The sequence below is a fragment of the Nerophis lumbriciformis genome, linkage group LG02 (assembly GCF_033978685.3).
Source record: "Nerophis lumbriciformis linkage group LG02, RoL_Nlum_v2.1, whole genome shotgun sequence".
NCBI lineage: Eukaryota > Metazoa > Chordata > Actinopteri > Syngnathiformes > Syngnathidae > Nerophis > Nerophis lumbriciformis.
Window position 1 is genome coordinate 41391396 of NC_084549.2, and position 60948 is coordinate 41452343.

Consider the following 60948-nt stretch of genomic DNA (forward strand, 5'->3'; position numbering starts at 1 on the left):
CCCTCTGGAGTTGTTTTTTTTTTTTTTTACATTAATTTGAATTTAATGTATCTAAAAGGGACAAGCGGTAGTAAATGGATAGATGGATGGAATAAGTGTTAATCTAGGTTGCTCATTAAGAGAATAATAAGGAGGAAAAAAACGGAATAATTAATTTCTTAGTCCCATTTATTTAAAACTATTTTTGAGTTTTCCTTTTACTTGTATCTGAAGTGTCTATCCTTCTCCTGGAAAATGTACTTTGTTGTAAAAGTATAATCGCTTTCTATTTTATTTGAAAACCCAGTTTGGAGAAGTTTTTGAACTTGGATGTATAATCCTCCATACTGGCTGAGAGAATCATTTATTCATTCAGCAGATCATTAAAATTCATTTTTTTGCCTTTGACTTACTTCTTAAACAAAACACAACTGCTGGCTTCTTCTCTAAAAAGAGACGGTTGTCAACTAACACCTTACACTCCCTTCTTTTTGGTGACTCAAAGTACCACAGCACTTATAAGTAGGATTTGTTTGTATTTTTTAGTCCGATTAGAAAGACGAATAATGTCACCCTTATATTAAATACATTACACAGGTTGTATATTCTAGTGTCGAAAATCATGTCTGACTCTCAACAAATTCCACAATGTCAGGAAATGTGGCTTTGCGAGAACACGGTTCATTAAACATACCAGACTCTTTCAATGGTTTTATAGGGAAGCTTCTTCACAATGGCTTGCATAATGTACATGTAGGCTCGCTCAGGTCACTTACAGTGACGACCATAGTCATGTGTCATGTCATGTGTGGGAAATTATACAATTTTCACTTAACAAGTCTGAAAAGTATTACTGGTTTTATACAAATAATCTTTGTTCATATATATTTTTGCCAGTAACTGGGCGACAGGCAATAACTGTCAAATGATCTACTAATAGATGGCAGAATTAGTAATAGTAATAATAATAATTAGCCTGTGTATCATTCATTCGTTCATGAATGATACACAGGTTAATTATTATGAATGAATGAATAAATTAACCTCTGTATCCACATGTTGCCATTCATACACCAGACCAGGGATGTCAAACTGGTTTTCATTGAGGGCCACATCGCAGTTATGGCTGCCATCAAAGGGCCGCTTGTAACAGCGAATCATGTATGAATTCGCCTCTGGATTTCATTATTAATTATATATATATATTTTAAGTAGACTGTCGATTTTACAGTAAAACTTTACATTTACAAAATTTTCCTGTAATATATGGTGTTTTTTCTGTTTTTTGTTTTGTTTTTTTACAACATTTTAAGATAAATAGAAAAACAGAACAACTGTTTTTTTTTTGGGGGGGGGGGGGGGGGGCGTTAAAGGAGAAAGCTGGCAGCTTAGTAGCCAGAATTTTGTGTCAAATTTACATTGGTTTTTACAACATTATATTGTTAATGGAAAAACAGTTCAAGTTCTTTTTTTATTCTGGCAACTAAGCTGCCCGTTTTTCTACCATTAAAACAAATGTACCGTCTTTCCATTTACAGTCATAGTCTACACCAGGGGTCGGCAACTTTTACCAGTCAAAGAGCCATTTTAACCAGTTTCACAAATTATAGAAAACAATGGGAGCCGCAAATTTTTTTTGAAATTTTAAATGAAATAACTCTGCATACGAAGTTTTTTTATTTGCTTTGTGCTATGTATAAGTAGGGGTCTTAGACACGCTGCCCACACCTTTATGTAGAATTTGAAAGCTGGTGCGGCACGCGGGTTTTTATTTAATGGCGATTGTCAGCGTCATGCATGCCGTGATGGTACAGCATATAGCACCCACTATAGTTCAGCGTGCCTGATCAGCCACACGTTGTATGGGGCTTCCGCTTTGCTCACATAGGTGACAGCAAGGCATACTTGGTCAACAACCACACAGCTCACACTGACGGTGGCGGTATAAAAAAAAAAAAAAAAACTTTAACACTCTTACTAATAATGCACCACACTGTGAACCCACACCAAACAAGAATGACAAACACATTTCGGGAGAACATCTGCACCGTAACACAACATAAACACAACAGGACAAATACCCAGAATCCCATGCAGCCCTAACTCTTCCGGGATACATTATACACCCCCCCTACCAAACCCCGCCCACCTCAACCGACGCACAGAGGGGTGGGGGTGGGGGGGTGGGGGGTGGGGGGGGGGGGTGGGGGGGATTGGTGTGTGAGGGAGCAAGGTTGGGGTGGGGGCGGGGTTTGGTGGTAGCAGGGGTGTATAATGTAGCCCGGAAGAGTCAGGGCTGCATGGGATTCTGGGTGTTTGTTCTGTTGTGTTTATGTTGTGTTAAGGTGCAGATGTTCTCCCGAAATGTGTTTGTCATTCTTGTTTGGTTTTGGTTCAAAGTGTGGCGCATTATTAGTAAGAGTGTTAAAGTTGTTTTATATGACCACCGTCAGCCTGTGTGGCTGTTGAACAAGTATGCCTTGCTGTCATGTACGTGTGCAAGCAATAGATGTATATTGTTTAACAAGTGTTAGGCTGGCACGCAGTTAATACAGATTGTAGAGGGCGCCAAATGTTGTACCATCATGGCACGCCCTTATTATATCCGTAAGGGTGAAAATCGGTGAATATTAATCCCGGGAGTTTTCTGCAAGAGGCACTGAAATCCGGAAGTCTCACGGGAAAATTGGGGGGTTCAGCAAGTAAGCTGCTGAGCCGCATCAGAGTGATCAAAGAGCCGCATGCGGCTCCGGAGCCGCGGGTTGCCGACCCCTGGCCTACACCATTAAAAACAACAACCGTAGATTTTACAGTCAAAAACTGGCAGCTCAGTGAACAGAATTGAATTGCAAAAAACAATAGTAATTTTTTTCAATTTACAGTAATATGCTGTAAAGAACAATGTAACATTTATTGTCATTTTTATTCATTTGATGGGTAGTTAGCTGTAAAGTGAAGTATTTATATTTATTTTTATTTAGACAAAAACATGTTTGGAAAGTACAATATACTGTAATATTTGTTGCAATATTGGATACTATAAAGTTTAAAAGGTATGCAATTTCAAGCAGTACATATATTTTTTCTGTCAAAATGAAAAAAAAAATTACATTTAGTGAGAAAATATTAAGTACTTTATTGACACATATCATTTCCAGGTGTTTGCCGGCCAGATAAAATGATGTCGCGGGCCAGATGTGGCCCCCGGGCCTTGAGTTTGACACCTCTGCACCAGACTAAGTCATGGCATGCTTGGTGGTACTTTGAGGTTATTCAGTTAAATTAACATAATAGTCACTGTATGTACAACAATAATGATTTCTCGGATACGTCATATGTACTCTGATATAAAGTTCTGCATATGATAGATATTATGAACTGTATGTTTTGCAACTGTAACACTGCTGATTGGGCATCTAATTTACATTCATTCTACACCCCACCTAATTAAATACAATTTAATGATTTAGACTTAGACTTCCTTTTATTGTCATTCAAAATTTAACTTTACAGTACAGATTATCTGTACTGATTATATTATATATTATATCAGATCCAGGATGCTGAGTGGGGTCATTTCCACCCCCTGACATGTCTTGCCAGCACAGCCAGCAGGGAAACACCTTCAGTTGAAGTACCACATGTATGAGGTAATTGTTGTCTGCTGCAGCAGCTGTCAAATGTAAGGATAGGAGGAGACTTTTCGGCTCCGCCCCCTGCATCTGATTGGTCAGAGCACAGCAGTCTAGGGAGCGTCAACCAACATGACTGCTCATGGCTGCACGCAGAGGCAAGTTTCATGCTGTTGTTCATATCCAGTTTAACAAACTGTTCCATAATATTACACTATAATATTGATATACTACAGAAAACATTTTTTTAAATTAGATTTTTTTATTCACTTATCACTTCCTTGTTTTTAATTTGTAGCACACTTTCACATCAATGATTTCTAAACACAACAGTTCTCTTCATGCAGTTATGATTCCCTTAATGAGAAAAATAATATATTATTTTTTAATAAGTAGCATAGTTCTTCATCCTTATACTTTGTAAATACTTTGAGTTTAAACAACCTCTTAAACGACATCATGTTAGTACATTGTTTCACTTCTTTGCTTTATCCATTCTATAATTTAATTCCACATACTGTTATGCTAATGGTCTTAAGTGTTGTACGTGCGGACAAATATTTTAAGTTAGATTTTTCTCTAAGGTTATATTTTTCTTTTTTTTGTTGAGAAGGATTGTCATAGATTTTGGGGTAGCAGGTTTTAATTTGTTTTGTGTATAATTTTAGCTGTTTGCAAATACTCTAATAAGTCATCGAATTTCAAAATTTTGAATTTAATAAATAAAGGGTTTGTATGTTCTCTATATCCAATATTATGTATTATTCCGACCATTGTTTTGTAACATGGTTAGTGAATGAAGTGTACTTTTTCAGTTATTTCCCCATATTTCTACACAATACCTCAGATATAGTAACACTAGCAAGCAGCAGCGAATAAGGAGTGATTTTCAGTATAGAATATTTTCGGCTTTATTCATTATAGAAGTATTTTTTGCCACTTTGTGTTGTATATTCAACATCTATTATTACACCCAAACAGTTTATTTATTTTACTCTTTCTATTCCCTCTATTGCTATTTGTGTTTGACTTTCTATTCTACTGTTACGGACTAGCATTATTTTAGGCCGAATAGTAATATTTTAGGTTAAAATACTGATCTGATACTGTAATCTGTTTTTATTCCTACTATTTCGGGATCTACCGGATTAAGTCCCAAACACCCAAAGGTCGGTTGCGACAGTTTGGCGACCCCTTGAACAAAATACTTATTCCATTCAGTTTTCGAAAGACACAGGACTATCATGACAAAGACATTCAAATTGAACAGTCCACATCTGGCCAGAGCGCCATGTATTTCTCATCCTACTTTCATCAGCACTTCCTCCTGCTGGGTCTCCATCTGCATCCATCGCTCATATGCAACACAACACACAGGCACACACACTTACACACATACACACACATGCACACACAAACCCTCATGCAGTAGGTGCAAGTTATCCTCAGTTCATGGGCTTTACTGCCCTTGAACGCTTCCTTTGTATCGGATTGTCACCAATATTTGCAGTACAGTATATATCGTATACTGTGTGTGTGTGTGTGTGTATATATATATATATATATATATATATATATATATATATATATATATATATATATATACACTATACTGTACAATAAAGAAGGGGTCTTTAACATTTTCCAGGACAAGGACCCCAAAGCCGATGGGAGATACTATGTTATGTATATAATGTTGTTTTAAATGTAACTATTAAAGATACCTTGATAAAGAGCTGTTTTGCAACCGTTGTGCTTTTCAGAGCATAAAAGCAAATATGTTACACATGCACACGCATTAGCTTTGTTTGTGGTCATAATGATAGCGATTTAGCAAAGTTTAGCTACGTTCACTATCTTGGAATGTATAGCCTCTCGTACGGTGGCCTGGAAGTGCAAAACACTTTTTTACATTCCATGAAACGAATTAAAAATACATAAAACAAAATAAGAAAGTGCAAAAAAATTAATTACAATTCTTTGTATTAAGTCACGTGACTTTTTCGGACATGTTTACTTCTGGTGAACAAAGTGGTGGTCAACCAAACCTTGACTACTTTGCAGCAAACAGAGTGTGAACGATCTGAGTCGCAAAGGGCCTAGATCTTACCGTTAAAAGCAGACACGTGCAAAAAATCTAACAATGCAATAGAATCAATGCCTTAATGTAAACAAAAAAAGGTTTGTCGAGTGATCTCAAGGATTAGCCGTCGGGCGTGTTCCCAGACATGTTGAACTATGTGCTTGGTGCTCCATTCCACACGACAAAACAGATGGAAACTTGAAAAAGTATGGAGCTCTACAATGTCTTTGGGTGTGGCTGGGTCAAGGAAATTTGTATCAAGACTCTCTTGGATAAATATGCATCGTTTTTGCTCGGACAAGATTGCATTTCATGATTTAACTTCATGATTTGTGAATAAACTGCAAGTAACACTCGAAAGCTTTGACTCCCTATTTTTAATTTTCCAATTATGTTAACCTCTCATAAAGATAATCGGAATATCTTGCTGGTTGTGAAAGAAGACAGAGAATTGTTTACAGATCACTAACTGCATGGCGGGTGGCAGGGCTCTTCCTTAGAGATAGGGTGAGAAGCTCTGCCATCCGGGGGGAGCTCAAAGTAAAGCCGCTGCTCCTCCACATCGAGAGGAGCCAGATGAGGTGGTTCGGGCATCTGGTCAGGATGCCACCCGAACACCTCCCTAGGGAGGTGTTTAAGGCACGTCCGACCGGTAGGAGGCCACAGGGAAGACCCAGGACACGTTGGGAAGACTATGTCTCCCGGCTGGCCTGGGAACGCCTTGGGATCCCCCGGGAAGAGCTGGACGAAGTGGCTGGGGAGAGGAAAGTCTGGGCTTCCCTGCTTAGGCTGCTGCCCACGCGACCTGACCTCAGATAAGCGAAAGAAGATGGATGGATGGATGGATAACTGCATGGCTGCGTAAGTTTTGGCCATGTTGCTTTGTGGTTGTTGCACACGTTGTTACGAGTACGCATGGGTTTCCCTATCTTTATCAAAATGTAACAACAGACCTCAACATTGTGTATGTGCTGAAAGATTCATTTATGATTCCTGCCATTGTTATAAAGTTAAGTCTTTTAGGTTTTGCTTGCATTTGCTTTCTTTTATTCAGACTCGCCGAGTTGGGGGTTTACAAAACATTGGTTTGATCGATTGATTGATTGAAACTTTTATTAGTAGATTGCACAGTTCAGTACATATTCCGTACAATTGACCACTAAATGGTAACACCCGAATAAGTTTTTCAACTTGTTTAAGTCGGGGTCCACGTAAATCAATTCATGGTAACCAAAAAGTGCTTAAAGAACTCTGAAACAAGATACAATACAAATAATATCAAGATAATATTTAAATGGGAAACATAAACAGTAAAAGTGTATCAAACCAACCTTTAACGCAGTGAGTGCGTTTTTCGATTCTGCTTCCTTGGACTATATTTGAGAGCCTCTCTTCTCGTTGTCGTTCAGTAAAATCTTGCAATCTTTCGCCCTTCTTTATTTCCTCTCGAGGGACTCTGAAAAAAAACGGTTATCCTTTTCATGATTTAAAAGGTTCCAACAGCCTAAAACAATGCAAGCATTGGGATTTTTTCATCGAGAAAGGCAAAATGCAGCCTTGAACGCTTTGACAACAGATGCTTGCTCGACCACCACTTCGAGTCTCGCATACTGAATATAAAGAATTACTCAAACTAAAATAACAAAACATGATAAAGTTTTCAATTTCAGAATACACAATTACCGAAGACAAAACAAATTATAATTTCAGTAAAAAATAAAAGACAAAACGAATTACAGACAAATTACAAACCCATTCATCCATCCATTTTCTACCGCTTGTCCCTTTTGGGGTTGCGGGGGGTGCTGGAGCCTATCTCAGCTGCATTTGGGCGGTAGGCGGGGTACACCCTGGACAAGTCGCCACCTCATCGCAGGGCCAACACAGATAGACAGACAACATTCACACTAACATTCACACACTAGGGCCAATTTAGTGTTGCCAATCAACCTATCCCCAGGTGCATGTCTTTGGAGGTGGGAGGAAGCCGGAGTACCCGGAGGGAACCCACGCAGTCACGGGGAGAACATGCAAACTCCACACAGAAAGATCCCGAGCCCAGGATCGCACCCATTGTTAGGCATACGCACTAACCCCTGTTTCACTGTGCTGCCCCAAATTACAAACCAAAAATAACAAAAGATGAAACAATTAACAATTTCAGAAAAAAACTAACTGAAGACTAAAGAACTTGCAATTTCAGATACCAAAATAATAAAATACGACAAAGCAGAGTAATACATGTTAAGTTAGTAGTAAATATGAACTGCCAATGTCAAATTGCTACTTGGGAGCAATTGTGCCAGCACACGTTTATATTTAGAAATATTAGTTTTAAACAGATTAAGATATGTGCCCTTATTCGAAAGTGTGTGTGATTAGAAGATTGGCATTGAAAAACAAATGGTACAGAAAGATCCACCAAAAATATTGTGTTTTCTGAACGTATGTGTTTTAATGTTCAGGTCATCCATCCATCCATCCATTTTCTACCGCTTATTCCCTTCGGGGTCGCGGGGGGCGCTGGAGCCTATCTCAGCTACAATCGGGCGGAAGGCGGGGTACACCCTGGACAAGTCGCCACCTCATCACAGGGCCAACACAGATAGACAGACAACATTCACACTCACATTCACACACTAGGGCCAATTTTAGTGTTGCCAATCAACCTATCCCCAGGTGCATGTCTTTGGAGGTGGGAGGAAGTCAGAGTACCCGGAGGGAACCCACGCAGTCACGGGGAGGACATGCAAACTCCACACAGAAAGATCCCGAGGCCGGGATTGAACTCACGACTACTCAGGACCTTCGTATTGTGAGGCAGACGCACTAACCCTTCTTCCACCGTGCTGCCCATGTTCAGGTCATCATTTTACAATTACAATTGCAATATTTGTTTCAGTGCCAATACAACTTTGAGTGTTTACAATGACAAGTTTGTTTTATTTAATATGGACAAGCTGTAGAAAATGGATGGATGGATGGATCAAACCCTACTGGCAGTGTTCTTGCTCTCTGCTGAAGATACACTATATTTCAAAGAGTATTTGGCCACCCATCCAAATGATCAGAATCAGGTGTCCTAATCACTTGGCCCAGCCACAGGTGTATAAAATCAAGCATTTAGGCATGGAGACTTTTTCTACAAACATTTGTGAAAGAATAGGCTGCTCTCAGGAGCTCAGTGATTTCCAGCGTGGAACTGTCATAGGATGCCACCTGTGCAACAGTTCCAGTCTGGAAATTTCCTCGCTCCTAAATATTCCAAAGTCAACTGTCTGCTTTATTATAAGAAAATGGGAGCGTTTGGGAACAACAGCAACGCAGCCACCAAGTGGTAGGCCACGTAAACTGACAGAGAGGGGTCAGCGGATGCTGAAGCGCATAGTGCAAAGAGGTCGCCGACTTTCTGCACAGTCAGTTGCTACAGAGCTCCAAACTTCATGTGAACTTCCAATTAGCCCACGTACAGTAAGCAGAGAGCTTCATGGAATGGGTTTCCATGGCCAAGCAGCTGCATCTAAGCCATACATCACCAAGTCCAATGCAAAGCGTCGGATGCAGTGGTGTAAAGCACATCACCACTGGACTCTAGAGCAGTGGAGACTCGTTCTCTGGAGTGATGAATCACGCTTTTCCATCTGGCAATCTGATGGACGAGTCTGGGTTTGGAGGTTGCCAGGAGAACGGTATATTTCGGACTGCATTGAGCCGAGTGTTAAATTTGGTGGAGGAGGAATTATGGTGTGGCGTTGTTTTTTCAGGAGTTGGGCTTTGCCCCTTAGTTCCAGTGAAAGGAACTTTGAATACTACAGGATAGCAAAACATTTTGGACAATTCCATGCTCCCAACCTTGTGGGAACAGTTTGGAGCGGGCCCCTTCCTCTTCCAACATGACTGTGCACCAGTGCACAAAGCAAAGTCCATAGATGATAGAGTCTGGTGTGGATGAACCTGACTGGCCTGCACAGAGTCCTGACCTGAACCCGATAGAACACCCTTGGGATGAATTAGAACGGAGACTGAGAGCCAGGTCTTCTCGACCAACATCAGTGTGTGACCTCACCAATGCGCTTTTGGAAGAATGTTCGAAAGTTCCTATAAACACACTCCGCAACCTTGTGGACAGCCTTCCCAGAAGAGTTGAAGCTGTAATAGCTGCAAAAGGTGGACCGACATCATATTGAACCCTATGGGTTAGGAATGGGATGGCACTTCAAGTTCATATGTGAGTCAAGGCAGGTGGCGAAATACTTTTGGCTATATAGTGTATCTGCTACGCTTTGTGCTTTACACACAGTCCCTTAGTTCCAAACGTCAACTCCGCCCTTCCGAGAGCGCACACACCTTGTTTAAGCAGCAGCATCTCAGAGCGGCGAGCAGCTTCGAGCCACGCCGGAGAAGGAGCACAACTGGCCGCAGAGAGGCGTGCACGACCACGGCGGAAGTACTCAATGAAAAAAGGGGCTATTTGTTGGATTAGAAAACCTTAGTTTAAACAAGGCAGTGTTTCCCGGTTACATTTGGGAGTAGTGTAACCAGTGATAGTGGCGGGGAGTTAGGGGAGAAAGATGCAGTTGTGTAGCTGCTCCGAGCGCCGCGGAGTCCGCCAGCAATGCTCGTGATGCCTGCCGCCGTGCGGGGATCACCGGCGCCCAGCAGCGATAGCGGGAGGAGGAAGAGGAGCAGGGCGGGTTAACAGGGCGGTCGATGACGATGAGTTTGAGGTCGAGATCATGGCCAACGGAACCGGTACAATCATGTTGAAATGTGTGGTAGTCGGGGACGGTGCTGTGGGGAAAACGTGTCTTCTTATGAGCTACGCCAATGACGCCTTTCCCGAGGAATATGTCCCAACAGTCTTTGATCATTATGCAGGTAGGCACTCACACATAACACATGTGACACGTCGGGCTTTGTTTTGTTTGACTTTATGTGTGTAATCATTTGTGTTTATTGATAATGCATGACTTATATTCCCCTTCCACTTCTGCACAAGCCTGCATCTGTTGCTATAATCAAAACCACTTGTTTGCCTGCTTCATTGCAGACTGAGGTTGGGGACCCACATCCCCTTTGCGCACCCCTCCCTAACATCCTCACCCACAGGCCTTCCTCTTTTCAACTGCTCTTTTTCTCGTTTCATTGCAGTGAGCGTCAATGTCGGAGGAAAACAGTACTTGCTGGGACTCTACGACACCGCCGGTCAGGTACGCTCTATTTTCTTTGTTTACACCGGTCAGATGCAACCCAGCAAGCACAGGACATTGACACAACGTTGAGAACTTGGTGAATTCGGTCCTGACGTTGAGCAACTCAAAACATAACATGTTCTTTGACGACGTTTTAATTAATGTCGGGTTCTGATGTTTATTTATATCATTGAATTTCCCAACCAACAATGTGGATTCAACTTTAGACATCGTTGTCTCAATTTAAAAATACAACTATTTGTTGTTTCGAAGTGAGTTTTAAAGGACATGTATGTAAAATCAACATTGTATCAATGTGTTGTGCTTGCTGGGGAAAGAACGCACACAAACGTTATCACCCTCACTGTCTATGTTTTGGTCCCAGCACACACACAGGCTTCATATTCAGGCCAAACACTATAAGCTGCAACAGGTGATGGCCTTCACGCGTCTTTTTACGGCCAGTAGTTCAGCACAGACAATGATGGTAGTGAGGGGCGTTCAATAGTTGTACTATGTGAAGAACAAGCTTCCTATGTCCAGTAGTGACGTCACAGATGTGTTAATAGGGTTGCCTCATACTGGGATTTTTCTTGACAATGTGCCATTTAGTGGGTAGTTGTTAAAGCTCGTATCCAGCTACCCACACATCCATGCACATCCACCCACGCACATCCACCCACACACATACACACAATCATTTTTTCTCTCTCTATATTAGAGCTTGTGAGTGTACACTCACAATCCAAAGCAAGCTTATGAACACACAAAGTGTACACATGAGAAATCCCTGTATTAGAAATTTATGAAAGTAATACAATATTTATTGTTTCATGTGACTTATTGGGAGTTATTGAACCTGCAGTGAAATTGCTGCGTTAAGGAAACTAACAACATTTCAGGGAAGCAAATACAGTAGTATACCTAAACTTTGAGCTTCTATGATGGAGTTCTTAACTCAAAACAACGTCTCCTATTGAATTAATTGAAATCAATTGAATGCAGCTGAGATAGGCTCCAGCACCCCCTGCGACCACGAAAAGGACAAGCAGTAGAAAATGGATGGATGGATGAATTGATGATTGCCCCCTTGCCAAAAAACAGAACAATTTTAACATTTAACATGGATTTAAAAAGAAAAGGTAACTGCTAGATAAGAAATATCGTATACAAACAGTACAATGGAACCTCGATCTACGAACTTAAAGGGGAACATTATCACCAGACCTATGTAAGCGTCAATATATACCTTGATGTTGCAGAAAAAAGACCATATATTTTTTTTACCGATTTCCGAACTCTAAATGGAGGAATTTTGGCGAATTAAACGCCTTTCTATTATTCGCTTTTGGAGCGATGACGTCACAACGGGAAGCAATCCGCCATTTTCTCACTTTCGTCGGTGTGTTGTCGGAGGGTGTAACAACACGAACAGGGACAGATTCAAGTTGCACCAGTGGCCCAAAGATGCGAAAGTGGCAAGAAATTGGACGAAATTGGTTCAAAATACGAGGGTGTGGGGAAAGCCCACGAAATGGTCAGTCGTTTGTTCCGCACACTTTACCGACGAAAGCTATGCTACGACAGAGATGGCAAGAATGTGTGGATATCCTGCGACACTCAAAGCAGATGCATTTCCAACGATAAAGTCAAAGAAATCTGCCGCCAGACCCCCATTGAATCTGCCGGAGTGTGTGAGCTATTCACAGACAAAGGACCTCGGTAGCACGGCAAGCAATGGCGGCAGTTTGTTCCCGCAGACGAGCGAGCTAAACCCCCTGGATTTCTTGGCTCACACCGCTTCTACCGTCCCTTATGCCACCGAAGATGATCAAGAGAAGAATATCGACCCTAGCTTCCCTGGCCTGCTGACATCAACTCCAAAACTGGACAGATCAGCTTTCAGGAAAAGAGAGCGTTTGAGGGTATGTCTACAGAATATATTAATTGATGAAAACCTTATTCATTACTCGCGGTTTTACGTAAATTATTATACATAAACTGTGTTTACCAATAATTTTAGCTTAAAAACATTTATTTTTTTCAATTAATCGAGTACATTCGGGTAGTCTTGTGTAATGCAGTATTTTGTGTCTATTTAGGTATGGTTAACCTGAGTGCTGAAATCGTGGAAAAATATATGTTTTTAGCGCGCCTGAAATGGGCTGTCTGCACTCTCAAAGTGCATGTTGTTGCCAAATGTATTTCATATGCTGTAAACCTAGTTCATAGTTGTTAGTTTCCTTTAATGCAAAACAAACACATACCAATCGTTGGTTAGAAGGCGATCGCCGAATTCGTCCTCGCTTTCTCCCGTGTCGCTGGCTGTCGTGTCGTTTTCGTCGGTTTCGCTTGCATACGGTTCAAACCGATATGGCTCAATAGCTTCAGTTTCTTCTTCAATTTCGTTTTCGCTACCTGCCTCCACACTACAACCATCCGTTTCAATACATGCGTAATCTGTTGAATCGCTTAAGCTGCTGAAATCCGAGTCTGAATCCGAGCTAATGTCGCTATACCTTGCTGTTCTATCCGCCATGTTTGTTTGTGTTGGCATCACTGTGTGACGTCACAGGAAAATTGACGGGTGTATATAACGATGGTTAAAATCAGGCACTTTGACGCTTTTTTTAGGGATATTGCGTGATGGGTAAAATTTTGAAAAAAACTTCGAAAAATAAAATAAGCCACTGGGAACTGATTTTTAATGGTTTTAACCCTTCTGAATTTGTGATAATGTTCTCCTTTAATTGGTCCTTGAGCATGGTTGTGTCCTTGACAAAAGTCACTATTTTATATTAATAAATGCACACTTTGAAGACACTATAATGTGTGTATACTGTAAACGTATCAAAACAACTATCTTTTTTTATCTAAACATCACAACAACAGCCAGCTTAACTATTAATTGTTCCACACACACACACACACACACAAGTCCTTTTGGTGCCCTTCAAATTGTTACCAAATATGTTGCTACAATAAAAAAAAAGAAAATCATTTACCAGGGCTGCTAAGTTTAAAAAAATGACGAGAGTCAGACTTTGGTGGCATGATGCGTTTGATTTTTTTTTTAACCTTTTTTAATGCCGATTTGGCCTGTTTTAAGGATTTAAGTTAAGACCTCCTGATGCTAGTCTTAATCAACCAGAAATTAGAAATGAAAATCATCTCCACTGTTTTCTCTGCTGGCTCTTTTGTCTCATCCTCTGCATCTGTGTTCTCAATTTGTATCTCTTCTACATCTCCGTCCTGAATGTTCTCAATCTCTTCTGATGATGCAAACTACTCAGTAAGGAAAGTTGGCTGTCATAAACGTTGCTAGAAGTTGATTATAATGGACGCTGTAGGAGAGGAATAATGTGGTGAGAGACATTACAAGTGAGTTAAAAAAATGCAAACGATGATTTGAATTGTAAATACATTTTCTTCTGTTGACTCTTAGTTTAAACTTTAGTTTTTTGTTTTACATCATTTAATGTTTCAAATTTGATCAAAAGACTGTAGGCTTGTGATATTCACGAACTAACCAAATCTATTGACTGGCCATACATGAACAACAGGTTTATTTTTATTTGAAGCACGACAGTGATGAAACATTTACAATAAGCTTACACGGTACGGTAAATCAAGGCAAAAAGAGCGGCAGCTTTGCACAGAGTGTGCGTGCATCTCCTCTCTGCTCTGACTGGAAAGGAACGTTGTTGTCATTGCACTTAAAAGTACAAAGAGATGTGTTTTCAGTACAAGCTGTGTAAGAGCAGACATTCAGTAGACAGGGGACTGCCTGTGAGGAAAGGCTGAGGGCAGCACCGCTTATACGTTGAGGACATTAGAGCGATGCATGCTTTCATGTCTCCAAAACATCCGAAAAACTTGCTCGATTTGTCGCTAGTCGCTTTTGAGAAAGAAAGTCAATAAGAGGAGTTGTAAAGATACTAGCTTTAGCATGAAAGTCGCGAAGTTGACAACACAACGCTGGAGTGTGTGTGAAAGACAGAGACTGCAAGACCTGCCTTAGGTTGCTTCTGCTCAGGCTGGATATAACCGTGTGAATGAGTCACAATCTGAAACCGAATCGTGTTGACTGGAAAAGAGATAAACAAGGCATTAAAAGGTCAAGAGAATGTTCAGTTCCTCTGTGCTCTTTGTTTATGAATCTCACTCTCTCTCCTCCAACAATCCACATGTGGCTGTTATATTTTACTCTGCAGGAGTGTTATTATTCTGTTTTTAATAAAAAGAGGAAGCTTATTGTCTTCTCTGATGTATTTGTAGCTGAGCGTTTGTCACAGGGGGGTTTGTTTTTAGCTCATTCTGAAATGGAGAAGTTCCCCCAGATGTCAGCCAAGGGAGAGTAGAGTTACCACAGTTCAAAATCAACCCCCCACCACCCCTGACTCTGCTGACCTCTTTATTTGGAGCAGGATGCCAGCTGGTAATGTTTATAGCTTCAGAGTGTGATCAAAGACTAGTGGCCCAAATAGAGAGGGGAAGAATGACTCAGGAGAAGCTAGGAGGAAGTGAGAAACAGATGGGATACAGCGAGGAATTGGGTTGAGTATTGGCAAGGACTTCACGATTTGATACGTATCACCATATTTTAGTTACGATACAATACAGTATTGTGATACTTTGCAATATTCTACATAGTTCACCTATTAATTAAAAATGCAGTACAGCAGCAGTTTGCGGAATGGAAGTCACAGTATGTTTTACATGATTATACCATATTCATTTTTTTTTTTTCCTCTTGGCCTTGTTGAAAACTTCTGAAGACAAGACTACATTTTTGTCAAAACAATCCATGGCCCAGCAAAATCAAAAACAACAAAAAACGCTGCGACATACATGCCATGCCAGTAGTTGGCAACGTTTTGTACTGTTTGCATCATCCTATGACTTTATGTCCGATCGGTAAGAATAATGTCAAAAACTTACATTCAACTGGTCCTATGATGAATTTTGTCTATTCTGTCTGTTCTGAATTTTGAATGTTGTTACAATATTGGATAATCGTTTTAAACAATGCCATAGTGTCAAATCATGAGGCTCAAGGGTTCGGTGTGAGCTTTCATGCAGTTTTGGAGGACTCAGTTCACAAGGTTTTGGATTATTTTTTCAACAGTGGGGAATGAGTGACATCACAAATAGATGGCTGTATTTATGTGGACATTCTTGGACATATTTTGTCAAAAAGCAACCCCCTGCCCCCTTCTGCTGAACACCACACAGCTGGAGACTGCTGCCACTGGAACTTCGTATATTCCTTCTCGTTTCATGCCCTCCCACCTGCTCTAGGTCTATAAAATAAATACTATGAAATACATACTTTTGCTTTTTTTGTCAGACAATTGTGCCACATACAGGACTGTCTCATAAAATTAGAATATTGTGATAAAGTCCTTTATTTTCTGTAATGCAACTAAAAACATGAAGATGTCATATATTCTGGATTCATTACACATCAACTGAAATATTGCAAGCCTTTTATTATTTTAATATTGCTGATTATGGCATACAGCTTAAGAAAACTCAAAAATCCCATCTCAAAAAATTAGAATATTTCCTCAGACCAAGTAAAAAATAAAGATTTATAACTGCAAAACAAAATCAAACATTTGAAAATGTCAATTAATGCACTCAGTACTTGGTTGGGAATCCTTTTGCACAGATTACTGCACCAATGCGGCATGGCATGGAGGCAATCAGCCTGTGGCATTGCTGAGGTGTTATGGATGCCCAAGATGCTTCAATAGCGGCCTTTAGCTCATTTACATCATTGGGTCTGGTGTCTTTCAGCTTCTTCTTCACAATACCCCACAAATTCTCTATGGGGTTCAGGTCAGGGGAGTTGGCAGGCCAATCGAGGACTTTAATGCCATGGTCAATACACCAGTTACTGGTGGTTTCGGCACTGCTGGATCATGCTGGAAAATGAAATCATCATCTCCATAGAGCTTTTCAACAGATGGAAGCATGTAGCCGTATTCCCATGGTCAAGCCACTCCTGAACTCAAGACAACGGAAGAAGCGTCTGATTTGGGCTATGGAAAAGAAGCACTGGACAGTTGCAGAGTGGTCCAGAGTCCTGTTTTCAGACAAAAGCAAGTTTTGTATTTCATTTGGAAGTCAAGGCGCTAGAGTCTGGAGGAAGGCTCGAGAGGAGCAAAACCCAAGTTGCTTGAAATCCAGTGTGAAGTTCCCACAGTCAGCAATGGTTTGGGGAGCCATGTCAGCTGCTGGTGTTGGTCCACTGTGTTTCATCAAGTCCACAGTCAATGCAGCTGTGTACCAAGAGATTTTAGAGCACTACATGCTTCCATCTGTTGAAAAGCTCTATGGAGATGATGATTTCATTTTCCAGCATGATCCAGCAGTGCCAAACCTACCAGTAACTGGTGTACTGACCATGGCATTACTGTCCTCGATTGGCCTGCCAACTCCCCTGACCTGAACCCCATAGAGAATTTGTGGGGTATTGTGAAGAAGAAGCTGAAAGACACCAGACCCAATAATGCAAATGACCTAAAGGCCACTATTGAAGCATCCTGAGCATTCATAACACCTCAGCAATGCCACAGGCTTATTGCCTCCATGCCACGCCGCATTGGTGCAGTAATCCGTGCAAAAGGATTCCCAACCAAGTACTGAGTGCATTAATTGACATTTTCAAATGTTTGATTTTGTTTTGCTGTTATAAATCTTTATTTTTTACTTGGTCTGAGGAAATATTCTAATTTTTTGAGATGGGATTTTTTAGTTTTCCTAAGCTGTATGCCATAATCAGCAATATTAAAATAATAAAAGGCTTGCAATATTTCAGTTGATGTATAATGCATCCAGAATGTATGACATTTCCATGTTTTTAGTTGCATTACAGAAAATAAAGGACTTTATCACAATATTCTAATTTTCTGGGACAATCCTGTAGACCTGGATTAGCCACTGAACTCCGACAGAGAAAAATGACTGTCATAACCAGATCCTTTTTTGTTGTAATTTTCCTAGTTTAATAGTCCATTTAAGTTTCAGCGCTCCTTTTGTTTACATTCTGGTTGCCATGGGCACTGATCATTCACACCCGTTTCCATTTTTGATCATTTCCACCTGCTGCCGCCCATCAAGCCCCGTTATACCGGTGTCACCCAACGTACGGTTTGTTCGCCACAAGTAACAGTTGCCTTCGCGGTCATGTTGTAAGCGACTACCTTTTGTGTAAGCTTTTGTTGCCGTTTTATTTTATTTTATTTTTATTTCATTCTGAGTTAAGCTTGCCTTGAGCTTCGTGCGCTTCCTGCGGCGTGGCACTTTTTTGTATTTTGCCTTGCCTTGGATTAAAAGAGATTAATTTTACCTGCACGTTGCCTTCTGCCTCTCCTTCTGCGTCCTGGGGAAAACAACCTCCGCAGACCCGACCGTGACAATTGTGACATTACGACTTGGTTTAAGGTAATCCAAGAAAAAGGTAATATAAAGTATTATTTTCATCCAATTCTGGCATGCACACTACCCCAGATGTGTGACTTAAGGCCCTTTTCCACCAAAAGTTTATGAACTTTAAGTTAATGGAACCTCTAGTTCCCGGAACTAAATGTTCCCTTAGAAGTATGTGGTTTGTGTTTCCACCACATTTCACAGTTCAGAGTAGTTTATATAAATCAGGCTGATGACGTACAGTACAGGCCAAAAGTTTGGACTCACCTTCTCATTCAATGTGTTTTTTTTATTTTCATGACTATTTACATTGTAGATTTTTGATGCCTTCAGTGACACTTTGAATGAACACATGTATTTAACAAAAAAGGTATAATAACTGAAAACATGTTTTTTATTCTAGTTTTTTCAAAATAGCCACCCTTTGCTCTGATTACGGCTTTGCACACTCTTGGCATTCTCTCAATGAGCTTCAAGAGGTAGTCACCTGAAATGGTTTTCACTTCACAGGTGTGCTTGAAGCTCATCGAGAGAATGCCAAGAGTGTGCAAAGCAGTAATCAGAGCAAAGGGTGGCTATTTTGAAGAAACTAGAATATAAAACATGTTTTCAGTTATTTCAACTTTCTTTGTTAAGTACATAACTCCACGTGTTCATTCATAGTTTTTATGCCTTTCAATACAATCTACAATCTAGTCATGAAAATAAAGGCAAAACATTAGTTGAGAAAGTGTGTCCAAACTTTTGGCCTGCACTGTATGAATGAGAGGGTTATTATATTTTAGGACATTAATACCATGTAAATAAACACACCATCCATTTTATACAGCTTATCCCTGTCGGATAGGTCATATTTCATTTACTGTAGTGGAAGTAAATGAAATACAAATCAATTATATACAAACCAATATGATTCAAAAGCAAAGCGTACTGAATCGTTAATAAAAAGTCAGGCTTTTGTCCAGTGTCCAACAGTCAGAAAGTCGTCTCCTCAGTAAATGAGGAATTCATGAGGGTCATGCGAGTCTGTATAGCCCATTTCAGCTGTAAATAACAATATATAAATAATACATGTCAGTGTTTGTACCATCAATCAATCAAACTCAATTTATTAAGCGCTTTTCATACATAAAGGAAATGCAACGCAAAGTGTTTTACAGTGTTAAAAACAATACCCCGGTGACCCATATTCCCCATTATCACATACGTACACAGATACAGATACCAAACACACGCACACACACGCACACACACAACATACACATATATGCAACTATACGGACAAAAGTGTTTTAAATGTAGATACAAATTATCACAGGTACCTTTTTTAAAACAGGGGTATCACACTCAATTTACTTGGGGGCCGCTGGAGGCAGCGTGGGTGAGGCTGGGTTACATCAGGTACTCCTCAAGAAAAGCTTTGTTGAAAAAATTCCAATCTTTTCAATAGTCTTTATTTTTGCTGTTCAGCAGCACGGTGGTCGGCAAATAATAGCCCGGTAGCAGTTTCTTTTGTTTTTGCGCTCATTGTTGATGTCTTTCATGATGACATGAACACCATGGCATTTGTAGATGGTACAAAGTACTGGGATAGCGAGTGCAAAAAGGCGACTGGTCCCGGAGTGTTATCCGCCGTGCTGTTACTGGAAAAAGAAGTGGAAATGACACCATGGTGTTGTTGATGTAAACATCGTAATAAAAGACAAATAAAATCAGACAGAATTATGTTGTGTTCATCGTGTGAGACAACGCAAATACAATGCAAATAGCGTGATGCAAATACAAAATAATGACCCACATAACGGTGTGACCCTATAATTGGTCCGGGTTATCGGGGACTGTTATTGCTGACGGACACTATGCACCTTCCTGCCCGTCCCGACAGCCCGCCTGTTTGCCTGCTCATCGTGTTTTGTGATGTTGTGCCTGAGCCTTTTGTTGCAATGTCTTTTTGTTCTACTGGCACTGTAGTTTTTGTTTTTTGAACTATTGACAGTGTGGACAATAAAGGACTTGTCACACTCCCCACTCTTGTCCTCAGCACTTTTTGGAATCCACCACAGTAAGCTACGACATATACACATATAATGTCCCGCTGGGTAGCACTTTTAAAAACCTTTTTTGGAATTGTTGTGAACGCAGCGCCCTGGGACGAATGTCCGCGTGTGTCCAATAGAAATGAAGTAGCCAGCCAGGCATGGAAGAAAACGCCATGGCAACGCTGCTGTATCTTTCACTCATTGAGAAATGTTTCTCTGCTTGCATCAAGCTCGGTCGATGTCCCGCCCCCGAGAGCCATATACCCCACCGTGACTGGTAGGTCCGTTGAGCTCTACACAACACTGTGAAGTGCCATTCTTATAAAACGTGTGCGTCGCACTAACATTAGACTTTCATATTAGGTGGGGGCTGCAAAATATCGCCTTGGAGGCCGCAAGTGGCCTGCGGACTGCAAGAGTGAGACCCCTGCTTTAAAGGCCTACTAAAATGAATTTTTTTATTCAAACGGGGATAGCAGATCCATTCTATGTGTCATACTTGATAATTTCGCGATATTGCCATATTTTTGCTGAAAGGATTTAGCAGAGAACATCGACGATAAAGTTCGCAACTTTTGGTCGCTGATAAAAAAAAGCCTTGCCTGTACCGGAAGTAGCGTGACGTCACAAGTTGAAAGTCTCCTCACATTTCCCCATTGTTTACACCAGCAGCGAGAGCGATTCGGACCGAGAAAGCGACGATTACCCCATTAATTTGAGCGAGGGTGAAAGATTTGTGGATGAAAAACGTGAGAGTGAAGGACTAGAGTGCAATGCAGGACGTATCTTTTTTTGCTCTGACCGTAACTTAGGTACAAGGGCTCATTGGATTCCACACTCTCTCCTTTTTCTATTGTGGATCACGGATTTGTATTTTAAACCACCTCGGATACTATATCCTCTTGAAAATGAGAGTCGAGAACGCGAAATGGACATTCACAGTGACTTTTATCTCCACGACAATACATCAGCGAAGCACTTTAGCTACGGAGCTAACGTGATAGCATCAGGCTTAACTGCAGATAGAAACAAAAGAAATAAGCCCCTGACTGGAAGGATAGACAGAATATCAACAATACTATTAAACCATGGACCTGTAACCACACGGTTAATGCTGTATCGCCTGACGAAGCATAGCAATGCTGTTGCTAACGACGCCATTGAAGCTAACTTAGCTACGGCACCTCGATAGAGCTATGCTAATAACATTAGCTCTCCACCTGCGCCAGCTCTCATCTGCTATCAACACCAGTGCTCACCTGCGTTCCAGCGATCGACGGCGCTACTAAGAACTTCACCCGATCATCGATGCGGTCGGCGGCTAGCGTCGGATAGCGCGTCTGCTATCCAAGTCAAAGTCCTCCTGGTTGTGTTGCTGTAGCCAGACGCTAATACACCGATCGCACCTACAGGTATCTTCTTTGCAGTCTCCATTGTTCATTAAACATTGCAAAAGATTCACCAACACAGATGTCCAGAATACTGTGGAATTTAGCGATGAAAAAAGACGATTTAAGCTGGCGACCGACCTATTCCAAAATGTCTGATTCAACTACTGACGTCACGCGCATACGTCGTCATGCCTAGACGTTTTCAACCGGAAGTTTCCCGGGAAATTTAAAATTGCACTTTATAAGTTAACCCGGCCGTATTGGCATGTGTTGCAATGTTAAGATTTCATCATTGATAAATAAACTATCAGACTGCGTGGTCGGTAGTAGTGGGTTTCAGTAGGCCTTTAAAGGCATTACACAGGTTTTAGTGTAATAAAATTTTTTGCAAACAATATATTGACGACGGGCTCATGCCAGGCAACCCAGTTTGTGAGGGGATTGTGTAATTAGTGGCCGCTGCTGCACTTCTGATTTTTGCCCTGTATCTGATGGGTGAATGTACAAATTAGGCAATTTGTACTAATTTGGGTCATGTTGCAAATACATTCATTATACAGATCAATGGATAATTATTCATAGTTATCTTTTTTTCCCCCCTCCATGACCAATGTCCACATGAACATCAAGTGCTTGTCCTCCCATGTCATATCAACCAAAATGTAAACAAAAAATACAAATTTGAAAACAGTGCTGTGGTTCACCATTGTTTTGGTTATGATGTACTTGCACATGTATACACTGGTCTTAGCGGTTAGACCAGGGGCCATATCCAGACCCGTGGGCCATATCAGGCAAAATCAGTTTGCTAAATATAACAATTAGCTGTGATTTTATACTAAAAGAAACTGCTGTTGTAATTGTGCCCACTGGATGTCGCAATAGCAATTCATGTGTAACCCACGTCACACATGACAGTGTTTAAAGATGACGTGTCAGCTGATTTTCGGGCACCCTCTGGATTGACTGCCGCTACTTCAATCAGCGCAGGTGCAGCTGCTCCTGTTGTGGCTGGCAGCAGATGGCGGCAGTATCGACGCACAATACCTTCTTTCATTGTAAATTATCCACTAAACGGTAAAATACAAAAACGGTAAGATGCAAAGACTTAAGTCAATTTGACCATCATCTTTTTAGTTCGAGTTCCGTGCAGCGCCTGCAATTGGTTGAATGCACGATGCGCACCCTGAACTCCATTGTATAAATGTGTGTTTCTACATTTGTTGTTTGTTCTATTTTATTTTATTCTTCAATCTACTATGTTCACATTGGTTAAGTTTGTACTTATGTTACCTTGATTTCGGCTATGGTGTCATTTTGATAAATGTTTTGTTTATATTATAATTGTATAATTGTAATATTTCATATAGATTTGATATAGATTGCTTTTTCAAACTTTTTTAATGGTGAACTGCCAACATGAGAATCCTAAACAGGAAGTGCTTAAAGTTTTTTGGCTTTGTAAAAACACTGAAACAAAGTTTAAGTTCAGTGTTTTCGTCTTGGTGTTTTAAAACGGCAAATCCCGATTCTTATTGGTTCATTATTTTTTGCTATCTTGAAGGAGTTTGCATCGCCCTCGATCCCAGATCCTTGTGTGGAGCTCAGCGAACTACAAGGATCTGGCGAGAGTCGGGTTAGGCCAGAGAGGCCCAAATCTAATTGGTTTTAATTTGATTTTTTCCAGCTGACTGTTTACACTGCAAGTAAATTGTGATTTTTATCAGACTCCAGTGTAAATGGGCACAGGCCCCGATGTGGCCCCAATATGGCCTCGACGTCACTTGCATGCGCACTTTGATATAGTGAAAACAAAGGAAGTTGACCCTCTACTTCTACAAAATAAAATAAGTCACAATACCTTTTTAAAAATGAGTGTTTTTTACGTGAAAGTAAATGGAAGTAACATTATGTATGTAGTATAATGTATATAGTGCAATATATTTGGGAGGGTTGTAATCTTTTTATGGCTGCTAAGTAGAGGAGACATGTACATCAGCGTTGATCTACGGGAGCTTTATTTTTCAACCCACATGTAAGCAAATGTGCCACAGCAGCATCAATTACGGTCTTTCAACAATCGCTATTTCTTCGGAATCAAAATATAAATTAATATATTACATATAGCCTATTAATTTCACACTATTGACAAGTGATGCACACAATATTTGGTTGTCTTAAATTAAAACCGAACCGGCTGTTGTGATGAAATATCCATTTCCACTGGCGAATGGGTCTTTTCGGCACACACGAGTGCTGTAGCTCACCCAAAAATGACGAAAAAATCAGATTGAGTTCACATACAGGTTGGATTGCGTTTAGACTGCAGTCACATTTGAAAAGATCAGTCTAATCTGATTTAGGACAACCTCCTGATGTGGCCTTAATCTGATGCCAAAAGATTAGATTTGAAGAACTTTGGCAAAAGAAATCAGATCTGTGTCACTTTGAGGGCAAAAAAATCTTACTTGGTATTAGAGATGTCCCGATCCGATATTTGGATTGGATCGGCCGCCGATATTTGCAAAAAAATGCGTATCGGCAAGGCATGGGAAAATGCCGATCCAGATCCAGTTTTAAAAACACTCCGGTCCGTGTTTTCCAACGCACCGATTTAAATAATACATTCCACTTTTCTACTGCTCCCTAATTTCCATTCCGCACTTTCCAGCACACCTTCAACACATCCACAGGTCTGTGGATTCTCACGCAGTTGCTTTTAGCTGCTGGCATTACACGACAGGCTCTTCGCACTCTTTCCTGTGTCTCCCTCTTACAGACAGCAAGCGCACCTTCTTACACACGTCACATACTGTCACGCCATACGTCACATACGTATACGCCCTCTCCCAGCAGAGAGCGAGTTAGCAGTATGGCTAACGTTAGCTGTGATGCTAGCGCAGCCGCTAAGGTGCGCGCCTGCTCAAGCGTCCTCTGCGCACGGCAAATCTATGCCACGCACAAAATCAAATAAAAAAATAAGCGCATAACAATTTTCGACACACGGACACGACAGAGAAAACAGTTTTCGTCATCATTGTTCAAATATTGTAACGTCTGTCGAGACGCTTATCTCCATTCGGTGCCACACGCCCACACCATCAAAATGCCGAGGCGAACATTTCCACATCAACACCGTATGAAAAAAATAGTGTTTTTTTTTAGTTGTCATTTCCCTCTCTGCATGAAAGTTTAAAAGTAGCATATATTAATGCAGTATGAAGAAGAATGTTTTAATGTAGACACATAGAATCATCATACTGCTGTGATTATATGCATCAAGTGTTCATTCAAGGCTAAGGCAAAATATCGAGATATATATCGTGTATCGCAATATGGCCTTAAAATATCGCAATATTAAAAAAAGGCCATATCGCCCAGTCCTAGTTCAATGATGCCATTTCTGTTTGTCATGTATAATTTTGTCTATTTTGTGTTTATCCTTGAATAAACAGGTCAGTTTCTTGTTACCAACCATTGTGTATTATTCAAACTCCCCTAATTCAGCTGGCTAGTTGTTATCAAGGGTACTAAAACCCTTTTCAACATGATTCTGACAACTAAGTAGGCTAAATAACTTTAAACTTTAATACATGCTCGGATAGGCCAGTATCGGTATCGGATCGGAAGTGCAAAAACAATATCGGTATCGGATCGGAAGTGCAAAAACCTGGATCGGGACATCCCTACTTGGTATGCAGTGTGAATGGGGCCTATGACAGCCAGACATTATTATAATCAACACACCAGCGCCATTGAACAGAAATCCAGAAAAATAACCATAAATTGATCACTAATTTTTCATCTAATGACTCTAGTCCAGTGGTGCTTAACCTGGGTTCGATCGAACCCTAGGGGTTCGGTGAGTCGGCCTCAGGGGTTCGGCGGAGGTCAAAACACACCCGACTCATTGTGTAAATACAAACTTCTCCCTATCGGCATATTACGGATATGGCAACAGCTGACTGGTTTGCAGGTGTGTAATTTGTTGTGAGTTTATGCACTGTGTTGGTTTTGTTGTTTGAACAAGGTGATGTTCATGCACGGTTCATTTTATGCACCAGTAAAAAAACATGGTAACACTTTATTATGGGGAACATATTCACCATTAATTAGTTGTTTATTAATATGCAAATTAGTAACATATTGGCTCTTAACTAGTTATTATTAAGTACTTATTAATGCCTTATTCGGCATGGCCATATTATAACCCTAATCCCCTGACCCTAACCAAATAACTCTAAATTAAGTCTTTATTACTTAGAATATGTTCCCCTAGTGTCCAAATAACTCTAAATTAAGTCTTTGTTACTTAGAATATGTTCCCCATACTAAAGTGTTACCAAAAACATAACTTTGTCTTGAAGAATGTTTCGGTGAATGCGCATATGAAACTGGTGGGGTTTGGTACCTCCAACAAGGTTAAGAACCACTGCTCTAGTCCATCATGAACATTAGATCAAATGCCCTTCCCTAGTTTAATGAAGTGTATTTTGGCTTCACAGGTGCAGGTGTCTTTATGAGATGAGACTGATAAGCTGTCATGTCTATATTATGTGTCTGCGCCACATAACCTCAGATCAGTATGGATCCGAATGTCGCTGTGTTTTGTCTGCTGTCTGCTCTCTATTGTCTGATAGGTAACCACACCCCACTCCTTCCCACAGCAGCCTATTTAATTATTCCATATGGAGGGTTTGCAAAGCCATCATTGCTGAATGTGACAAGAAAGCAGAATGTGTTTATTTATTCATTCGTTCACCCACTACTCCTGCACTCAAGAAAACCTTGCATTGCGCTACAACAGCTTAGGGAAACAGGAAGTGGATGCACACTTAAAAAAAAAAACTTGCAACCCACGTTGAGTTGCATTTCTCGCTGCCCTATTGACTCAACACGTGTCATGTCAGGCTGTTCCTCAACCACTTTACACGTTCACAGTTAACTGTCACTTCAACCATGATTTTGAAAGATTCACTGAATATGGGGGAGGTCTTGCATGTTTGACATGGCGAGCCACACAGCGAGTGGACATACTGCTCACCATATTAGATGAACAAATATAGAAAAAAAAGTATGAAAATTAGTCATGTACATGCATTTGTGGTGCAATTTCTAACACCTTGGATAGTATACTGTTCATCCCAATTGTCTGTTTAAGATAATCAGTCTGTTGTCTAAAGAATGCCTTCAAATCTTCTGAGTTGTCTCTTTTCCAGTATGAAGTCAGATTATAAATAAATAGGTATGTATTAAGATAATGGTTAGTTTTGATTGCCACAGTTAGAAACCTAACACATTTTTTATTATTATTGTGGTTGCCGTTTACTGTAGTGTAAAACATCTCTCCATAAAACTCAGAGATGTTTGTAAAATATTGCTTCTCTTCGTTAACTATATGATATTTTAAAGAAGCAGTAAGTAACTTTTCAACCTTCAGAAATTATTTTTTAATAGTTATTGGGGTGATGCATCGACTTACAAATAGTTAAATGACACCTCTGTCATGGCCTGAGGGGTCTGTATCGCTTTTACTAGCACTTAGCAATGTTGCACAGGGTGGCAGGAACGCCACACAAAAAACTACAAATGTGTTGCTTTACGGCACGGGTCACCAACGCGGTGCCCGCGGGCACCAAGTAGCCCGTTAGGACCAGATGAGTAGCCCGCTGGCCTGTTCTAAAAATAGCTCAAATAGCAGCACTTACCAGTGAGTTGGGTCTATTTTTTAAATTTTATTTATTTACTAGAAAGCTGGTCTCGCTTTGCTTGACATTTTTAATTCTAAGAGAGACAAAACTCAAATAGAATTTGAAAATCCAAGAAAATATTTTAAAGACTTGGTCTTCACTAACTGACAAAGAAACAGATAACAGATTTGGTGTCCAGTTCAAAGTGTGACATGATTTATTTAAAAATTTGAGAGTTGACTTTTGTATTTTACATGAGTTATTATTTGTACAAACATGGTACAAAGTAATTCATGATTTGTTAAAAAATGTTAGTGGCTAGCTAGTTAAAATGGGATAGTGTGATTTCACAAGACTGTCTTAAAAGTGATCATTTGAAAATGTTCAATTTGAAAAATGTGCACTTAGAGAAAATATAAAAATAAAGTGTTGCATATTGATATTTATCTGTTTCTATATATTTATTGTGAGAAATCATTAAGATGATCAGTGTTTCCACAAAGATAAATATCATTAATTATTAATAATAACATAGAGTTAAAGGTAAATTGAGCAAATTGGCTATTTCTGGCAATTTATTTAAGTGTGTATCAAACTGGTAGCCCTTCGCATTAATCAGTACCCAAGAAGTAGCTCTTGGTTTCAAAAAGGTTGGTGACCCCTGCTTTACGGTATACTTCACTCCCCCATTCCCCATTCGTTAAAAAGTAATGGTATTATTGCACAGATTGGAATATATAGTTGTGATTATCAGAGGTGGGTAGTAACGTGCTACATATACTCCGTTACATTTACTTAAGTAACCTTCTGGATCAATTGTACTTGTCAGAGTAGTTTTAATGCAACATACTTTTACTTGAGTATTTTTGTGAAGAAGGAACGCTACTTTTATTCCCTTACATTTAGTTTTGTTTTGATCGTTACATATGTTTTGTATCGTAATTACAATCTCTGGATTAAGGCTTTTGTTAGCAAGCCTTCTTCATTGTCACATGACTCTGTTTGACCAATCCAACAAAAGCACAAGTGACACTTGACTCAATTTTACCAATCAAACACAGCCTGGCATTCTACATTATTTGCAGGCAAAGAGGTATAAGACAGTAGTTAGATCACGCCAAATAAGCCCAAAGTACAGCTATCAAAGCTAAAAATAAGTCGGTATTTTTAAAGTGTATGTTAAAATAAAAACCTACTTGTTTAATTGTCAGAAATAGTGGTAGATCACATGACTTAGACATTCCATTAATTCAGATTATCCACAACAACATAGTTATTCATACTTTATTTAGTGATGTAAAAATTATACATCCAAATTCAATAGTCTAGACAACGTTATTGACTTGTAAACCAGTAATTGAAATAATTTACTGCAGTTTGTATTAATATTAAATAGTCAAACAGTTGACTAAAATGACACTCTTTTTGGATTTCTCTGATGATTGTAATAATCACAAGTGTCATCTAAACACATGAAACATTACCGACAACACCAAATAGCAGTGGAAAGTTGTTATCTGTTAGATCCAGAACTTGAAAGTTATTCGCACTAGCTTAACATGTAGCATTCGGTTCTTCTACTGTATTGTATTTACATTCCCACATAGTTAAACTAGCTGAAATTACCACAACGTCCCCGTTGTGTATAAGAGGCACACTGCATATGGCCAACAGTCGTATAAGAGCATGTAAACTAGAACTTCACATGTAGCCTTAAAAATAGACTAATAAAAAAGCAAACTAATTTAGTGCCTATAAATCTCCTGATGGTAAAAGGTGACATGATGTGAAACAAGGCAGCACAAATCTTCAATAGCTGCGTTTCCATTACCCCTTAAAATGCGCAAAACTTAAAGGGGAACATTATCACAATTTCAGAAGGGTTAAAACCATTAAAAATCAGTTCCCAGTGGCTTATTTTATTTTTTGAAGTTTTTTTCAAAATTGTACCCATCACGCAATATCCCTAAAAAAATCTTCAAAGTGCCTGATTTTAACCATCGTTATATACACCCGTCCATTTTCCTGTGACGTCACACAGTGATGCCAATACAAACAAACATGGCGGATAGAACAGCAAGGTATAGCGACATTAGCTCGGATTCAGACTCTGATTTCAGCGGCTTAAGCGATTCAACAGATTACTCATGTATTGAAACGGATGGTTGTAGTGCGGAGGCAGGTAGCGAAAACGAAATTGAAGAAGAAACTGAAGCTATTGAGCCATATCGGTTTGAACCGTATGCAAGCGAAACCGACGAAAACGACGCGACACGGGAGAAAGCGAGGACGAATTCGGCGATCGCCTTCTAACCAACGATTGGTATGTGTTTATTTGGCATTAAAGGAAACTAACAACTATGAACTAGGTTTACAGCATATGAAATACATTTGGCAACAACATGCACTTTGAGAGTGCAGACAGCCCAGTTTTCATCAATTAATATATTCTGTAGACATACCCTCATTCGCTCTCTTTTCCTGAAAGCTGATCTGTCCAGTCCAGTTGGAAATGCATCTGCTTTGAGTGTCGCAGGATATCCACACATTCTTGCCATCTCTGTCGTAGCATAGCTTTCGTTGGTAAAGTGTGCGGAACAAATGTCCAATTTCTTGCCACTTTCGCATCTTTGGGCCACTGGTGCAACTTGAATCCGTCCCTGTTCGTGTTGTTACACCCTCCGACAACACACCGACGAGGCATGATGTCTCCAAGGTACGGAAAACAGTCGAAAAAAACGGAAAATAAGAGAGCTGATTTGACTCGGTGTTTGTAATGTGTTTGAGAAAATGGCGGATTGCTTCCCCATGTGACGTCACGTTGTGACGTCATCGCTCCGAGAGCGAATAATAGAAAGGCGTTTAATTCGCCAAAATTCACCCATTTAGAGTTCGGAAATCGGTTAAAAAAAAATATGGTCTTTTTTCTGCAACATCAAGGTATATATTGACGCTTACATAGGTCTGGTGATAGTGTTCCCCTTTAATATCACAAAAGGAAAAATGGCAAAAGCACCCATATGTCAAAAAACCCCTCAAATATCGCTAAAACATTTTTGCACTCTCATGAGGTGTTTTTTGAGACGTCTTGATATAAAAAAAAATTCGCAAAAGCATGATGGAAACACTTTTTCTGCATTTAGGGCACCTATACACCAAACCGGCAGGGTGCCAATGCAGGACAATTAGGGCAGACAGGTAGTCTTGGTCTCGCCTCCGATCGGCACTTGCAACTTTCTCCGGCCCCAGGATGGCTAATTTTGTAGTCAATAAAAAAAAGCGCAGAAACATGTGTAATTGAGTACGTTAGCAAAGAACCACAGAGAAGGACTTTTGGTTGGGGTTTGAAAGCAGGCAAACACGGGCAGGTTTTGTAATAAAGACACATTACAATCACAGTCGTACTCAAGCAATAACACAACAAGACTGAGTCACCAACTTAGCATTATTTGGATTCTTCAAATGAATGTGCCTTTCAGTGTGACGTAATATTGTTGAGTGAGAGCACTGCAATATTTGGCATTCCATGTGTGATCCAAGATGGATAAATAAAATGCTTACAGTATCTATCCACTTTATTTTAACAATACACAAGTTACCAAAGGGTAACATAATAACACATGGGATTCTTTGTTTCGGCACTCAATTCAGCAGAATGTTATGCGGGTAAACTCACTAGATTTTAAGGCTCAATGCTTGGCTGTATGATAAGACATACTTTTGGCAATTATTTTCGTCAATGACAGAATCCTAAATAAAACCGGGTACTGTGTCTTTCCTACAGTCAAGCATGATGGCAATTAAGTAAAGGTCAAAGGCTGCATGTGCGCTGCCAGCACCAGGGATTTGCGGATTTTTAAGAGAAATATGATTTCCAGTTTGTGCTGTGAGATTCCGAAGCAGAGTATGATCCCCTTTCTACAGAAACTTGCATGCATGGAATAGTTTTCCTAACATGCTAACACAGCTAAACAAATTGTGCAAGATGGCGTCATCATGGAGGAGTGGTAACATGTATAGCGCTGGTGAGGTGGGGGGTTCTTTTGGGTAGTCTGGCTTCCTTTCACATTTCAAAAATATGCATGTTCGATTAATTGGAGACTCTAAATTGTCTATAGATATGAATGTGAGTGTGAATTAGGGCTGGGCGATATATCAATATACTCGATATATCGCGGGTTTGTCTCTGTGCGATATAGAAAATGACTATATCATGATATTCGAGTATACATTCTCACGCAGTTGCTTTTAGCTGCGAGACATTAAACTGCATGCGTTTCTCACTCTTTCCTGTCTCTCCTTCTCATAGAGACTTTAAAACAAGCGCACCTTCTTACATACATCACATACTATCACGTGAGCAACGTCACACGCTCCCGCTAACAGCTAACGGTGTGGTTTGAGTGGTAATACGAGAGAAAGAAAGTGCGAATCTGGTAACAAATGGAGGAATAATTAATTCCCAAGAAAAACAGCACGGGGTCCATCGTCTGACGGTGGTTTGGCTTCAAGCGAGAATATGTCTTTACATGTCAACATCTCCGTTCGGTGCCACACCAACTAAATGCCGAAGCAACTATTTCCACATCAACACCGTAGGACATATACTATTTGATATGCAGCTCATTTTTATGTGATACTTATTGAAATATCTTGTGTGTCATCATGCACAAAAGTGCACTTATAGCTTGTTTTAAAATGTCTCTGACAATCTTGCACTTTCTGTTTTGGAAATGACATGAATGTTTGTGCCACTGCTTAATAACTGTTTAATAAATACACTTTTGCTAAATTCACTTAGTTGTGTTTTCCTTCTCTGCATGAAACTTTAAAATGAGCATATATTTATGCAGTATGAACAAGAATGTTTTAATGTAGACACATAGAATCATCATACTGCTATGATTATATGCATTCAAGGCTAAGGCAAAATATCAAGATATATATCGTGTATCGCGATATGGCCTAAAAATATCGAGATATTAAAAAAAAGGCCATATCGCCCAGACCTAGTGTGAATGCTAATTTTTGTTAGCCTGTCAATGAGCTTGTCTCTTATATGTTAACATTAAGCTAGCGGCATTAGTGCCAACCTTCCTCTATAATTGTATTGTCTTTTTTTCCAGTTTATTCTAAACTGTATTATTAATTTAACGGGATTCCTACACGTATGTGCACTTCATTTGTATATTGATGTACTTTCCTTGTGTGCTTAGTTTGACAGTCAAACCATTCTGGAGAATATCAATAAACCACCTCAAGTTATTTATTTTCCATTTCTAGATGCAAGGACTGCTTACATATTTGGCAACTTAAACTCCAAAATTCAGCAAGGAATATTGTAGCTTGTTTCATTTTATAATAAGCAACAACAATTTATTTTCAAACACGTCATCACAAAATGCTCTTTACTTCAAGGATATGTTTGGTGTTTAGTTGTTTGTTGTTGCTGGTATGTTTACCCTACTTCGTTTACATACAAATGTGATTCTTTGTGTTTATCAGCTGTCCTTGCTTTTCAACAGACACATGTATGTTTATAATGTTGTAATAGCCAAATTATCAGAACAGTTACCGTATCAGTTAGGCCTGGGCAAAATGGCCTAAAAATACAATGTTAGATTTTTTTCCCCGTAAAATTTTCTTTTTTTTCACTACTTTTTAAAGAAACCAAAGAACATAAATGACAGAAAAATATATATATATATATATATATATTTTTTTTTAGATCAAAAACTAGTAGTTTGAAATTAGACTGCATCTTACTCATAGCAAAATTCTAGTTTGTGTAATCAACTTTCCTTTTTAGACCAGATTAGGGCTGCAGCTAACGATTATTTTTCTATCGATTAATCTATAGATTATTTTTTCGATTAATCGGTTAATCTATAGATTATTTTTTCGATTAATCTATAGATTATTTTTCCTTTTACCGATTATTTTTTTTATTTAAAATTAAGATGAAAAAAATAAATTTAGGCCAGTTTTTTCAAAAGGCATGGCTTTTATTTACAAAAAAAAAAAGTATGGCCACTCAGTCAACATTGAAAACATGGCAAAACATTCTGTAACACTGTAAACATTTGTGCCAATCTAAATATTCTGGAGCACTGTAAAAATTAAGTATTGCTTTTAAAATGTGCAAAATAAACATCCAGTCCAACACAGTACACTATAACCAATTCTACTCATTCCAGTGAGTGACTAACAGTTGTAATGAAGAAAGGTTAGCATGTCTACATGCTCTGGGGTGAGGCTGGTTCTTTTCTTGTTTACAATATTCCCAGCAGCTGAAAATAGGCGCTCAGAAGGGGTCGATGTGGCTGGAACTGAGAGGTAAGACCGAGCCAGCATTGCCAGATTTGGAAACCTTGCCTGATGTTCTTTCCACCATTTTAATGGGTTTTCATCCTTGGAAATGGGGGATTCTCCAAAATAAGACACTAACTCGTTTCTGACCATTTCAGCATCATTACTGTCATTGTTGTCTTCCTCATTGTTGCTGAGTTCATCTGAATCTGAGCCAAGAAGTGTGTCTAGTAAAGATACAGGCCGCCTGTCAGCATCTGGTCTTTCCACTTGCATTGCTGTGCCCTGTTGAGCGTGTGTCTCCTTTTCCCTTCTTTTCTCCTCCAGAACTATTGCATGCAGCTTGTATTGAACTTTTAAACACTCATCTGCAGTCAGGAATTTCAGCTTCCTGAATCGTGGGTCAAGTGCAGCTGCTAATATGCACACATTTGGTCCATCATCTTTGAATGTGGTCTCGGCTTCCCACCTGGATGTTATCTCACGTGCAGCAGTGACCTGGAAACACTTGATTGATGCATTTTCAAAAGCAGTTTGTGTAGCCTTCCGAAGCCCTTTGACCAGCAGAGGGACAGCGGAAACTGTTACATAAGATTCTCCACTCAGGTACACAGTTGCACATTCAAAAGGTTTCAGAACTTGTTCAAGTTCTTCAAGCAAGCTCCACTGGTCAGCCTTAAGATCCAGAAAATGCTTCCCTCTTTGAGTGACCTCCGTATCTGACAGAGTTGCTGTTATTGGCCACCTCTGCTCAAGCAGGCGACTAATCATGTAAAAGGAACTGTTCCATCTCACAGACACATCTTGTATGAGGCTGTGGTCTGGAGAACCCATTTGTTTTTGCTTAACCTTTAGTTTTGTACTGGATAGCTCACTTTTTCTGAAGTGCTCGACCAAACTTCTTGCTGCTCCTAAAGCTCTGCTGATGTGGTTGTCCTTTAGAGCATGGTTAACTACAAGCTGTAGAGTATGGCCAACACATCTGAGGGATGAAACACCATGTCTTTCCTCAAGAACTCTTAAAGCTGCAACAACATTTGCAGCATTGTCATGTACAATGACTTGTACTAGTTTTATGTTTATTTCAAACTTATTGACAACATCCTCAATCCAAGAGGCAATGTTTTCTGCAGTGTGCTTTTCATTGAGGGGCATTGTTGTCAAGTTAATTGAGGTAAGCTCCCACTCATCATTAACAAAGTGAATGGTGACACCAAGGTAAGCTTCAGTGGCCATACTTGTCCATGCATCAGTTGTGAGTGTCAGTTTTCCTTTCACATTTTTCAGGATTGCTTTGACTTCATTCATTTTCTTTGTGTATTTTTGCTCCATAAGCTTAGTGAAGTGGGTTCTTGATGGTAGTGTATAGCCAGAGTGAAACCGTTTGATCATTTTTTGAAACCCTTCCCCTTCTACCATATTTAATGGCCTCATGTCTATGACCATCATTTCCAGGACACCATCAGTCAGGTCAGCGGCCACTTGGGGTGTGCATTCAGTCCCATGCCTCTTTGGAAAAAAATCCTGGACACTGCTTTGTCGTTTGCTGCAGCATAAGAGACAACAATTAATTTTCATTTTAAATATACCCAAATACAGCTTACTTTAATACAAAAGGTTAATTAAACTACACACATTATCTTGTTAAATTGGTTTAATAACACAACAATGATAGTATGATTAAAGTGAAGTTAATTGTTCGTTTGTACATAGTATATGTAACTGTTAATGTTGTAAAAGGTATTTGCACAACTTATTAACGTTAGCGTTAAAGATAGTATATGTAACTGTTAATGTTGTAAAAGGTATTTGCACAACTTATTAACGTTAGCGTTAAAGATAGTATATGTAACTGTTAATGTTGTAAAAGGTATTTGTACAACTTATTAACGTTAGCGTTAAAGAGGAGCGCGTCTTTGTAAACACTGAACAGGCACGCCAAACGCGCCTCTCAGAGCAAAACGGTGCTTTAGTTTATGAATTTACAACGCAGATACAAATGACACATTCATGTTTTTGTGTAATGATGACAACGTATACTCACGCGGATGATTGACATGGTGATGGGAAGAACGCTGTCGGATGTTTTCTTTTTAGATGCTCGTTCATAGCCGTTGTGCTGCTGTGATACGCCATTTCCGCTCGACACAGTGTGCATAAAACAACATTATTAGGCCGTTTATTAAAATACTCCCACACTTTTGACGACTTTTGGCGTGTTTTTTTCCCCTCGCTCGCATCGTTTGCTCTGCGCTCCGCCATGACAGTGGTGTGACGTAAATATGCGACGCGCCGACGCACAAAAATGACGTCGACGTATTTACGTAACCGATGACGTCGACTACGTCGACGCATCGTTTCAGCCTTAGACCAGATATGAATTGCACTTTTTCAGCAATCATTTTCAAAGAACTGAATTCAGTGCTTTCTGTGAGGAAAACATACTTCTGTCTTGAATAAAATACTTCTTTTAACAAAAATGTAATATTGCATGCAAATAATTATTCTCCAACATTGAGATTAATAAAGTGAAAACTTGAAACTTCGGTCTTGAATAAATTACTTCTATAAATAAAATGTATTATACGTTGTATGCAAATACTTAAGTAAAACATTGATAAGACTATAGTAAAACACTGAGAGGACTTTAGTTTTATTAAGTCAAGTGGATAAACGCGGCTTTTTCATTCACACATCTTGGCGGTGTGCAGAGCGACTACTTTAGCGATCGTTCTCCACTGTGCTTCCTTCTCATCATACATGGTATCATCATCAGTGTTCGGAAAATTACTTTAAAAAAAGTAATTATAGTTACTCGTTACTTTTCCGAAGAATAATTGAATTACTAACATAATTACTCTGTCATAAACTTAATTAAATACTATAGTAAGAAATTAATGTGACTTAAAAATAAAATAAAAATCTTCTAATATCTGACCTGTGCAGTTGAGAGATGTTTCATATTAAAGCAGTGTGCTTGTGTGCCTTTAAACGGCCGTGCCTGTTGCCAAGTGGCGTCACTTGTGTGTGTTAACTTAGCAGTGGCAATTTGTTGGTAGTTAAAACAGCTATGTTGAATCTTTTCACTGCATTGTGTTAGCACTAGTTAATAAAGAGATTGAATGTGCTTCCATGGCTGTCACATCTTACGGCCCACAAAGGGGGTATTGTTTGGATTGCAAGCTGAAGCTTGTCACTTCAATCATTGATTTGTCCCCTCATATATAGTAGTAGTTTTGTGCATGTTTATTGTCTGCTGTGTGTGATGTTGCCTCTTTCGATTTGATATCAAGGTCATTTTCGTGTTTACTTCTTGTTTGTTTCTTTCATTAGTAAAAGGATAGTTCCTGCATTGACCTTGCTGTGTTTCTGACGTTGACATGTTTACATAAAACCACATCAGAAGTATAATGCTACGTTACTTCAGAACACTGATCATCATTCATACCTGGTGTAAATGATTCAACCACAGTCTTGTTTGCCTTGTTGTATTTGAGTTGTATTTCCCACCCTAGGCTGGATGCTTCAGTTTGAAATGCAAGAATAAGTTTGTTGTGCTTCTACCTTTTTTAAACACTTTGCTCTGTGCTGTCATTCGTTCCACGCCTGTTGCCGCAAAACCTAAGTACTGACATGATTTTTCTGTGGAGCAAACGTCTTGCTCTGGTTAGCATTAACATTAGCCATGTTTTGTTAGGTGTGCCGCTAAGGAAGTAAGGTGCAAGCTACGGAAGCTCCTGGGGGTAAAAAGTATGCTGGAGCAAAACATTTTTTTAATTGTCTGCAACAAAAACTTGAATAAATTGATATATCGGACCAAGACTAGCATCAGTAAGTATCACTGAATGAAGTAGTCATCTTTATTGTTACAGAAGGTAGCACATAACTGAAATTATTTAAAACTGAATTTTAAAAGCCAATGGCTTAATTAGAGCGACTGAATACGCTTGATAATCCGATTAGCCAACTCATCTTTCTGGTAGTCGATGACCAGTTGACTATCAAAATGTTTAATTTACTAGTTTACTATTAATTCGTTTTAGCCCTGCAGTACGTCTATACAGTTTTCCAAACTGTACACTGACTACTGTAAAACTAAGTTATATCCAAGTTTCATTACTATAGCAGAATATATAATAGAATAATTGCTGAAATGTGGAGGGTGTATTCACTTTGAGTGATACTGTACCAGTTTCAAATGAGTGCATTACATCATTTTAAAACATCATCTAGATGCGATGTTCCATAATCTCTACTAATGTATTTTGGTTTTGGCATATATTTAACAATGTTTCAGATAGCGGCTTCTTATGTGCTTTAAATGCCCTTGCGTTCTTGCTTGTAAATTGTATTGGATTTTGAGAAGCTTAATGTACGGATATACAAACCCCGTTTCCATGAGTTGGGAAATTGTGTTAGATGTAAATATAAACGGAATACAATGATTTGCAAATCATTTTCAACCCATATTCAATTGAATGCACTACAAAGACAAGATATTTGATGTTCAAACTCATAAACTTTATTTTTGTTTTGCAAATAATAATTAACTTAGAATTTCATGGCTGCAACACGTGCCAAAGTAGTTGGGAAAGGGCATGTTCACCACTGTGTTACATGGCCTTTCCTTTTAACAACACTCAGTAAACGTTTGGGAACTGAGGAGACACATTTTTTAAGCTTCTCAGGTGGAATTATTTCCCATTCTTGCTTGATGTACAGCTTAAGTTGTTCAACATTCCGGGGGTCTTCGTTGTGGTATTTTAGGCTTCATAATGCGCCACACATTTTCAATGAGAGACAGGTCTGGACTACAGGCAGGCCAGTCTAGTACCCGCACTCTTTTACTATGAAGCCACGTTGATGTAACACATGGCTTGGCATTGTCTTGCTGAAATAAGCAAGGGCGTCCATGGTAACGTTGCTTGGATGGCAACATATGTTGCTCCAAAACCTGTATGTACCTTTCAGCATTAATGGTGCCTTCACAGATGTGTAAGTTACCCATGTCTTGGGCACTAATACACCCCCATACCATCACAGATGCTGGCTTTTCAACTTTGCGCCTATAACAATCTGGATGGTTCTTTTCCTCTTTGGTCCGGAGGACATGACGTCCACAGTTTCCAAAAACAATTTGAAATGTGGACTCGTCAGACCACAGAACACTTTTCCACTTTGTATCAGTCCATCTTAGATGAGCTCAGACCCAGCGAAGCCGACTGCGTTTCTGGGTGTTGATGATAAACGGTTTTCGCCTTGCATAGGAGAGTTTTAACTTGCACTTACAGATGTAGCGACCAGTTACTGACAGTGGGTTTCTGAAGTGTTCCTGAGCCCATGTGGTCATATCCTTTACACACTGATGTCGCTTGTTGATGCAGTACAGCCTGAGGGATCGAAGGTCACGGGCTTAGCTGCTTACGTGCAGTGATTTCTTCAGATTCTCTGAACCCTTTGATGATATTACAGACCGTAGATGGTGAACTCTCTAAATTCCTTGCAATAGCTGGTTGAGAAAGGTTTTTCTTAAACTGTTCAACAATTTGCTCACGCATTTGTTGACAAAGTGGTGACCCTCGCCCCATCCTTGTTTGTGGATGTCTGAGCATTTCATGGAATCTACTTTTATACCCAATCATGGCACCCACCTGTTCCCAATTTGCCTGTTCACCTGTGGGATGTTCCGAATAAGTGTTTGATGAGCATTCCTCAACTTTATCAGTATTTATTGCCATCTTTCCCAACTTCTTTGTCACGTGTTGCTGGCATCAAATCCTAAAGTTAATGATTATTTGCAACAACAAAAAAATGTTTATCAGTTTGAACATCAAATATGTTGTCTTTGTAGCATATTCAACTGAATATGGGTTGAAAATGATTTGCAAATCATTGTATTCCGTTTATATTTACATCTAACACAATTTCCCAACTCATATGGAAACGGGGGTTTGTAAATAAGTAGATGAGATTAATATTTGTTAATCAAAGGGCCAGTAAAAATTATTTTTGAGACTAAATCCAGGTTAGTAAAAAGCCTGGCCTTGCGGATCAGACAACAATACGTGTTGCATTTATTCCTGACAGCACTGTTTCCAGAACCCGAGGAGGTGATAGAAGCTGAAAGACAGAACAATGAAGATGCGACTATGGCGATGACTCACTAGAAGTGTAGTCACCGAGTCAGACAGGAGAGCTCACACAGTGACCGAATGAACATTGCAAGCTTTGCAGGGGTTGCCCTGTACAGTTTTTTAATCATACACTCATTCCTTTATTCTCTTATTGCTGATCATATTGTTTACTGAGCATCAAGATGTGTTTTGATTACGTAAAATACAAATTGGCCCCACAACAGCAGGAGTTGGAACATAACTGTGCATGATTGTTTGAGCTGAGTGTAAACGACCTGACTTGCGGCCGCAGGACAGATTGTGTTTAGTGTCGGGGTAAGTGAGGAGATTGCGTGAGAGGCATTGATGGGTCTCAGGGAAACTGGGGGGCAGTTTTCAAGGGAAATTGCTGAGTGGCTTCTCCTGTAGACCTCTACATTTCGATGACTGCTCGGAGTATTCACTTTACCAGCAAAGGTCATTGACAAACACATTAGCAGAAGATGAAAGTTGAGCGATATAGACCATATCCAATGTAAATTATATAAACGTGACCAACGATAGAGCTTTTAATACAATCGTCATGTCGTGACAATGCATATTGATGACACATTCTAGCTGTGTCCCGCAAATCTGACAAGCAACAACTGCGTCCTTCACGCAATGCAGTTAGCGAGCTGGCGGCTAACACCCCTTCACAATGCGAAGCCGCTTCTAAATCAGCAATCCTTGTCTTTATGGCGACAATAAACTTTGTTTCTTACAAATAATATATCACTGGAGGATGAGGAATAGCTAAATATGCTGCACTACACATGGTAGGTGAATACAATAAGCCATGCTAACTGCGAAGCTTGAGCTCTTAAATAAAAACATTGTTAGGCAGAACAATACAAATATCGACAGTAGTGATACCAAGTATAGTATCAGTGAATAGTATAGTCTTCAGTAGAGCTGCAGCTATAGAATATTTTAGTAACAGAGTATTATATCGAATATCCCGATCTATTAATCGAATAAATCATATTATTGATTAGTTTTTTATTTTTTTTTTTTCTCTGTCCAGCTTTTCAGGCAAATCATATTGTTGATGTATATGCCCATATCGGCTGTACAAATTTACTTTACAAAAGAGAAGTGTGGGATACTTCTCTTGTTGTCTTATTTGTATTTTCACTTTATGAAATTGATTTATTTCATTATTTGGTGCAGCCGGCCGGAGCAATATTTTTGCTTAATTAAGGTCTAATTATACATGTTAAGATGTGCCCTCAATTATTGCGTTTGGCCTAATTGTCTTTTATTTCCTAAACGCCTGTTTTCATTATTGAAGGCTGACACCCACAGATGAAATGCGTCCGTGGCTGATTGTACCTTGTGCCAAATTGTGTGTGCTAATAAAAACAGGTGCGCTCACAGCCCTATGTGCTGTGTGGTGTGACCGCATAAACAAAGTTCTTGTCTCTCGTACGTTTTTGATGATTATTATACGGTGCCGTTTAAATAGTGGTTTCTCCACGCAAATCCGCTGAGCTGTTTTCAACCTGCCAACAATACATAAACAATAATAAAAAGACAAACCACTTAATAATGACGACGGTTTAAAATTTTAAGAATGCAATACAGTTCATTGCATTCTTGACATCCATCCATCCATTTTCTACCGTTTGTCCCTTTTGGGGTCGCAGGGGGCGCTAGAGCCTATCTCAGCTGCATTCGGGCGGGAGGCGGGGTACACCCTGGACAAGTCGCCATCTCATCACACGGCCAACACAGATAGACAGACAACATTCACACTCACATTCACACACTAGGGCCAATTTAGGGTTGCCAATCAACCTACCCCCAGGTGCATGTCTTTGGAGGTGGGAGGAAGCCGGAGTACCCGGAGGGAACCCACGCAGTCACGGGGAGAACATGCAAACTCCACACAGAAAGATCCCGAGCCCGGGATTGTACCCAGGACTGCTCAGGACCTTCGTATTGTGAGGCAGATGCACTAACCCCTCCTCCACCGTGCTGCCGCATTCTTGACATGCAAAATAGTAATCAATGTTCATTTTGCCATCATAACATGTTTGATATATATAAAATTAGTTCAAAATTAATATTCCCTGAGAAAGTTAAAATAAAACTATATTCTTAGTATCACAAATAAAACAAGAAAAGTTTTCATTATATCAAACATAAAAAGTGCCTTTAATACTGCATTTGAATTGTGCAACCAGTGGTAAGTCACCACCAAGCAAAAACCGCGCATGTTCAGAAAAGTAGCGTCAGATTTACCGCCCGTCCGAGCACCCACAGGCAGAAATGTAGATCGGCGCCTATGCTATAGAGACTATAGTGGGGGCAAGTGCAAGCTATCCAAGTAGCATGTGGTTGCATGACTTAAATATCCGGAATAACTTTGCACGACTACTTTCGCGTGGTTACTAATGAAAGGCTAATTGAACACGACAGCTCGAAGAGCGTTGTTAGTTTTCAACACCTTTTGGCAGCATTTGATGACTTCACGGGAGTGAAAGAACACATCCTGGTTATAATGAATAACACTTATTTTACTAACACAACTTTTGCGTTTACATTTGATAATAGATAACTTACCTTGCCTCTGGACGTCCCTCAAATCGGATGCTTTCTCGACAGGCGCTACAGCATCGAACTTGTGCTATTGTGGTATGCGACCTCCACTTTGCAATGTTTGCATACGACTGCGTTTTCCTTCGATTTTAGTGTGAAGTGTTCCCACACCTTAGACAACTTTTGTCGCTTCTTAATTCCCTCGTTTTGCTATGGCTCTTGTCCACTGCTTTCTGCGGTGTATGCCATTGCGAGTAATGTCGGCGAAAAAGTTTACTAAACTCAAGCGTATTTAAAGGAGGGGTGTTGTGCAGTGCAGGGGGCGTATGATCTGACGTAAACACGCTGTGCAATACCTAAACAGTCCGTGTGAAACGTGAGCTTTGACTTCTAAACGAGGCAAAATGCCGTATTAAAAAACAAAAACAAAAAAAAACTTGACACCTCGAGGCAGCGAAAATTCCTCGAAAATATTTTGTAATCGAATTACTCAAGTTACTCGAGGAATCGTTTCAGCTCTAGACTTCAGTGATTAGATTGATATGGTATTATTGTCAAATAATTTTTTGTCGTTTTTGGTATTGCTTACACACTCAGGAAATAGGTACCTGTAGGCCTGGGCCGGTGCTGTAACAACTTTTGCTCAACGCTATATTGACATTATTGCCAACAAACAATTATATTGCCATTATTTTTTTAAACCAAATTAACCACTGATGTAATAATGCATGTATATCCTTTCAAATGCAATAAACGTGTATTTCTTGTATATTTTAACATTTAATTGGGATGTAAACTTATAAAACTCCAAGTTAAATAAAACAAATAATAATAATAATAATAGTTGTATTATGTTGTCTGTTAGCAATATTTTGCAATCAAAACCAAAAGCAATAAATTATGTTAAGGAGGGGCTGGGGGTTTTCAAATATACACAACCAAAACAATAAATAAAATGGCTAGATAAAGTATTGACAAACAAAGTTGCACTTCAGTATTGAACATGCAGGCAAATGTAGAGTTATGAATGGTAAATGGGTTATACTTGTATAGCGCTTTTTTACCTTCAAGGTAGGGCTGGGCGATATATCGATATACTCGATATATCGCGGGTATGTCTCTGTGCAATATAGAAAATGACTATCGGGATATTCGAGTATACGTTTTTACGCAGTTGCTTTTAGCTGCGGGCATTACACTACAGGCTCTTCTCACTCTTTCTTGTCTCTCCTTCTCACAGTGACATAAAACAAGCCCACCTTCTTACGTACATCACGTACATATACGCCCTCGCGGAGCAGAGAGGTAGCGGCATGGGTAACGTTAGCCGTGGTGCAAGTGGTAATACGAGAGAAAGAAGGTGCAAATCTGGTAACAAATGAAGGAAGAATTACTTCCCAAGAAAAACAGCAGGGGGTTCATGGTCTGGCGGTGGTTTGGCTTCAAGCGGCAATATGTCGAACAGACAACCGTAATTTGTCAAGTGTGGGGCAAAAGCGTTGCTACAAAAAGTAGCGTTACTGCTAATATGTAGCATCATTTGAAAAGTCACCCGCTAGAGAATGAAGAGTGCTTACTCCGCATGTCAACATCTCGGCCAATGCCACACCAACAAAATGCCGAGGCAACCATTTCCAGATCAACACCGTATGAAAAAAATAGTCAACAACAGAAGGAGATAGCGTCCGCAGGAACCTACCACATAGCAAAGGACATACACTATTTGATTTCCTATTATGCAGCTAATTTTTATTTGACACTTATTGAAATATCTTGTGTGACATCATGCACAAAAGTGCACTTTATTTGTTTTAAAACATTGTAGTGGCATTCTGTACAAAAAGTGCACTTTAATTTAGTGTTGTTTTGATATGTCATCTTAGTGACATCATGCACAAAAGTGCACTAATACCGTATTTTTCGGAGTATAAGTCGCACCGGAGTAAAGTTAAAAGTTAAAGTTAAAGTACCAATGATTGTCACACACACACTAGGTGTGGCGAGATTATTCTCTGCATTTGACCCATCACCCTTGATCACCCCCTGGGAGGTGAGGGGAGCAGTGGGCAGCAGCGGTGGCCGCGCCCGGGAATCATTTTTGGTGATTTAACCCCCAATTCCAACCCTTGATGCTGAGTGCCAAGCAGGGAGGTAATGGGTCCCATTTTTATAGTCTTTGGTATGACTCGGCCGGGGTTTGAACTCACAACCTACCGATCTCAGGGCGGACACTCTAACCACTAGGCCACTGAGTAGGTATATAGTAGGTATAAGTCGCACCTGCCGAAAAAGCATAATAAAAAAGGAAAAAAACATATATAAGTCGCACTGGAGCCCGGCCAAACTATGAAAAACAACTGCGACTTAAAGTCCGAAAAATATGGTAGCTTGTTTTAAAATGTCTCTGACAATCTTGCACTTTCTGTTTTGGAAATGACATGAATGTTTGTGCCACTGCTTGATAACTGTTTAATAAATACAGTTTTGGTCAATTGACTTAGTTGTGATTTCCCTCTCTGCATGAAAGTTAAAAAAATGAGCATATATTAATGCAGTATGAACAAGAATGTTTTCATGTAGACACATAGAATCATCATACTGCTGTGATTATATGCATCAAGTGTTCATTCAAGGCTAAGGCAAAATATCGAGATATATATCGTGTATCGTCACATGGCCTAAAAATATTGAGATATTAAAAAAAGGCCATATCGCCCAGCCCTACTTCAAGGTACTCAAAGCTCTTTGACAGTATTTCCACATTCACCCATTCTCACACACACACATTCACACACTGATGGCGGGAGCTGCCATGCAAGGCCCTCACCACGACCCATCAGGAACAAGGGTGAAGTGTTTTGCTCAGCAGGCACAAGACATTGACACAATGTTGATTATGCATACTTGTCCTTTAAAACTGACTTTCAAACAACGTTGCAAAATAATTGTGTTTGTAAATTGAAAACAAAGTTTATGTCTGATGTTGGATCCATTTTGTTGGTTGGGAAATTACCAAATTTCCATGGTCAAATCAACGTCAGAACCCAACATTGATTGAACGTCGTCAAAAAGCATGTTGTTCCAACGTTAGGTTTGAGTTGCTCAACGTCAGGACTTAATTTAACAAGTTCTGATCGTTATAATGCATTGTGCCTGTTCTGGGGGTTCGTGAATCCAACCTTGCTCGCCGTAACTGTCATTGGTGCATACAGAGGAAGTGCTATGTTGTAGTTGTGGGTACTAGCTAGGGCTGCGGCACTAGTGTTGTTATGACGGCTGCTGTTGGCGTGTTAAGGTCGTCATGACTCGACAATAAAGTTTAAGTGTCAGACTTTGTAAGCTTCTGTTGGGACTAGTGTTTACCTTTTTTTTGTACCAAAATGTATTTCAATACTTTTTGATACCTTTCAAAATAAAAGGGACCACTCAAAATGTCATTATTGGCTTTATTTGAACAAAAAAATCTAACATGAAACATACGTTTCTAATTGGATTCAAAGGACTTTGTCATTAAAGGGGAACATTATCACAATTTCAGAAGGGTTAAAACCATTAAAAATCGGTTCCCAGTGGCTTATTTTATTTTTCGAAGTTTTTTTCAAAATTGTACCCATCACGCAATATCCCTAAAAAAAAGCTTCAAAGTGCCTGATTTTAACCATCGTTATATACACCCGTCAATGTTCCTGTGACGTCACACAGTGATGCCAATACAAACAAACATGGCGGATAGAACAGCAAGGTATAGCGACATTAGCTCGGATTCAGACTCGGATTTCAGCGGCTTAAGCGATTCAACAGATTACGAATGTATTGAAACGGATGGTTGTAGTGTGGGGGCAGGTAGCGAAAACGAAATTGAAGAAGAAACTGAAGCTATTGAGCCATATCGGTTTGAACCGTATGCAAGCGAAACCGACGAAAACGACACGACAGCCAGCGACACGGGAGAAAGCGAGGACGAATTCGGCGATCGCCTTCTAACCAACGATTGGTATGTGTTTGTTTGGCATTAAAGGAAACTAACAACTATGAACTAGGTTTACAGCATATGAAATACATTTGGCAACAACATGCACTTTGAGAGTGCAGACAGCCCATTTCAGGCGCGCTAAGAACATATATTTTTCCACGATTTCAGCACTCAGGTTAACCATACCTAAATAGACACAAAATACTGCATTACACAAGACTACCAGAATGTACTTGAATGATTGAAAAAAATAAATGTTTTTAAGCTAAATTATTGGTAAACACAGTTTATGTATAATAATTTACGTAAAACCGCGAGTAATGAATAAAGTTTTCATCAATTAATATATTCTGTAGACATACCCTCATCCGCTCTCTTTTCCTGAAAGCTGATCTGTCCAGTTTTGGAGTTGATGTTACACCCTCCGACAACACACCGACGAAAGTGAGAAAATGGCGGATTGCTTCCCGATGTGACGTCACGTTGTGACGTCATCGCTCCGAGAGCGAATAATAGAAAGGCGTTTAATTCGCCAAAATTCACCCATTTAGAGTTCGGAAATCGGTTAAAAAAATATATGGTCTTTTTTCTGCAACATCAAGGTATATATTGACGCTTACATAGGTCTGGTGATAATGTTCCCCTTTAAATAACATAGTGAACAATAGTGAACATACTAGACAACTTCTCATTTAGTAGTTAGTAAGCAAACGGGTTACAAAGGCTCCTAATTTGGCTGCTGACGTATGCAGTAACATTGTGTCATTTTTCATTGTATTATTTTGTCAACATTATGAGGGACAAGCGGTAGAAAAAGGATTATTAATCTACTAGTTAATTTACTGTTAATATTTCCTTACTTTCTGTTTTAACATGTCTTTAACACTTCTGTTAAAATGTAATAATCACTTATTCTTCTGTTGTTTGGATACTTTATTTACATATGTTTTGGTTGTTACTATTATTTGGGTATTGATGCAATACCAAGTATACAGGCCAGGTCATATATTTTGTCATACCTAAAGTCCTTCTGTTTCCAGAGAAGTATTTTCTGAGTTTATAAACAATAAAAAAATGACAAAGGATTTTGTGATTATTTACTATGGCTCTTGTACTTGGTAATGTTTCAGTCGATATTTGTATAGATCCTCCCATTTGTTTACATTCAGGAGCACTAGCTTGCTGTTAGCGGTTAGCTGTAGCGTCATCCTACGGTGTGTAGTGAAGCATGTTTAGCTGTTTTTCGTACTGCAGGGATGATATGTGTAAGAAACATACTTTATTTGTCGTTATGGAGGTGAAGATTTAGTGGTTTAGAAGTAGCTAAAACACTGCAGAGGGACATTAGCCGCTAGCTATGTTTTAAAGTACCGCTTGCAGAGCTGCGCTTCAATGTTTATAACTTCACTTTTATAATTTGTTTTTAAGCCATAATACGTACATTCTCCCTCTTCTGTCTTTACACTGTTTGCGCTTGAAAGTGCTCTCTGTGTGTGTGTGTGTGTGTGTGTGTGTGTGTGTGTGTGTGTGTGTGTGTGTGTGTGTGTGTGTGTGTGTGTGTGTGTGTGTGTGTGTGTTGACTCACATGCCCTTTGGCTCATATACGGTGTACCATCATATCCATGAAGAAAAAAAATACAGGTGTTTTTCAAAGGCAATATAGTACTTTTTTTTTTTAATTAATTAGTACCGTGGTACTTTATTAGTACCGGTATATCGTACAACCCTTGTTGGGACGCTACATTACTTACAATATTTTTCTTGCACAATATCACCACCAAGCACTTGTTGCAGGTGGCTGAGACTGCATTCATTTAGTACCAAAACGAGGCACCAATAGTCTAGTTACTATTATTTGTGTGCACCAGTGCCAATATGGAACTGGGTGTGGTACGTATCCTTGCTTTTAACCGTTAAAAATGTGTGTGGGTCAGAAAGTCTTGTTTTTATAGACTTAGACTTAGACTTCCTTTTTATTGTCATTCAAATTTTAACTTTACAGCACAGATAAGAACAACATTTTGTTACATAAGCTCATGGTAGTGCAGGATAAAAAAGCAATAAGGTGCATATATAAATAAATAAATATATATAAATAATATATATAATATATGTATATAATAAATAAATATATATAAATAAATAAATAGATTACTGTACAGATAAATATATTGCACTTTTTCACATGCGTCCACGTTTATGGATGTATGTTATATTGTCTTTTTTATTCCAGCGAGTTAATCCATTTTGGGGGGAGTTGAGGGGATAATTTAATTATGATGCGTTTAAGAGTCTGACGGCCTGACGGAAGAAGCTGTTACAGAACCTGGAGGTTCTGCTTCGGAGTTGGACATTCATCATAATAATGTATCCTGGTTATGGACAAGTGTGAAGAGTGCTCAGTAAGAACCATACTTAATGCAATGCATGCATTAATGATCCATTTACACTATATCCATGATGGAATCATTCCAATGTGTCATCACCCTTCCTTGGCTAAGCTTGCACTGAAGGACAGCAATTTTTTTTTAAAGTTGCTAATTGCTTCTGTCAGCAGGAGGGCGAAGGAGAAAGCAAATCCCACGTGAAGGTCTTCACATTCGTTGCTCTTCATAGCTCAAATCCAGTTGACAGTTTTATGAGCATTTTTATGAGCCTGTCATAAAATTACCCATCATATGTGAAAAGCAGCAGGAGCTTGGCAGTGTGTGTGTAGCAAACCACTTGATAAGATCAGAACAATTACATTCCAAGCTTGGCTTCAGTGAAGAGAAAATGTTGACATTGTATGCACTTAATTAATTGTCATGAATTTAAGTGAGGTGAAAAAAAGCATAGATCATCTATGCCTATCGACTTTTCTCATGCCGACCATGAATCTTTTCCCAGGAGGATTATGACCGACTGAGGCCATTGTCCTACCCGATGACCGATGTCTTTCTCATCTGCTTCTCTGTGGTTAACCCTGCCAGTTTCCAGAATGTGCGTGAAGAATGGGTGCCTGAGTTGCAGGAGTATGCACCCAGTGTCCCCTACCTGCTCATCGGCACCCAGGTGAGTCCTCACCAGAATGTTCATCCTAACTGCTCTTTTGGCGTACTACATGGTCAACTTAGATATTGAAACGTATAGTAGGTCATACTGTAAGTCAAGTTTTGAAATGACCTTAAATTGATTCCTCTGGGTGGGAAAAACATTATCCGATTCTCCGATGCATCACGATTAGAACATGGGCAATTAATGAATCGATTGACAAATGTCCAAACATCAGTTCTTTACGTATGTTAAATAAAGCAATAAAGACAGTTCTAAAATGCGGCATTAATGCTTATGTTCTCTCAATGTGAGTCCTACATTTTGTTTTAACCACAGACTGTGGGCTATTATTCTTTTAACGGTATGTGTTAGCTTGGCTAACAACTGAAGGTTAATCGGAACTGCAACCACTCAAGTAGAGGAAATTAGCAGAGAGATTAATAAGTCAAGAGAGACAATAATAATCACACAGTACATATACAATATATGTATGTATGTATTTGAATGTATATATCTATATATGTATGTATATGTATATATACAGTATACCGTATTTTCCGCACTATAAGGCGCACCGGATTATTAGCCGCACCTTCTATGAATTACATATTTCATAATTTTGTCCACCAATAAGCCGCCCCGGACTATAAGCCGCGCCTACGCTGCGCTAAAGTGAATGTCAAAAAAACGCTGCGCTAAAGTGAATGTCAAAAAAACAGTCAGATAGTTCAGTCAAACTTTAATAATATATTGAAAACCAGCGTTCTAACAACTCTGTCCCAAAATGTACGCAAATGTGCAATCACAAACATAGTAAAATTCAAAATGGTGTAGAGCAATAGTAACATAATGTTGCTCGAACGTTAATGTCACAACACACAAAATAAACATAGCGCTCACCTTCTGAAGTTATTCTTCATTCGTAAATCCTTCGAATTCTTCGTCTTCGGTGTCCGAATTGAAAAGTTGCGCAAGCGTGGTATCCAAAATGGCCGGTTCCGTCTCGTAGAAGTCATCGGGAGTCAGTGTCGCTGTTGTTCTGTGAATCCTGCCTTCCGGAAAGCTCGGACCACAGTTGTGACCGAAATATCTGCCCAGGCATTTACGATCCACTGGCAAATGTTGGCGTATGTCGTCCGAGGCTGTCTGCCCGTCTTAGTGAAGGTGTGTTCGCCTTCGGAGCTGTGTGAAAAAAGCCACCCGGCCTCTTCGCGTAAACTTCCCTTAACCACTCGCTCATCTTTTCTTCATCCATCCATCCCTTCGAGTTAGCTTTTATGATGACGCCGGCTGGAAAGGTCTCTTTTGGCAAGGTCTTCCTTTTGAATATCACCATGGGTGGAAGTTAGCATGGCAAGCTAGAACCACAGTGAAGGATGACTTCTCATTCCCTGTGGTGCGAATATTCACCGTACGTGCTCCCGTTCCACAGTGCGGGTCACAGGAATATCAGTTGCTGTGAAATACGGTAGTAATCCGTGTGCGGATGGAGAGATTGCGTCTTTTTATGAACCGGATCGCTTAGTAGGAGCCATTTTGTGGTCTTTACAGATGTAAACAGGAAATGAAACGTACGGTGATATCCGCGCGTTTTTTCTTCTTCTTCCGGGGGCGGGTGGTTGCTTACAGTAGAAGAAGAAGCGCTTCCTGTTCTATGGGGGCGGGTGCTTTCCTTGGCGGTTGCTTGCGTAGAAGAAGAAGCGCTTCCTGTTCTACCGGGAAAAAAGATGGCGGCTGTTTACCGAAGTTGCGAGATCGAAACTTTATGAAAATGAATCGTAATAAAGCGCACCGGGTTATAAGGCGCACTGTCACCTTTTGAGAAAAATTGTGGTTTTTAGGTGCGCCTTATAGTGCGGAAAATACGGTAGCTACAATTCACTGAAAGTCAAGTATGTATTTATTTTATTTATATATATATATATATATATATATATATATATATATATATATATATATATATATATATATATATAAGAAATACTTGAATTTAAGTGAATTCTAGCTATAAATATACTCCTCCCCCTTAGCCCTGATCCCGCCCATTGTGAGATGCCAAAAAGATTCCCACCTCTGCTCACTAGCCACATGTGTTACACAATGAAATAAGATTGAGTGCAAGTCTGTGCTAATATCTATTTTTCTCACACTAAATTTCACAGATTGACCTACGTGATGACCCCAAGACCATTGCCAAACTCAATAATATGAAAGAGAAACCTGTAGTGACAGAGCAAGGGCAGAAACTAGCAAAGGAGGTGTGTATGTTTGGAACAGAATCTGAAGGTGTTTAACCCTGGTATTGTATGTGAGATGTACTCATTTCTGGAGTTCACTGAAATGACACTTTTGGCATAAACTAAACTCAAACCAATCTGTTAAAAATGTTTATTCATATACAGGAAGAACCTAAACAATATGTAAAGACTTCAGTGATGTTTAAATGAAGACAGACCTATCTATTCTTTTTTTTTTTTTTTACTTATTGCTTGCAGTGTCACAGTGGCTTAAACCTTTGCAGAATGTGCAGTTTATACATTATCCGACCAGCTCCTTTATTATAGGGCTCTTATGTTCCACTTTTGCACACATTTCCATTAATTTAGTAAATGTGAAAATGTATTTAGCTGTTTTTTATTACAAATGCACTGTTTTTTAAAGTTGCTAGTGAAACAAAAATAAATGTAAAACTGCATTAACAGATATAAAATATAGATGCATCAATAATCAATTTGTAATCGAATCATAGCTCCTGAATCGTAATCAAATCGTGAAGTGCCCAAAGATTCCTATTTGTAGTAAGCACACGCTGATTTCTCTGTGGTAGTCGAGTATTCACAGCAGTAAAACTTTAAAATAAAATAAAAAATAAAAAAACAACAGAATTCTCTTAAATTATTTAAATTATTTATTCCAATAATTTCAGGTCAGTTTCTCATGCTTAATCTTTTCTCCAAGTTTATACAGAAACTGACATTAAAAGCTATAAAGGTTGTCTGTTTAGTGTTTAGTGTTTATGGTTGTGTGAGGAAAGCAAGGAAGATTTCTAAATGTCATTTTGTCATGGCTTAAAAAAAAAAAATCCTTGTTTAATAGCAATATGTTTTCAAAAAAAGTCATGAAACAGGTACAAATGTATTTACCAGATTCTCAATGAGCTGAGCAGATTCTCAATGAGCTGAGCAAATTTGAATGTTATTCACATTATTCACATCCAAATTCTCTTTGAGGCTTGCGAGCCACAATCGCCTACTTTCATTTTAGACAATCGCTCTGTCTACACTGTTTTTCACAACTGTGCAGAGACAGCAGTAGTACTGTAGATGTTTTTTTGTTTGCTCAATTCTGACAGCCACAAAAACACTGCAAAAGTTAATCATTTAGCTTTAGCAGAGATGCTAACTGTCCCTTTCACATACAATATATTGTTGTGATGTTCTCTACCATTGCTGACATTCTGCTTGTTACAAGAAAACACTTGATATGAAGCACACTGCAACTTTTGCAAGAAAATAGTTCTATGGCAAATCTGTTATGAAATTTGCTAATATTTTTTTCAATTAGTTTACAATAGAGAGACTTCTGGAGTATTTAGAAAGTTGAACCATTTTGTTTTCCAATGTGAAATAGACAAGTGAATTCATTAATTTACTTAATTAATTGTATTATTTTCATTCTGGACCTCTGATTTTCCTTTTGTCTTTGTACCTTTTTGTCCGTATGGATATGAAATGGTCTTAAAAGTCTTAAGGTCTTAGGTTTGACTTGTTGAAACCTGCAGAGACCCTGCATGTTACAAGAGAAATTAACAAGTACCGTATTTCTCTGACTACAAGTCACAGTTTTTTTTTATAGTTTGGCCGGGGGTGCGACTTATACTCAGGAGCGACTTATGTGTGAAATTATTAACACATTACATAATATTATTTAGCTCATTCACGTAAGAGACTAGACCTGTATAAGATTTCATCGGATTTAGCGATTAGGAGTGACAGATTGTTTGGTAAACGTATAGCATGTTCTATATGTTATAATTATTTGAATGATATGTTACATTAACATACCAGGCATGTTCTCAGTTGGTTATTTATGCGTCATATAACGTACACTTATTCAGCCTGTTGTTCACTATTCTTTATTTATTTTAAATAGCCTTTCAAATGTCTATTCTTGGTGTTGGCTTTTATCGAATAAATTTACCCAAAAAATGCGACTACCGGTAATACTCCAGTGCGATTTATGTTTTTTTCCTTCTTTATTATGCATTTTCGGCAGGTGCGACTTATACTCCGGTGCGACTTATACTCCGAAAAATGCGGTAGATTAATAATAATAGTTTTGAGAAAATGATACAAGAAATGACAAAATATAATCACATACGTCAACAGCAAAGTTTTGTTTTAAAATGGATCTATTATCATTTATGTGCCAAATAATATCTCATGACATATAATATTGTAAGAGTTTGCAATATATATTGCAATATAAAATGTAGGCTTTATTGCCAATACCTACACATTTTCAAAGCTAGGTTTCAACACTGAACCATCTTGTTGTTGGGTGACCGTAACCTCCAGATTAAGATTATAGAAAATGGATTTATACTTGAAACTGACTTATCTTTTCTTCCCTACTGCGCAGATTGGTGCATGTTGCTATGTGGAATGTTCCGCACTAACCCAGAAGGGCCTGAAAACGGTCTTTGATGAGGCCATCATTGCCATTTTGGCTCCCAAGAGGAAGAGCGCTCTGAAGAGAAGACTGGGACCCAGTTGCATCAACTGCTGTCTGATCACATGATACACACGCACGTGTCATTATGTGTCTTAGACTTACGGAATGACGTCAGCTGAGCAGAGGACAACAAAAGAGTGACTTTTTAAGATGCAAGGCACTCGGAGGTTCATGACTTTGAAAGAAGAGTTTACTGCATTACCACCGCACAATATCCAAAAGACTCTTCTAAATTTAGTTGTTTTAATCTCTAAATTACTTTTTCAACATTGAGTATGATATGTTTGCATTTCAAATGGAGATTTATGCTTGATTTAAAAAGAAAATGTCAGAATATGAATACTTTTGAGAAGGCCTGTCAAAGGAAAAATGGTAACGCAGAAATCAACCATAACCATTTTTGTCTTGCCACTTTCTCTAATTTGTCAATTCACAAGCGACAGATAAACTAGGTGTTTTATGAGAGTGTGAGGTGAGTCTCCCTTAGAGCCACCAGAAGACTGTAGCAGCTTGAGCAAGATGAAGAAAACCATCTGTTTCACACCTGCTCGGCGAGCTTCAGTCATGTTACAATTAAAATGGCTTCATACCTCCGACAGAGAGCAACTAGAGCCAGAAAATATGCTCCAGTAAATATTTTTGTGTTGCCCGGAAGGCCCCAGACAGTTCACGTTCTTGGGCTTTAACCCCTGGATTAAACCACATGTGCTTATGTATAAGGGGTAACAACTCAGTCGTAAAGTGAAATGTTGTATCAACAAAATATTTTGGACCCAGAACTGTATATTTTTAAAGTTAATATTTTGTTTAGGTGTACTTTTATCACTTTCACAGTATGATAGCAGGATGGACAAATGGTCCTTTAGGAGTGCTGCATACATAACTCCCAAAGAAACAAATCACACAGACTGTCATCAAAAACGGGTGGCAAAAAAGACCTAATTCTACTGTACTTTATATTAAAGATGAAGCACACTCTTCTGTTCTTAACACTGCCCCTCTTCAAGCACAGTGATGGGCTTGCAGGCACAAACTTCAGCACAGTTTAGCGTTATACCAACTCACAATCTATAGAGTGAGGAAAATAATAATTTGATCTGAACAGTCTGTCATTTTTGATTATTTCAACAGACTGTGAACAGAAACAAACATTAAATGTACTAGAATATTTTGTATTTTGATTGAGTGAAAAAAGAATTGGATCCCTAAGCAAAATGACTTAGAGAAAACCCTGTCTGGCAAGCACAAAGTCTGAGTTTGTACACGTCTCAGGAGTGATTTTGGTGCAGTCCTCTACAGATTACAGAAGGTTTGGAAGTCAACTTAAAGATTTCGATATTTTATAAGACTAGCTAGGACCTGAAGTGCTTCTTTAAGTCATTTTTGTTCTAACCCCAGGCCGTATATCGTCATGCTGGAATACCAATCCATGACCCGGCTTCATTGTTCTACCTAAGGCCAGGATTCCGTCCTCAATGCGGTGAGGTCGTCCTCTACCTTTGGCAGAGAAACAGCCCAAAGTAGAATGTTTCCACCTCTATGGTTGACAGTGAGTCGTATTCTTCTGTCTCCAAACACGACAAGTTGAGTTGACGTCAAAGAGAATTTCGAGCTCATCTAACAGAGTTCATTTCTTCCGATCCCTGGCCAGTTAGTCTTGCTAGTTGGTCAGGGATCAAACACTTACTTCAATTACAAATCAAGATATAACCTTTTATATAATGATTTTGGTTGTTATTGTTTCTGGTACAAAAAAAAAACGCTACCATAAAAATATTGACTGTTCATGTCTTTTTAAGGGGTTAGATTGATAAAATAAGCAAAAGATCAAACTGATTATATCCCCACTGTACATGTATCAAGTTTTACGATTTGATTACAATGCTTGTGATTGAAATTGTTAATAGTAGCTTTTTTGGCAATGGTTAACAAAAAATAATAAGATAATCAGACAAACTATCTGGAATTACATTTGTAACATTTTTTTCCCCTAAAGAGCTATAATGAAGGCACTAAATCAAGATGCAATAGAACTGCTTGGAAAAAAAATATGGTTAGTTTGCCAATAATCTACCTGTTCTGGCTCAAAATCAGAAGTCCCCACTGACTGACCGCTATATTACATGAGTTCAAAACATGTTTTTCATATACAAATAAATAGCCCAGTCATTAATGTAAGTGTTGCCAAAATGATTCCACTTCATCTTGTTTTGTTACTTTTAATGCAATGTGACTGTGACTCAATGCCTTTGGACGATTCACATGAAAACATGTGGTTAATTTGCAACTAGGGATGTAACAATATGAACATTTAATATCAGGGTTTTTGTGAACAAAATGATCACGGTTATTATTATTGCAGTATTGTTGAATGTGCTCAACAATACTTATACACACACTGAAATGTTTTGATTACAAAAATGCCCACTATTTTGCATGTTTTGCATTTCTTATGCTCCACTGACAGATACCCTACTAAAGAGTGTTCTGGCAGGTGTTGTGGTGTCCTACTCTGTTCAGTGGTCCTTGAACGCACCATAAAAACACCACCATGTCATATATCGACCATTGTGGTCTAAGAGAGCACAGCTTTTAGGTTACATTTGCACAATTCAATATCTTAATTGCTCAGGCAGCAATGTGTTTATACAAGCTGAGATTGGGCTATGTCGTATTCATGTCAGCATTTAAGATCAGTTGGTCTCTGAGTTTATTCATCAAAGCGTCGCTATCATTGTTTTTTGATCATTTGAATTTAAATCGATAAAACTAACCGTTCAGTTTTTCCACAGTTAACATCAATATCGTTACATCCCTATTTGCAACCAATAGAAATGAAGCTAGTTTACATTCAAAGCCAAAAGGATGCAGCTTTTACAAAGAGTTTTGTAATTGTTAAAGAGGTCACTGCAGCCCAAATTGAGTATCCGCCAAAGCCTGACTGGTCTATTGTGCTTTATTTGGTTGCAATGTGAACCCTCCAAAGCTGGTTTAATGTTAAAATTATCCCACTACTTGTTGTGACTAAGAAACCACTACTTTTTCACACTTGTAATGACAAACTATGAATGGTTGTGAAACTATTTCTACCACCATCATTTTCAGGTTGGATCAAAAATCATACAGATCATCAATTTGACCAAAATCCACTTAAAAATCTTAATTTTCAAACTCCAGTTCTTGCTATCTTCTAAAACATAGAATAAGTAATACAAACTACAACATATTTCAAATTTACATTAAATGTTATTTACCAGCCCGATGGGCGCTGCACGAGTGTCTTGCAAAACAAAGTTTCCAGTAAGCCAAACATCCCAGAAAAATGACTGCTTGTGTTCTCTTGGTATGTTTTTTAAAGTGCCATCTGTAGCAAAAGAACAGTAGTTCTTTTCAGTATCTGATGCGATTGATGCTTTAACGTAAATGGTGCTCCTTTTTTCTACCCCAGCTTGCGCGATTGTATTGTCATGGTGTGTTGTGGGGTGGGGAGGGGGTCGTCTTAGGCCCCAAAACGCTGCAGCAATCAGTGCATTGATGCTCCATGTCTGCTCAATAAAAGTGTAAACTGTGTTAAAAAGATTTCTTGGTTGGTTTACTTGGGAAAGTAAAATGATGTCAAATTTATGGTGACATTCCTAGTTTAGCATGTGCATTGGGAATGCATTCGAACAAGAATGAGTTATTGTGAAAGCAGCTTACTCAGACATAATTGTTTTTCCCCTTGTGGGATGTGTGCTGGCAGTGTAAATAGGATAACAAAACAAGCATTGACTTGAATGGTCCGATTTAAATCAGGCCTTGATCTACACAAATCAGACGTGAATGATTGCAGTGACTACAGTTTAAGCAGACAGGTCAGTCTAGTAAACGTCGTCATTGTTAAACGGACATTTTCAAAATGCCAAACACGCCTGCCAAAAATCTTAACGACTGAAAGCTTGCAGATGTTAATGGGGAAAAAACCAACACCTCACTGCGATTTGAATGGTAAGTCCAGGCCAAACTAAAATGTTGAATCTTAGACTGGTGCAGCGTACATGGTGCCTTCTTGCCTAGGTCACTCTAGAACAGTGGTTCTCAAATGGGGGTACGCGTACCCCTGGGGGTACTTGAGGGTATGCCAAGGAGTACGTGAGATTTTTTTTGAATATTCTAAAAATAGTAACAATTCAAAAATACTTTATAAATATAAATAAAAACCTATCTTTTTGTCCAAATAGTTCAAGAAAGACCACTACAAATGAGCAATATTTTGCACTGTTATACAATTTAATAAATCAGAAACTGATGACATAGGGCTGTATTTTACTTCTTTATCTCTTTTTTTTCAACCAAAAATGCTTTGCTCTGATTAGGGGGTACTTGAATTAAAACAATTTTCACAGGGGGTACATCACTGAAAAAAGGTTGAGAACCACTGCTCTAGAACAGTGGTTCTGAAACCTTTTTTCCACCAAGTACCACCTCAGAGAACACTTGGCACTCCAAGTACCACCATGATGACCAACATTAAAATACAGTAGCGTAGTAGGCCTATCAATTAAACGAAAGCAGAGGATTTTTTTAACAAGTATATTTAAAGAGGAACTGCACTTTTTGGGGTGGAATTTTGCCTATCATTCACAATTCTTATCTAAGACAACGACATACGTTTTTCTTTTTATATGCATTCTAACTAGTAAATGAATGAGATCAAAAGTCCGCTCACAATCAAGCTCTGTTCGGCCTATGAGGCGCTCTAAAAAACATCCAAACTCCTCCATCAAGGTTTTATATACACACTAAGTATATGTAATGTAGTAACAGGCATTCATAATAACTTTAATGTTTACGTATTTTGATCATTTTTAGCATTCGGCGGCGCATTCATTTAAACGCATAATCACTGATTACTCACTGCAGGCATCATGAGAGCCAACAAACATAATAAAACATCACTTACTGTACAATGTCTGCTGTCACTCCGATGGTAACTGTTATATAATGTTAATATATTCAAGTTTGGGGACGCTGTGGCTCGGTTGGTACAGCTGCTTTGCCCGCATCTTGAGGGTTCCAGATTCAATCCCAGCTTCTGCCATCCTAGTCACGTCCGCTGTGTCCTTGGGCAAGACACTTCACCCTTGCTCCTGATGGGTCGTGGTTAGGGCCTTGCATGGCTCCCACAATCAGTGTGTGAATGTGTGTGTGAATGGGTGAATGTGGAAATACTGTCAAAACGCTTTTGAGTACCTTGAAGGTAGAAAAGCCAGATACAAGTATAACCCATTTACTGTTTTGATAAAAAAAGAACTCATAATTCTCACGAAGAAAAAAGGCGGATGGAACAAAGCGTCTTTTCGTGTCTTTCTTGCCATTTCTGTGTCTAAAATGGATGCCAAACTCATCAGATTATATCCTCATCCTTCTACTATACAGGTGAGAGGCATTATTTATGATCTAGAACTTTTGAGCTCCGAGGCATGAAAGCAGCTCACCGCAGCCGCTGATGTCACCACCAGCTGTTGGCTCTCTGATCACGGCCCCGCTAAAAATATTTCATCTGTGTTAGTGCTTATAATAACAATATCACTAATACTTGGTTAATATTCAGGTCACGAAAAATAAATGGACTATTGTTGGCGCTTTTTAAAAATGTTTCTTTAGAGGGGTGTGTGCGTGGAAGAGAGGACCTCCCATTGACTCCATTATAAGCAGACTTTTATTTACGTTTATTTTCGAGTTAAAATGCATTTAAAAAATACATTTGTCTTGTCCCTGATGATTATGTACGATAGGCAAAATTCCCCCGCAAAAAGTTCACTTCCCCTTTAATATGTTTGGCCAATTTAACATTACAGTTTTAACAATAACACTGTTTGAATATTGGAAAATAAAACAATCACTTCGGTGACTCTTTGACATACCACTAGATGAAGCCCGCGTACCAGTAGTGGCAGAGCCATGTATGGAGAAGTATGGTCAACTCTTGTTTCACAGTTGGTCCCAAACATGGGGCCCTGACCAATCATTTTAGATTGTTTGGCCATACATGATTGGTCAAAGGCCCCTAATGTGACTACAGGGCAGCATGTTTCAGAATCAGAATCAGAAATACTTTATTAATCCTCGAGGGGAAATTAAGATTTTCAGCCCAATCCCATTCAAGAGCAGACAAACATTACAGGGAGACAGAACAGGATCGCTGACGGGTCTGCCAACTTCCGGCACCCCTTACAATTAAAGGTGAGAAAACGGTAAACGCTGGGGGGGTGAAAAAAAAATTCTGTCTAAGCATGGGCCCCTGGAAGACAGAGGCCACTAGGGGAAAATAACCTCATAGCCATAGCACACATAAGCATGTGTGTAAGAGGGAAACATCAAAGAACACAACTTGGTCCTGAACGTCGACAAGACCAAGGAGATCATGGTCGACTTCAGGAAGCACCAGTTCAGCCACACTCCACTCTTCATCAACGGCACAGCGGTGGAGATGGTAGGCAGCACCAAGTTCCTGGGGGTGCAGATAACTGACAATATGACCTGGTCCCTACACACCGGAGCTCTTGTAAAAAGAGCTCACCACCGCATGCACTTTTTGCAGAGGCACTATAGAGAGCTTACTGACCAACTACATCTGTCTGGACTGGAGCCTGCAGTGCCTCAGACTGGAAGCCCCTCCAGAGAGTGGTGAGGACGGCGGAAAAGATAATCAGGACTCCTCTTCCTCCTATCCAGGAGATCGCAAAAAGCCGCTGCCTGACCAGGGCTCAGAAAA

At 39.3% G+C, this 60948-nt stretch overlaps 1 protein-coding gene across 1 annotated transcript; it reads left to right on the forward strand.

Moving 5' to 3' along the window:
* The first annotated feature begins 10038 nt into the window (after nt 1-10038).
* Nucleotides 10039-57770, forward strand: rhoq (ras homolog family member Q). Its single transcript, XM_061962891.1, has 5 exons — nt 10039-10572; nt 10846-10904; nt 49311-49475; nt 51620-51715; nt 54099-57770. The coding sequence occupies exons 1-5, from the start codon at nt 10431-10433 to the stop codon at nt 54255-54257; spliced, it is 621 nt and encodes a 206-aa protein (XP_061818875.1). The 5' UTR covers nt 10039-10430; the 3' UTR covers nt 54258-57770.
* The last annotated feature ends 3178 nt before the right edge of the window (nt 57771-60948 follow it).

What these genes read in the sequence shown, in the direction of transcription:
- rhoq (XM_061962891.1), top strand. Translation starts at nt 10,431, where the DNA reads ATGGCCAACGGAACCGGTACAATCATGTTGAAATGTGTGGTAGTCGGG. An exon ending in AGTCTTTGATCATTATGCAG is followed by an intron (nt 10,573 to 10,845) that starts GTAGGCACTCAC and finishes GTTTCATTGCAG; the next exon opens with TGAGCGTCAATGTCGGAGGA. An exon ending in GGCAGAAACTAGCAAAGGAG is followed by an intron (nt 51,716 to 54,098) that starts GTGTGTATGTTT and finishes CCTACTGCGCAG; the next exon opens with ATTGGTGCATGTTGCTATGT.